This window comes from Paramormyrops kingsleyae, chromosome 3, assembly GCF_048594095.1.
Source record: "Paramormyrops kingsleyae isolate MSU_618 chromosome 3, PKINGS_0.4, whole genome shotgun sequence".
Taxonomy (NCBI): Eukaryota; Metazoa; Chordata; class Actinopteri; order Osteoglossiformes; family Mormyridae; genus Paramormyrops; species Paramormyrops kingsleyae.
The window spans coordinates 28,669,317-28,728,565 of record NC_132799.1 but is presented as its reverse complement, the minus strand read 5'-3'; the positions used below and the strand labels follow the sequence as shown (position 1 = coordinate 28,728,565).

Here is a 59,249-nt window from a genome sequence, read left to right as displayed (position 1 = left end):
CAAGATGTAATCTGCTTGGGAAATGGATCTAAAGGAGATGTTTGGATTGCTCTGAATGTGACGTCCAGCATATGAATGTAGCTTGATGTAATGCAGAGCCTACGGGCCCTTAGGTCATTACAGCAAATGTATGATCTGACTTTTTTTCTACCTGAAGGCTGGATTAATTATACCCCATCACTACATTTCATGTGTCTGCGTTAGTTTTTAAATGGAGGACACAAAGTCCTTTGTAAATAAAGAAAAATACATCCAAAACTGGCGCCGTGTTTATTCTTGCGGTAAAACGAGCAGATACGATTCCTTCTCCTGTTTCTTTCTGGTAGGTGTGCAGACCCCCATGAGAAAGCCAACCTTCTGCATGTCTGCTGCTGCTTCACATCTGTGTGCAATTTCAGTAATAGGGTTCGCTTGAATGCATTTGGCCTGCAACATAGAACGTGCTGCTTTGACAATAATGGTAATTGGTATTAATCAGCATTGGCAGGCTGTCTTATCTGTAAAAGTGAAAAATCCCCTGGTTTTTCCAAGAATTTTTCCAACCAGGCCAACCCTACTGCCTGTCTTGTGTCCATCTTGCCTGCTGTAATAATACACCAACTTCAGTTGTATTAGAAGTATTACATTAAGTATTCAGAGGAAAAATATTTTTTATCTTTGAATACAATAAACTTTTGCAGGAGCCTATATCTAAAGCAGTGTAATGCAGTTTCAAGGACATGTAACATTTTTTAAATTAGTTGTATATTTTGAAAATAGATTTTATGATTTAGTTTTCACCATGCCCTGCTTTCAGTTATTTGCATGTCATGAAGACGCGACTGGCCAGAAGATGGTCGTATCCTAGTGGGAAATGGAACGGCCACAGTTTAGCTTTGGGTGCATTTCTCTCTTCGGTGTTGAGCAGAGCCCCCATGTCTGCTTGAATTCTGGGTAACACATGTGGATTAATGAGCACATTGTGGTTTGCCTCGGGAAATCACGGGAACAGTGTGCTTTCCTACGTTTAACAAGACTTGGATATTTCCCACGGGACGTGAGATTTGGCCGACCTGTCACACAAAGATGATGAATAAGTAATATTCTGCCTCTCTTCCTGGCAGATGTGTGTAAGTTGTGTGTTGAATTTAAAGGTGTCAGTTGTCTGTAGTATCACCTATCACTTCATTTAAATCCATTTCAAAGATAAAAAAAAACTACACACTACATTCGGAGTATCAGCGTGAGTGTTACTGAAATCTGTGTTTCATCTGGCATCAGTAACAGTGTGTGGGAGTGAGTTCCCTCCTTGCAGTTGTTGACAAGTAAAGGTGTTAATTTTCTTAATGAATAGATCACAGACCTCATTGTCTGAGACTGAATAAATTGCAAGATCTTGATATTATCACTGGAGTAGACAGGGCCTGAAATTAGGCTTCACCTGTCTATATATGCCGTTTTAAAAATATAATCCTCAAATTATATAGACATAGTCAGCTTTTTATTATTAAATTTTGTCATGTATCTGAAACAATCTAGTTTTCTGGTAAACAGTCAAATTTAAACAAAGATACATTGACTTATATATCTCAAAATGGCAGTTTCTATATGGATTGTTACATTTTTATGTTTTTGCTACAGTGCGTCTATGGGAGGGACTCGAATAAGGAGAGTGGACATACGTCTGGTCGTCTGCCAGCATCTCTATCAGAGTCGGGCACTTGTGGCGTCACGTTTCTTGACCCAGCACCGTTTTAAATGAAGGCAGGTTTCTCAATGAAATCAGCTGAAGCTAGCCCAGGAGGGGCAAATTGACCTCAGCCTTGTGTGTTTATTTATTCTTGGGGAACTTGGAGGCTGACATAATTACCCCATGTGTTTCTGTGACTGGCGAGGAAACCCCTGTGACCTTCGTAGGGGAGGGAAACCCTGTGGGACATGCCAGGGAAACCTAAAGTCACATCTCAGAACTGAAAAGCAGACATGACACAGCTAACGACAGAATCACGGGGAGCACAGCGTTCACAGAAATTGTTTGCTGACACTTTAGTACTATCATTTAAATTTTCACTGTCTTGTACCTCACGCTAATGTGGTTCTATGAAGTAATCGGGCATCGCTGGGGAGTTCCCACGGAGAGCCGATGGCTGTCTGACACCTCGGAAAGCAATTAAACCGCACAAACGAGCTTCCCAAGGGAGAGCAAAGATGCTTTTACGTTTGACTCTCAGCTGCAGCGCCAACGTCACTGGCCCCGGTGGAAGTGAGTTTACAGCGCCCATTAATCAGCAGCCTTGGTGAAAGGCAGACGTGCAGCGTCACAGGATCTGTCAGCTCAGGAGTGGAGCGGAATAAAGCTGTTCTAGATTACGCAGGGAATGGAAAAGCAGTTCTAACAATGGGTAGAACCCTGCTATCTGCAGGCATGTGCTGTCAGTGTAGGGGTGACATGTATTGCTAAAAACATTCACTTAATGCCCACTTAATTAATTCCTGTGAATGCCATGTTTAGGTTGTATATTTACATGCTAACCGGAACTCTGGAGCTATTTGCTGTTCGGAGAAATCGTTTTCTTCATCTTGACCTGAAACTGGCTGCCGTTTAGAAGTAACAGATTTTGACGTGACCTTTTGACCATGCTGTGTGTGACTTGGCAGCACAACTCACTCCTCCGGTCTCAAGGCGACAGCTTGCATCTCTGTTTGTGTGCATGTTTTTACTTCATAAATGCTGGCAGGAACATGGTTTTTGTGGTCTGACTTCCACTATCTACTATCCCTGCAAGCTTTCAACCTCTGCGCACAGTAATTTTACCTTGACCCATGCAGTTCTATTATAGATCTTCCAGGTCATTTATCTTTTATTTGTGTCCTTGTTATATTCTGATCTGTCTGGAATTTTATATCTCTCCAGGGATTCCGCCTGGGTGCCAAGCGACAGATTCCCGGTTACGTGGCACAGGACCCCCCCCCGATGACATTGGTGTCGCGCACATGGGAAGATTGAAAGATGGAACGATGGTAACTTGTATGACTGTAGCTTTACAGTGGGATGCGTTTCATGATTACCTCTGAGAGTGAGCCTATGAGGGCAGTAAGGCCATGCAGTGCAGTCATCCAGGCTTTCAGATTCTGCTCTGTCATCCTCTGCGAACCCCTGTGAGTCTCTCTCAGTCCTTCTGGTGCCTGGAGTTGGGTATGGAGACGCCCTCCTTTCCCTTTGCGGTCGGGGCTCTGGAGTTGCGGATGGTTGGTGGTTCATGTTGACTTACGGCAGCTTCTGGGGTCCTCTCTAAGTGGTGTTGGCTTTCAGGAGGAAACTCTCCTGGGGAAACCCAATAGCCACTGGCCCAGCCTCAGGAGTCATGTTTACTCAAGTGTCTGCATCTCAGAAAAAGCCAGAGAGAGAGCTCGAGCGAGTGAGGGCAGGGTGTGTGTCCTCCTCGGAATGTACTCCGGCTTGCCAGATTATATTCCTGTCATGACAGTGACATGTCAACTCTGTCGACCGTGAACTACTTCTTCAGGTCAGTTTGTATCCATTTCAGGAGCCTGTCTTTCTTCTCGTGCTCGTGTTCTTGAACGGAGCCCAGGGTGACGTACTAGTGTGTCACGCTAAACGTGCCAAGCGGGGTTCTGCTTGCTCTGCTTAGTGAGCTGTGGCACCCTGGATCACATTGAGCGTGTCAGGATTTGCGGGCTGGCCTGGATGAAGTATTGGTGGGGGGGGGGCACCAGTGGGGCAGCTGTGATAGGGAGTTAGTGCGTATAGGCAGGGACACCGGGGGGCGCCAGAGAGAGGGTGGAGGGGTATCTGTATGTATGGAAGGGAGGGGTTGTTGTTTTCTCCTTGGAGATGAAAGATCTACAGCTGGGAGCCATACCCCCCCCCCCCCCATCTGCTCCACGGCACAGTGCTCACCAGCTGCTCACATCCACAACACGTGTGGTTTTGACCTCAAGCCCTAAGAACATGGCCCTCGGCGCGTCCCACAGTAAGACCTCCATGGTCCTCAATGTCAGCACTTCATGTGATAAGATATTCATGACCCTCGGTGTCAGGTCTGTGCTCTGAGGGCGGGGCGGCTGTAGCATCATCTGTGATGCGTGCTGCATCTGTGCTCTGAGGGCGGGGCGTTTGTAGCGTCATCTGTGATGTGTGCTGCATCTGTGCTCTGAGGGCGGGGCGTTTGTAGCGTCATCTGTGATGCGTGCTGCATCTGTGCTCTGAGGGCGGGGCGTTTCTAGCGTCATCTGTGATGCGTGCTGCATCTGTGCTCTGAGGGCGGGGCGTTTGTAGCGTCATCTGTGATGCGTGCTGCATCTGTGCTCTGAGGGCGGGGCGTTTGTAGCGTCATCTGTGATGCGTGCTGCATCTGTGCTCTGAGGGCGGGGCGTTTGTAGCGTCATCTGTGATGCGTGCTGCATCTGTGCTCTGAGGGCGGGGCGTTTGTAGTGTCATCTGTGATGTGTGCTGCTTGCAGTCCCTGCCGTATCCTTGGTGTTCAAGGTGTTACTGTTACCCAGCATGCATTGTCAAACAGCGACATGTCTGCTGGTGTTGAGAAACATAACAGCAAAGTAGGCAGCTGGCTTTGTTTCTAGGGTTTGCTATAGGGCTGATTTTGGGGTGCATCCCCAGACCGTATGAATCGACTGTGAAGTATTTATTGCGCAGTCAGCAATCCCACACACGTAAAAGCTGAAAGAGCAATGCTTCCAGCTTTGGTTAATGTCAGGTAGTGTGATCTCTCTATTTTCACTGTGTTTCTCCAGTGATGTCTTGGTAGGAGATGAGATCGAGGATGACCTCTGTACCCTCGGTGCCCCAAGCAACTAGACTTGGAAAAGTGTTTGGTTGTTATGCAATATACTGCAGATACCCTGGAGAAACAATACACCCATCCATCCATCCATCCATCTTTCTAACCACTTATCTTGGTTTGGGTCAAAGTAAGAAACAATACATTATTGTGTTTATTATCTAGACTTCATAAATCCCTGAGATAAAGAGGTATTTTCGCATTATGCATGTTTAGGCCCATAAATGCCACCTGAACTGAAATATTGCATAACAACAGGGATGTGCTTCCATTATTCGTTCCCCAGAAGATGCGGCATGAATTCCTGAATAATGTATTTTCGAGTTCATTATGTTGTTTTCACCCTGCCATTCAAGCTCTGTGGATCCAGGGCTCCAATCTTGCATGTTGCTCAGCAATGCCTGCTGGGAGAGACAGAAGAAACATGGCGGCTGGTCTAACATTAGTGCTAAGTGCGCTGATTGTTTGCTTAATTAAGTTTAATGTCATATCATATGAAAATGTTAGTTACATTTAGTGCGATTACAGGCCAGAAGATGTGTTGGTTTAGTTCAGTTCTTGGCTGAATAAATTTATATAATTTGTACAATGTGGGTTGCTACTGGTCTTCAGTCTAGTACATTCTGATGCTGGGGGCTTAATCACTTGTGGACCAGCATGCATTGCACCGGACAGTACATAATGTAAATACTTGTATAAATAATGTCCGTGACATGTAAATATGTCAGTGAATGTAAGTGTGTTGCATTCTAGTGAAGTGCCGAATATCAAATTCCCTTATTGTGGCATGCTTGTAATTCCTCCCGCCCCCCCTCCCCCCGCGATGGTGTTGTACTGTCCATGCCATTGCCAGTCCTCTCTCTCTGGCAGTTTCTCTAAATAAAAGTGCTAGCTGTCATTTGTCCTTCTCTGTATTTATTAAGCATCTCACCACATTATGTCTAGGAGTAATTGTAGGACTGAAAATAAAATCAACTGCCACAGCTGTGTTTATTCTAAATAAAAATCACCTGATTCCCCATGAAATGTAAATAAATGTAAATACACACACTGCCACATTACAAGTACCATTGAGACAACATGCACTCCTATGCTGGACCAGCCTGAATACATTTCTGTTGGTGTTAATTTTCATTAAATTTGTAGGACCATATAGCAAAAGATCAATAACAATGAGCAATATTATCATTCATAACGGGACGCCTACAAACGTACATTAATGTAATGCTATAATTCAGTTTTACTGTGACAATTTAACCAATAATCAAGACTAATTAATAGCGCAGTAGACGTGAAAACCGATGCCCCCTGCAGTCTGGGAGGTCTGGAACTGCCCACGCCCCGGTTTAACATTTGTGTTCTTCGAAATGACTGCTAAGTTCCATCAACCTGGGGTTTTGTGCACTTTAGCCAGTGCCATGTGCAGGCTGCAGTCGCCCTGCATGGTGCCCTGTGCTACTCAGTGACCCGGCCTGCTCCATGTCAGTCAGTATGTCTGGTCGTGACCTGGTGTGACCATTTCTATGAGGCCGACTATAGCGAAAGCCGCAGCTTGTGGTGTCCTGGCATTTGCTTGGTGTCAGACATATGAGGAGCCCTCTGCTGTCAGTGCTCCACCAGCCATGGCCCAGGGTTCCAGTGGAGGATGTTGTCCTACCCCGAGCTGCCAGGCAGCGGGTGGGGAACCTGGAGCTTATCCCAAACAGTACTGAGGTACTGGGGTAAACCCTGGTCAGGATCCCAGTTCTGTGTCTTATTATTTTTCCTGAAATGTGTAGAATTTTTAGCATTCCACCACTTAAAATATTGTAAATGATTCAGTTCCGCAGCTTCATTATTAAGTGTTATGCATTTCCGAGTTTAGCCCTGGTGAAGCTAGTGATCACAGAGTGCATTAAACAGAGCTTGCGCAAAGTCTCCACGGTGACAGATAAACTGCGTTCGCAGGAATTATTATTGGGTGCTAGCGGCCATGTTGACATTATGCAGTCGTCCGTCATGGTGCCTGAGCATTACATCCCCCCCCCCCCCACTGTCGTCTGATGACTGTGAGCCTGCGGGGTGACCGGAGGCCGGGTTGGTGTGTTAGGAGAGAGAATGCGAGCGTCTGCCCGCACCAAGCAGAACCTGGCAGCCCAGGATGTGACGTCTTAAGGCCGGCCTAATGTCCACGCAGCTGGAGCCCATCAAATGAGCTCCAGATGCTCTGTCTTCATAGCGCATCTGTCCGGATGTGTTAATTTTGCTGTGCTGCGTGGCCATTCGTTTGCTCCTAAAACTCTTTGTAGCATCTACGTGGCAGTCATCCCACTTCCTGTTTTTATACATTCAAAACCAGACAATTTAGGTACCTTAGGCATGGGATCAGACATCTGTCTGCGGGGTGACACAGAACCCCAAGAAGGCATCCTCCACACTCCCAGAGGCTCTCTTAACATGAATCTTCCTTATGAATGTTTCTTAGTCACGCTTCTATCGAGCGGGACGCGTCAGGCTAACGGCGACCTTTGACCCGAAGGGGACGACATGTCGCCTGGTTTTCCCGGACAAGGGCTTTCAGACGGAGGGCTACTGTTGTGGCATCCGGTCAGGCCATGGGGAGATTAGTGTGACGCCCAGAGATGGCGGTCAGTGGGTCATCACGTGCGTCAATGCTAATTAGCAAAAGACCACTGTAGTATTTTTACACAGATCCCACACTTTAGGCATATTGATTTCTGGCAGGGGGGTGAGGGGTGACTGTGGAAGTGAGGGGTGGAGGCTAGGCTTGGGCAGCAGAGGTGACTCTAGACTTCTTTCATTTCAAGGTGAGAGAACCCAACCAGTCATTCGTCCAGATACTAAATTTAAAAATAAAAATACATTTTAAAAAGTACACACATTTACAAATAATTACTATTAAACATTGATAAGACATTTTTCAATATAATTTAATTTTATTGAAATTAATATGTTCAAATTGCATTTTCATCTGACCAGTAGAGGGTGCAATTCCCTACGTTTCGCAGTATTACGTTAGCCTCATGTTGTAAATTTTTTACGAGGGTGACGGTAAAATTGCCGACCGGGTGTGGAGGGACTGTGGCGGTAAAGCTACTTGCCGACTAATTTTACCGATGCTGAATAGCAGAGCGACAGATTTCTGGAACATGGCGCATCGTTTAGTCAGGGAGCCGCTGTCAGTTTGCGGGAGGCTCACGGGAGGAAAGGTGCGACGTGTGTTTTATGCTAACCGGAAACAATGGAAACGTGGCCTTAATTCGGCACATGGAGCAGCCGATAGCAGACTCCTTATCATAGATGGAAACAAGCTTGTTGTTAGTGTTGCTGCTTGTTCCCAGTGTGAAGGAAGTACCCATTAACCCTCGGCTCACAATGCTGCCCTTCATTTCAGGTTATCTGTTCGCATTGGTGGGCAGGGTTGTACTTCCAGTAGAGTAGTTCACTTTTCGTTAGCGGATTAGCGCTTCCGCTAACTTTGAAAACCATTAGTGTACCAATTAGCTTCCGCTAAATTTAATTCTGCAAACTGTAAATACGATAACACTTTTCCGCAGGTAAAGTGAATACATTTTAACGGTCGTGTATAAACCCTAAAATCTTATATATTTGTTCCTGTGTTGCAAGCGTGTCTGCAGCAGTCTGGCACATTTATAGTGAACGAAGATACAGGTAAGTCCATTTAAACAGGGGTACCCTGAGCTAAGAGGAGAGCAGGGGCATGTATCACGAAGCTGGGTTTCTTGCTTAGCTGGAAAGCTTGTAGAATTTAAGGTACCTTAATTTACAGAGAGAGATTTTCTTTTTGTTCAGTTACATTTAGCACCGACTACCTTGAATCTGGCGCATCATGAAATCTTGCTTTATGATACAGGACCCCTTAATCTATAGTTATAGACCAATAAAGAGCTGAGACCAAGCGGCACCATGTTTGTAGTCCTCTGGTGGCTTCACTGAAGGCAAAAATGTCAGCATGGGTCATTTGCGAAATGGGGCTTCTCCGACAATATATCAATATACCATACAAGGAAAATTTCAGTGCAGATTTATTGCAGAAACTCTACAGAATCTAACGATACCCAGTTGAGTAAGACCTAAATACCCCCTTCTAATCACTCTAGTCCGACAGAATGGCCTTCAGTGTAAAAAGGGTTGAAATATTAGCTCTCTAGGTATGTTTTTAAGGGATTCAAAGGCAAAAACCAAACTGAAGATAAAAGTATAATAAAAAAAAATGTTAGCTATTAGCAGTTACCGTTGGCTTCCGCTAATTGTTATTGGTTTATCGTTTTAGCGTTACCAAATTAAACTTTGGAGTTAGTGGATTGGTGCTTATTGAAGCTGTGCAAAAAGGGTACAGCAGAATTTTTGTGAATTAGTTGTTTTTTTTTTCAGGTAGTATCATGTAGAGGCTCCCCAACTCATTCACAAGCAGAACCAGGCCTGATGTAGTGAAAAGGTTCCAGCTTTTATAACATGGGTGTCCTAGACGTCATGGGAAAAATCAGATTAAAGTGGTTTTCATATGATATGAATGCAGGTTAAATGAGTGGTAAATTCACTACAAGATATAATAATTAGGAACACATTCATATATCACACACACACAGGTTTGTAATTATATCTTGGGGGGACCTGAAAAAAGGCCCCCACAACATCAAAATAACAGGTTTTATGTAGGTGGATGCTCACATACTTTCAGACATGATTTTTTTTAGGGACAGCGAGGAGATGTTCCACAATATAGAGCTTCTTGTCATGGCCCACAACTTTGTTTTGCAGGTCAAACTGTAGGTTCTTTCATTTTCTTTTCTTTATTTCAATCACTTGCATTTGTGGAGTTCTTGAAGAAACAAGATTTTCCTTAAGTGTATGGAAAATATTAATGTACGAGAGGTGAGTCATAGAAATTCCCATTTCTTGTGCTTTTATTTGCTTCCTTGAGTGATCCAGCAGAACCCGTGAGGAGCTGATGTCACACTTCATCAGTATCAATAGCCCATGACATACACTTGTGCAGGGTTATTCAAATCACGGTTCTCGAGGTCCGAGCACTGCTGGTTTTCCAGCCTTCCTTTACCTGTCAGTCAGGTGTGAAACCTCTGACCAATCAGAGTCAGTAATTATTAAACTAACTACCTGGGAAAACTGAAAACAAGGCCTGGATTTGGAATCGAGGTCCAGATTTGAAGAACCCTGCACTAGTGGTTCTTTCCACTCACAGTGCAGCGTTTCCTAGGATCCCAACCTGAGCAATCACTCAGCCACACTAGTAAAGGCACACTGTGTGTCACATTTACCCTTTAAATAGCAAAGCTTCCCACAAATGATTGTGTACAAACACTAGCATTATTTATATATTTTTTCCACAAATGACTTGTCCACTTTATACTGAAAGTTATGAATTATGTTGGAATATATATATGGATTTTTAAAAACAAATGTAACACACACAGTGGCATGCACAGCAAAAATTAGTAACTATACTCCACCACACTCACGTAGACAGAGTACGTTTTAATCGCAGCACAGCTTCACTACATTTAACAGATATTGTTAATTCCACAGCCCCCTCTAGAGGACAGTCTGTGTGTTGCTAATGCACAAAAAAATAACATAACTGCTGAATACCTATGGTCAGAATTATTAGCTAATTCTTTATGCATAACTTCATTATGATATGCAGATGGTCTACTTATGGCAGTGAAACTATTTTGGGTTTTGCAGACAGCTTGATATATTATTTTTAACACTATTGCATTAGCCATGTTATGACCCAAAGCATTATGAATTTCCCAAAAAATAAAACGTGACCAAAGATGACCAACGATACTTGTAATACCAGAGACAAGCATTAGCATTTTTGTATAATCAACCAATTAGTGTATGATTAAGCAGCAAGCAGGCTTCTATAACCTTATAATCATCTATAATTACCTTCTCGTCACCTAAGGACTACCTCTAGTATTGTGACAGGCAGGAGCGAATCCAACTTGATTCTGTCCGCGGTCAAAGACCGTGTAGAACTCAGAGATAAAGACGTCACCCAGGATCCACATTGGTCCGAGGTGGGTAGGAATGTCGGTTGCCTGGAAACCACTGAGACAGATCAGCTGACCATCCACAGTTTCCTGGGGGGTGAGAAGATAAGGACTAAAACTACGCAGAACCTTTCCGATTGTGGACTTTATCTGCGGACTTGACAGATAGAACACCAGATACCAACCTTTAATTATACACGTCACAGTTCTATGCAATACATTTGTAATAAGGAGATCTACCCATAATTGTGTGAGCTTCCACCTGCGTGTCAAAATAAAATGGCATCTCTGAAATGTACGAAGTGTCTCTGTGTGTGCTTTGTGATTGACTGGCATCCCATCCAGAACATTCTCTTTCCTGGGATGGCTCCCTGGCTCATTGCAACCTCACACTGAGAAAAGGGATGCATGGAATGAATTCAGAACCTCTGAGAAGCTGGTAAGCTTTGGCTGCTCGGTGCTTTTGTGTGGCCGTCCTGCAGATCGTCATACCTGTCTGACATATGCATCGGGAGACAAGGTGTGGTCCACCCCGCCCATGGTGAAGGTTACTTGGGGCAGGCTGGATATCCTGGAACAGTCCACTAGAAACTAAAACATGAGCACCATTGTCAAGGACACGTGAGTGATTCGCCTCTTGTCTAAATCAGGGGTCTAGATCAAAACTAAGGATCTAGATGGACCACATCCAGCCCAGGGACCACTACTTTGAGACCCCTGATCTAGATCTGTCCATTCTGCGACAAGGTTTTTAAAAATCATTAATATCAATAAAAAGGAAAATGATTCCTGAGCCGCTACCCAACCCGCCATTTATGGTTAAATTTTATATGCTTCAATTTTCACTGACTCGCCTACAAATGACCCAAATATCATTCAAAATATTTTTGTTTGACTTGTAACCATGGGTGACCTAGTTACAGCTGTTCCATTTCCTTTATTCTGTGGTATGAATTTAATTTTTGCCCTGTGGACGTTTCGTAATGCTGAATGTTAACACCACGCCAAATGTGTCAGCAGTTTAAATAAAAGGTTAAGTGACATTGTTCAGATGTTTGTGTCTGTAGTTGATTAAGGTCAAAATTAGTGAAAAATAAGAAGAAAGCTGAGACATCAAAATAAATCTGAATAACTAGAATTTCGAAAAAAAATTAAATGGATTTCGTAAGGTGTGTGTGTGTGTTTGTGTATGTGTGTGTATATTATATATATATATGAGTTATATGAAGACCCTTAGTCTGGATGAGAACAGCAGGATGATGGAGTAAGAGGCTATGCTGGCACTGATAGGTACCCAAGGCAGGTGCCTCACCTCGCCCAGCGTGTTGCGTGTGGCCCCGATGTATTCCTGGAGGAGTTTGATCTCTCGCGTGGGGCCGCCAATCAAAGAGGTGCCCGTGTCCACGATGGCCTGGCAGCCCTGGGCGCAGAACGTCACTGCCCCCTGCACCTTCACACTGAGCCAGAGCCACATTTATGCTTGTATCTGCATATTTACCAGGTGCTTTTGTCCAAAGCAATATACAAAGAGGCAAATCGCACAATACAAACATCCAAGCTAGGCTGAGCTTCCAGTGAATGCCCAGGTACAAGTGTAAGCAGTTTCGGAACAGCTAACTATTAAGAAAGAACGTAATAGAAGTACTCAAGGACCAGTACGTGCAACACAAGAGCATTCAATGAATGAAAAGCTTAGTAGAGGAATTCACAGACGCATGCATTAAGCCATGCACACCCAATCACCATCCAAGTGCAGATGCTCCTCGCTTTACAATGGGTCAACATGATATTTCCACTTTACGATCCACACTCAGTAGTCATCAGACCAAACTGAGTTTTGATCTTTTTCCCAAGCTACCGGGAGCAATTTGGGGTTCAGTGTCTTGCTCAAGGACACTTTGATGGGGTCAGGAGGAACCAGGGCTCGAACGTGCAACCCTCCAGCTGCCGAACGATAGCACTACCTCCTGCGCCACCATCAACCCTATCATAAGCTGAGGAGGATCTGTATACATTCAAGGGGTTGCATAATCTATAACAATAGACCCCATAATCATATATTATACGTCTTCCAATTGCATTTCCACTTCTGAGCAGAAGCGATATCTTTGTGTAGTCCTCGGAGAGAAGATGGCGCTTACATTGAGTTGCATTTCGTGCTGAGATGCACCATTCTCACAAATTTTTCACACCATGTACCTACCCAAAGCAGACTTACTTGTCCATCTTTATCTGCCAGTAAGCCTTCTCTGTGACCGGAACCCAGTGGAGGGGGCCAGTAAATAAGGACTCATCAATACTCCCCAACAGAAGCTCTCCTTCAACATCTGCCTTGTTTTTCTTCCTGCACAGAACCACCGTTCATCTGCATAGGGCAACCCTGCAGTGTGATGTTAAGGCTTGTGCCAATGCCGGCAGTTAAATTACAGCCCACCTGCTGAGGTAGAAGGAAAAGATGGGCTTGTCCACTTTCTTCTGGGATATCAGGCTGTCGAAAACAGGGGCGCCAGCCTCTTCAGCCAGGCTGGGGTAGCCTAGGCCCAGAACACCGTCAAACCGTCCCAGGACGAAGGCAAAGCCGGGTTCATACACGGACTCCCCAAACTGCTGGTTCTTCACAGATATGCCCCCAACCTGCAGCAAACATCAACATTACAAAGCTCACCCAAGGAGACGGAGTGGATGTGCTCTTTCATTCTGATGGTCCTTAAGCCAGCAGGCAAACCTCAAAAAAGGTTCCACAGATATACTGAGAAAGGAGATGTGGAAAATCTTTCCTCTTGGGTCGACTGTTATTGGGCCAGATTAGAGAGTTCGTCGTCTCTGCAGTACCGACCTTCCTCCTGACCTTTAGTCGACATTCACACAGAACAGGATGTACTGGCCAGTTCTGCTTTATCAGAGACCCTTAGTTTGCTACGATGGTCCAGAGATGGTCAAGGGTTTCCCAGGTGTACGGTACCTGTAGGACATCTTTTGCCATGACTCCTAACAGGTGCCCAGAGCCGTAATGGATGGAAAACACTCTGCCGTCATGCTGGTAGGAGCTCGACTCGAAGGCCTTGAACCGGTGATGCGTACCTGCAGGGGAACCCAACATTAGCCCTGAGTCCGGACAAGTAGAGACATTTAACAATGCTCACCACTTGTATGTAGCCATTCCTAGGCTGAATCAAATCAAAATATATTTATAAAATGCACAGCAAACACCAGTAGGTGCAGCCGATGAAATGAGTTTTCATCTTGAGTGCTTCTTATAATAAATAATAGAATTATATAAAGAAAATAGATGTTAGAAGTAGTACAAATATTTAAAAAATCATAACATTAAAATAAAATGAAAATGTGCAAATTGTCCATACTGATAGCCTGATCAGCTGTTTAGTATCCCCACTGCCTGAGGGCAGAATTAAGAATCTGCTCAGTCGCTGTTATCCAAAGAGTTATGATTAGCAGAAGTCTGCCGGGCTTACCGCAGGCCTGGCTCACACAGTACGACGACGGCACCCAGAGGTCCGCGGAGCCGGTGTCAAACACCACGGTGAAATTCTGTCCTGGGCTGCCCAGGCTGATTTCCCCATAGTACTGGGCCTTCAATGTGTAGCATACCAGCCATCAAAGAACAAAGTACACATCAATTAATCAAAAAGCAAGCAGCCAGAGGTGGAAAGATCAGGTCCAGAAAGCACAAGTCCAGTCCAAGGTTTTGTTTCAACCAACTAGTTGAGTATAAAGAACCACAGAGTACTCAAATGGTTGGTTGAAACAAAACCTTGGTCTGGATTTATGCTTTCTGGACCTGAACTTTCAACCTCTGCAAGCAGCAGTACACAAAAGTGCAATGAAAACTGCAGATTCAAGATTCACACAGCTTCATAAGTGCGGTGTCTACACAACGAAATTCTTGGCTCGTTTTAATGGTTTACTCCTCCAGATGAGGAGTTAAAAAAAGAGAGAAAACAGAAAACAATATCACAGTAGATAAGGTTATAAAATCGACATATTTGCCATATATGAAAATATTAAAATAAAGAAAAAATAAAAATACTATGCAAGAGACCTTGGGATGTGGTACAGAGTAGTTTAAAGCAGGTGTAAGCAAAGTAATATTGCACAGATACTAACAGCAATACTGAAGCCAACCTGCACTTACGTCCATGAAGTTGTAGAGCTTCTCGACGCCGTGGTGCGGCCGGGGGCTGTGACCCTGGGGGAAGCAGTGGGCGTACTTGCGGGCAAAGATGTCGGCCCGGTGCTCTTGCAGGAAGGCCACCAGTTTCTTGGCAGCACGCAGCTCGGCACGCAGAGTTGTAAAGCGTCTGAGCGGGACCCTGGGACGAAGCCGAGACTTATTGCACGACGTGGGCTGCACACGATTACCTTCATCTGGCATGACGTACGACTGAGACCAATAGCACATTACAAACATGCTGAGCTTCCAGTGAATGGCCAGGTACAATTGTAAGCAATATTTGAGCAAAAGCTACACACCAGCATCTAACAAAGCAATAACCTAATAACTATTCAATGACCAGAAGTAAAGAACATAAGAACATTACGAGTCTAGGGTTTGGTTTCAACATCAGCAGGGACCAAATCATTTCTGAACCCCCTGTTCCCCCCTAAACACACACAGTACTCCCACAATAGTGGTAGTGACATGTCCCTAATATCTATACCCAAATCTACACCCTTGCTCGGGGAACATATTGACGCCTCACATAATAAGCCGACTGAATCCATTAGTTAGTCTCCAGGTCTACTGTGGTTTCACTGTAAATACCAGAGCTTATTACTTCAAGTAGGCTACTTATAAAATGTGAACAGAAATAATAGAAACGGATGAACAAATACTGACTGCAGTACCTTTTAGACCCGTGGGTGACATTTTCCTTATTTGGTTTTGTGTCTGTCTGTCTATACAAACACAATTCAAAGAAAGCTACCACTAAAAGTTACACGTAATATCAGCGCATATGAAGAGAGTATATTAAGCTTTAAGTACAAGGCAGCCTAAATCGAGAAACAAAGACAACTCTGTCCACCACGATGATGTGAAACACTGTAAAAGGAAGTGATATCGATGACAGTTTGGAGCCCGTCACACAACCAATCAGAGGCGAACGGGTCAGCTAAATGGAGATCTCACCTAATCGCCCCATGGGCCACCAACGCGAGGCACAGTAAGGCTGTGATTGTCCTCTTCATGTTGTGGGTCTGTCTGCCTGGCTGGGTGCTTCTCCACCTGCCTGTATACCAGCTTGTCCTTAGCATGGTTGGGGGCTGGGCTGGGATCCACGTCCAGGTCAGGCTGCTCCTTTGATGGGGGCAACTGCAAACTGCACATCAACTGAAGGGCTTAACTCCTTGTGGGCAATAGTGTGTGTTTTGGGGGGGGGGGGAGGTAATGATAATAGATAATGTAAATCTAAACTCATACCAATTTTCATTAAAGGAATTAAAAAAAAAATTCAAAAATTCCAAATCAACCAGTACATTGACTTCATGCTATGATATTTCTGACCAATGCTAAAAATGAACTTTCTCATTATCTCGCCCCACTTTGGGGCGTCACAAAGCAAACTAGGAGAGGTCACTGCGCCCTACCGGTGCCCAACAAAGCAAATACCTTATCAGGCCATTAACGGAAAAAAAAGCTGTTTTTTTAATTTAGTATAAAACTTCAACCGTTCAATTTTAAACCTTCAGGATGGATTGTTTGCTGTCCTCCAGGATGGTAAAGTTGAAACTTCAACAGTTATCTACAGGTAAATGCATTAAAAAAATGAAGAACCAACCCTGAAACTTTCCTTTAATAAGTCAACAAGTTTGTGTGTTTCTAAAATCCTGAACAGGGCAATTACTGTTGTATGCACTATTTACAACACCACTACAGCTGTACAGCTATAACTAAATGATGCCTTTGAATGAGGCAGTGAGTATTCCGACTACTTTTGTGGTGACCCCAGCTGAAGAGTCTCATTTGTTAAACACAATTTTTATATTGTTGATATGGTCTGGAGTTTACAGCAAGGACACATTAGAATAACATTAGAATAACAGCTCTCCAGTACCCAGATCTGCAGCGGTTTTAACAAAAACAAGGCAAGAGCTCATTTTAACAGGGACAGCCTTCAAAACCTTGGATTATTATTAACCTTGGACTGCCTCTAATGACCATTTTTCTATCGATGGATCTATCAACTATTTTACTGATTGGTCAATTAATCTAAGCTACTAATTTCCTCCGTTTAAGTTCATTTTATTTTGACAAACTGTATGTCATTACGGGGCTTTAGATAACAGATGCCAGCTTTTCAGCTTTATACGGAGCTTAGTTACGCCCACAATTCGATAAGCAGATTAGTAATGCGCTAAAAATACTGAGTGTATTGTGATGCCCAAAAAAGTTAGTCATCTGTATACATTCAGTATATCTTTATGTTTATTAAATTCAGATAGTGGAGCACAGCAGATGCTACTGTTTGGTAAATCATGGAGGCGATAAGCACTGAAGTCACGGTGAAGAGGAGGACAGCTCAGCAGCCACATCTTTTAAAGTCTGCCATGTTTTTTTGGTAGTTTTCATTTTTATTTCATGTCCATTTTCATTTCAGTTTTAGTTTACAGTAACGACTCTGGTTGGTCCCAACAAGGCCAACGCACATGAACACACACCGGTATCGTCAATCAACTCAGAGTAAGCCCATATTTTAGCCTAAACATTTTCTCAAACACGTATTCAATGGAAATCCTAAGGTAGCAGCCAGACAACTGTATGGCTTCAATAATTGGTGTATTTAGCCGTTCAAAATGACAAAAGACATTAAAAACCTTCCATACTAATATCAATTTAACAAACACGAAAAGGCAACACTTATGGTGGTTTTGCCTATTCAGATGCTCATGAGTTGGGCTATCATTGCGGTATGGCTATCGTTGCAGTATGCCATTGACATCGTTTTAAAATATTGATCCTGGAGTATTTTCAGCATTGATGTCATTGACTACATTGACCAATCATGGAAGCTCTAATGCTGTCACAGATTTAACCAGTTTGTCATTAGTTATTCCAACTGGGTTAAACCCTACCGCCCTATGCATGACGACACGGCCACAGGACTGCGGTATATTTCTGGTATTGTAAATATGGTACTGAAATAAGGCTCAGGTAACAGCAGCAAGGGGAAGACAATTAGTTATTGCAAAGCATACACTTTCCCCCCCCCCCCATTTTAAAAATGCCATTTAATTAAACATAATTAGAAACGTAGAAATTTTGATGACCCAGAGAGCAAAAAAAAAAATGGCTGTAGAGTGATTTTGGTTCTGGTTATTATTCTTATTAATAATAATAAATGCAAAAAATACAAGAACCAGGCAATTTTTCCATTCATATTTCATTCCAAAATCAAATCATCATTTTCCTCCAAACTGGTGTGGTCTGGGGGTATTTCCAGCCGTTTTAGATTTACACACAAAACACCAGACAGCCCTGATAAGAGCAAGATGAGAAGCATTCAGTAAAATTTCACTTTCATTACTGGTCAAAAATAATATTCCATAATTTACACAATTCCTATAATCAGTAGGAAAATCTTTAATGTTCAAAAAAAATATACACATATGAAAACCAAATGAAAACGTGCAGCATCATATTTTATCATTTCATATTTATTATGAATTTTTAATGAGGAGAATAAAATGCATCATAATGAGCAAACAGTTTTGTAAAGTTACAATCCTTTAGTAAAAAATAACTTACTGCCAGCTTGCAAGCAACGGGCATGAAAATATGCCGCCTAATTAAAGTACTTCAAGTACAACCAGCTGAGCTCCAAATGTAGCAGAACTACTACATTCCGAACTTGTAAAATCTGACAAAATTTCAAACTTCAAACTGCAGAGTATTCAGATACTGAAATTTGAGATAACGGAAAACGACGGGTCAGCCATCACTGATTCGTGCCATGTGACCGACAAAGCCCCCCTTCTTCAACCTCAGCTTTGGCCTGACACGACCGAATATTAGCGTTCGATTCACTGGTAAATGGTAGCAGATTCCCATAGGAAGGAAAATGACAATGGATGAAGTTCCTGGACCATCTCCCTTGGCTAAATACACAGTACATACATAATAATTCATCCAAGTTTAAGGAGTCGCGACTGTTCATCTTCTGGAAAACCCACCATGAGTTGTTCCCCAGCTGCCCTGGGGGAGGCGCTCTTCATGGTGACTGCAGCTCCGGGTGAGTCACACGGGCAGCTCATTACTGTTATGCCGCGTCTTCCTTGAAGCCCCATCCTCTCGCGGCATCGCTTTCTGAAGGTTGGACATGGCCACCGTTCGCTCCACGTCGATGACGGCGTAAAGTTCTGTGCGGCGGGTCGCCGGTGGCGCCAGGGGTGGGGTGGGGGTGCAGGGAGTGTGGGGGCTGCTGGAGCCTGAGCCCCTCTCCATCTCCAGCTCGATGTAGTGGAGCTGCCGGTGAGGGTCCAAGCCGGGCCAGTGGAGATCGAATCTGAACATGGAGGGAGGGGAACGATCGGGTCCACGCCATGGGTGTGGCCTCAGGGCACTCTCTGTGTTGACATAGCAGCGCGATGGGTCCGTCTGGGGGGCCGTGGGGTGACCATTGAGGCACGGCGTCTTTGGTGGTTCTTCTGAGCAAGGCTTACGGCGTACCCAGACCGGTGCCGGAGAAGGGGATGGTTCTGAGCTCGGAGCAATCCACTTGCTGCCAGCGTCATCAGAGACGAGGCCAAGCAAATGGCTGCCTTGAGTCGGAGGGACTGTCCCTTTCTGGTGATCCTCTGAAGACCCAGGAGATCCTGAGAACTGCTTCAGCTTATCACTGTCCGATTCATCTGCTGGACCACCGCCAGGCTGAATATTCCTTCCCTGGTTCACTTCTGCAGAGTTCGGTTGCTTTTTCTTGGCCATCTGCTGCCTCTGGACAGGTGTGGGCCCAAGCGTGAACTTCACCCCGCTGTGGTCCAGGAGCACCTGGGGCTCTGGGTCAGACATCCTGAGCTCCACCGGCGGGTGGAGGCCACTAGCCTCACAATCCTCTTGCTGAACCACTGTGGTATTCACATACGTGTGGACCTGGGGAAGTGTGGATCACCAAAGCTATCGCTTAGCATGTCATTTTTATAATTTTACAATAATCACCACTAGATGGCTCTGTTAAGTATTGAGCATCATTACCAGAAACACAAATCATTTACTCAACAAGTTAACTGTACCCTAACAGCTCGGTTAATACTAAATAATGCTGGTCAAAGTCTAGCAAAGTCACATTGAGATGACCAATGAAAACAGTTCTGCCTTAAAATTTGTTCAACCGTCCTCAAAATATTTTTTGAGAACTAGACGCTATTAACAAAGCTCTGGGGACCTACCGTCTCATCAGTGACCAGCAGAGGGTGTGTGGACTCTGTCCCCACGGACGGCAACCGGGCAGATGAGTGTCGGCTGGATGGACGCGACGCATCTCCTTCCAACGATGGGCACAGTGGAGCCCCACTGGCCTCCAAAGGCAGAAGGTAGCCTGAAGCAGAGAGAAAGGAATGGGGATCACCAGCGAGCAGAAGTCCTCCTGCCTTCTCACCTGATCCAGGAACTGTCCATCAGGCCATGATGGCATAAGGAGCACAGACAATGTGTTGAGAGTGTAACTGTTACTGCTGAGTGTGTCAGGAAGGAGGCTCCTCGACTTACGATGAGGTTACATTCTGATGGAAATAGTGTGTCAGATATGAATACGGTGAGACACATTTGGGCATTTAGTAGACGTGACGGGCTTGAGAAAAATAGTTTAAACATAGGAAAGAAAAAAAAAAAGTGTGATACATTGTTAAGCACTGTATGAGACGCACTGTATGAGACGCACTGTATGAGACGCACTGTATGAGACGCACTGTATGAGACGCACTGTATGAGACGCACTGTATGAGAAGTTTACGCTGGCGATCGTTACAGACACTGCAGATGTGGCTGGGTGGATGCTGCCATCGCCTGCCATCAGTAGAAAGTATCGTACGACATAACGCTGGTCCGGGAGCAGATCAAGATTCAAAGTTTGATGACGCCTGAATGTGTATCGCTGTCACACCATTGCAAAACTGAAATATCGTACAATGAGAAGCATCTGGATAGTAATTGCACTGGTGTTTATACTTTTAGAGTAGAGAGTTGTAGTGCAAAGGAGTATAAATTCATACAAGCATGAGCAGTAAAGTGTACCCCGGTCTTACTTGTGGGTAGAGGCATAGGCCCCGCCTCCTCCTGCACCGCCTCCTCCACCACGCTGATCCGGTTGTTGTGCATGATGTCCTGAAGCATGTTGAAGATCTCCTCCGCCCGCACGCACTTAAAGGCGAATATGCCTGCAAGCACAAAGCCACAAGGCCATAACCACACAGCGACCTACTGATGAAAGCGGCGCAGTCTCCAAACCCACGGAGACCACCACACATTTTTGCTCGCAGCAGACCTGAACATACCGAGACCACCAAATTCCTGGTGTAGCTACTTGTTGACTGTCAGGAGGTGCCCCAAGGTTGAGAAACACTGGTTTAGCCCACTCACCACTGTGTTACATCAATCCGTGATAAGCAGCCATCATGGCTTTCAAATCCATTATTCACTTCAGCTCGGTACTGTAAGGAGCACTGTCTGAATCTTTAAGAGAGGTCCACGAGAACCACCTCTTCCATTTGAAATGTGCCAGATTTCGGTTTGACACAGATGTGTGCGAGCTCCTGAACGGCACCTTGGCCCGTCTGACAGTGGCGGCCGCTCTCGAAGGAGAAGAGGTTGGAGTCGTATCCATAGCGACGCAGGCAAAGGTAGGGCCACCGGACCGTGTAACGTCTGCGCGTGTGCAGCACCAGCTCCCCTTCGGTCAGCTCCATGACGCCCGACCCCAGCTCGTTACCATCGTCGTCCACGTTGACGACCTGCGGAGATGGGGAAGCGCACGGCAATGAGACGCGGCACCAAAACCCCCCCCAGCACAGCGGCTAACACGCTACTTACACAAACCTCTTCTATACATAAAGCCTTCCACATTCATGACTCCTCAAATGCATACATTGAATACATCAACGTTAATATTACACAGATGTTCTGAAATGGGGGGGGGGGGGTACCTTAAACTTGTTCTGATGGTTATCTGGGACTGGATCTTTGTCTCTACAGCTACAGCCGCTTCCCATGCTTCTTCAGAAGACCATTAGACTTCTGGAAAAATAAGAATCGCATCAAGGGAGAGATTAATAAATTACTGAAATGCAAAAAGCGAGGCCTCATGAGTCATCGGGACACAAAGCAGCACTTCGCCCAGGTGACCCACCTACTTCCAGCCATCGGCGTCCCTGGTTCCCTCTCCAGCTCCCGGACTTTCATAACATCATGGTGACACACTGACTGCTCCTCACAGGTCTGCTGAGAAAGGGGAGAGGTTCAGGCCTCGATGGCCCAGCACTTTGGGGACTGCGGAGCACATCGACGTCACCCAGAATCTGAAAGACACGCGACGACAGAGATGCAGAAAAATCGGACTGGGCTGCAAATTTAAACGACCCGAGGTCTGTGTGGTTCACAGCGGGTGGATCGATGTCCACCAAGCGATGCAAAGAACGATAACAGCTGACAGACTATCCACATGTAGCACACATCAGTCAAGAAAATGCACTACTGAGGGGATTACACTCCCAAAAGTAAGTCTCAAGCAAAAAAAATCAATTAAGTGGATTTTTGGTGAAGTGCAGGGGTGTCACTAGGGCTGCTTTAGGGGCAAAATTAGCCTCTAATAAGTGAATTCAGACTAATTAGCTTAATTAGCACGTTTCATTATCTTTTCATTAAGACAAACCCCAGAGTAAAAACTTAGCCCCCTTTTTCATAAATCTTTAGTGACACTCCTGTCGACACGGCAAAATGAGTAAACACGACTGGACAGTCAAAACTAATGGAATTAAGGTATAAAGTCTATTTCAAGGGAGCTTCAAGTGGAATTCAAAGCTATTAATTTCCTGCGGGTATTGAAAGATCTGGCCTCCAAAACCATTAATACCCACGACCGAAGATGCTTTCCCCACTGGCCGATACAGGTCTCATAATTATGCACCTAATCTCCCTCGCCGCAATTTCAACCTCAGTCATAACCCTGTTAACGGGTGTAACGAAAACTGGTAAATGCGCAATTACAGGGCGATATTTTATTCCAGTTTTAAAACTTTACAGCTTTAGCCAGTCGTCCGCTATTATGGCCAGTTATCAGTGAGGATATTTTGTTGGTTTAGAGCCATGACTCCAAATGTGTAAATCAATACCTATATCCTGACGTGAAGCAAAATGAACATTTAAAAATGCAGAAAACCAAAACGTCTCACCTTAAACTCACCTTGATGGGGGGAAAAACTGTAACACAGAGATTTAAAAGGCGTGGAGGTGTCTGCAGAGCGTTTATCCATTAATGCATTTACACGTTCTTGTATTTGTGTGTTTCCTACAAAGTGTGTTAATTACTTAATGCGTATGAACTAGTGACGGAGTTTGTTTTGGGACGATTCGCATTTCTCTGCGAAGATACAGTAACGCTAGAATACCTGCCATCCACTTATCGGTTTCGTACGAATTTTTTGATAAACACCTTTCGATCTCTAAGAACCGATAGGCTATATGACGTAGGGAAGATATAAAGTTAGTGCGCACCCGCTGAAACGCTTTGCCTTGTTAACCAGCTGAACACAAGGCGCTGCTGATCGTCATGAAAATAACAGGGACGCAAACAAACGAAATTCCTATCCAATTACTTACAGTTCAGTTATTTTTGAAAGTAACAGAATCCTGCCACTGGCGCCTTGCCTTTAATTGCACAAGTACTTTCCACATGACAAAAAAAAAAGACAGAAAACGATGCAAGAAAAAAATGGGGGAAAAAAAAAAATCACACTTTTTGTTACAAATAGTCACACTATGTTTTCATTAAACGGCAAAAAGCCCCCCCTTACATTATCAAACTATGGGCTTAGTAAACATCACACCTCAATGTACCATTCATGCACAACAATCAATAAATAATAAATACTTACTGAAGAACCGCAAAAGCGGCGTAAAAGAATCGCGCGGTAGCACGCAGACTCCCGGGCTGATTAAATCCCTCTGCCTGGTGACCAAACTCTGAAAAAACACGCCAAACTCTGAGGGATTTTACACAACCAAAATACACGGACTAGGGATTCCTCTGGCCTTCTTAGTCTGACTATTGTGGCATTAAAGTGCACCAAAATACTTGTAAAAGAAAGGAAAAAACAAGCAGGAGGCGAGCCAGCGGTGCCCCGCTGCTGCAGCGGCCAGATCGCACGGTGCCCCCCAGCAGCGGGCCTCCCTCCGCCAGCAGGCGCAGCCCGGCAATCGCATCCGGGTCGTGCTGTATTTGAAAAGTTTGGGCTGTTACTGTTTGCCTAGATATTCTGATAAAACGTCGTGGCATTATTAATCCATCACGTGTAAGACGTGCAGTTGTATTTGGAATCGGTTTAACCAAAACAAATCGGGGTAGGCATTAGAAAATAAACGCAAGTTGATTAACAAACGTAAAGTTTCTACTGCCCTTTTCCCGTGTGCCATTTGGAGGAAATAAAGAGTTATATATATTTTTCGGGTCAGGCTTTTTATATTCTTTATTGTAGACTGGGATATGTTACAAGAACCGAAAAATAATACGGCGATATCTTTTTTTAAGGCTTGTATTTCTGTGTCATAGCAGACAAATACAGTTCGCATCGGCGTTAACTACTAAATCAGGACTCGCAGATCCTATGTCCTAGAGCCACCGATTAACCTTTCACTTCTGAAAGCCAATGAGAATAACAACAATGATTTTCTAGGGCGTGAACGATATTTAACGACTTATCAAAAAACATCCCAAACGTCTAGCAGGCTATTATAACACACGTTATGTAAAATGACAACCTATGGCAGCAGATGTCTCTCAGCATTAAAATTATTTAGCTTTTGTTATTGTCAGAAATGTCATTAAACACAACTCAATTATTTTTTCCTTCAAGTTGTTCAAGAATTACATGTCTACAGGTAATTGGCTTATTAAGTCTATGTAATATTTGCGGAATCTAGTGTTTGCAGACCACCATCACTGTGTAGATAAAGGTTTGCAGCTACGAAGAAAGATGGGAAGCTAGGATTTATTCATTAGATGCTTTTTATCCAAAACTTTCTCCCCAGTGAATCGTTTTTTTATTTGAGGTTCATACACTTCATATTTTTCTCATTCTGGGGCGGTTCCTTTATGTTTAATCAAACTGCAATTACAAAGTTTTTCTTTTTAAAATACAATATATCGTATTAATCCCGAGTTGGAGATTTACTTTTATGTAATTCATTATATATTTTTTAAATGTATAGTTCTGGTACATATTTTACATTTCATTGTGTTTGATACTTAAAGTCTATATTCCATAGATGTCGGTACACGCAACTTACTGTATCACACCGCTGGATGGCGAAAGCGATCTTGTTGTAGGGGAAAAAACGGTATGGAAGGACGCGTTTTGCTACGGCGCTTTTTTCCCGAGCAATGTTGTGAAGCACGCACAGAACACAATTTGGTGGGAAAAACGTTACTTTATTAATGGGTTTTTATAGCCCACACAGTACTTCAGGACTGCAACACTACAAAAGGTAACATGATTACTTGGGAAGGAAAGTAGTTAAAACTCTCCCAAGTAAAGTTTTTAAAGTTCGTCGAAACGCAGTCAGTCTTCCAAATTCTGAACCACTACTAAAATTTATTTAATTAGGCTTAAGGACTAAAATTCACTTGTGATTAAGATTCTTTACATAAATCTTAAACCAGAAAACCGAAGTGATTTCCATGCTTCATATTATGGAGATTAAATTTACATAACATGCAAATAGCAGCCGATTAATGTGCAGCTATCAGGCTTGATTTGAACCCTGCACATGATTAGATAAACTTTTGGGTTCGACTTATCTGGATGGTAGCAACCAACTGGGCCTCATTTTCAGAGGGGCTGCGGTGGGACTTACCTCTCGCCGGTCTGGACGTTCTGGGGAGCCTGAAAGAGCAAAGGAGTCGCAACTCTGGCATTACAGCTTCGCATCACTTACGTGGTTAGCCGAGTGATGCTTTGGAGGAGACGTTACGGAGTAACAAATCGTGGTCCTGGGGGCTTCAGAAAATATTTGTGAAATGTATGTAATATGTCCAGAAGCCCTCAAACAAAGGATAAAAACAATCGTTTTGATTAGATCAAAAAAAAATGTATCAGTATGAATTTTTAAAGCTCAAACTCACTTACCTGGGCGCCACTGTCAAAAAACTGGAAAAAAAATAAGTGACTCAATCAACATGTACTGGAACACCTGTACAAACTGCAACAAACAAGAGCATTCAGTCTTATGCAAACAGACCACAAGTGACTTCCTTTGCCATTTCCTGCAAACTGCAAACATTTTAAATATTAGCAGCTTGAGACTTAGCCTACAAGTGAGCTTTGCAGCCTTTATCCTTTAAAAACTTTAAACATATTTTCAGAGGAATAATGTGCACAGCCATACTCAGATTTGCATAGTGATGAAATTCAGCAGTTTGTAGACCAAACAATCAATCAATCCATTCAGAAACAAACATACTTTACAGTAAAGGCGGTAAGAACCTATGGCAGATTTTATACAGGAACCAAATGCAGAGTGGATGAATTAAGACAGTTCCTCAAACACAGCATTTTCTCTGACCCCATGAGAGCAAAGCACCAAGCTTCCAGGACCGTGGGTCCAGAAGCCCAATGAAAACTGTTTCTACCTCACAACCATCCTAAACAGGGAGACAGAAAGTCACTTTGACACAGGGACCCAAAAAGACTTGGTGCAGAGTCCTCGTGCATCACGTACAACTACTAAGACCTTTAAACCAATCACATGGTAATTCCAGGGCACACAGTGGAAAAAGTTTAGACAATTTCTCAGTGAAACTGTTCTTAGAAAAAAAAATTACAGCAGAGGTAACCTAAATCCATTCTCATTTTCTGTACGTTGTGACATTTTTACATGGCACCGAAACCACATCAGTGGTAAGTCTACCATGAAAACACAGCATGCATAAATGATACATTAATCACTGCCCACATACAGATCATTTGATTACCGTATCGGTTTTGCCTCCGATCAACTGTAAAAGCAGGCTCTGCTGTTCAATGAGCGGAGAGGACATGTATGAAATTAATCTAGCTAAGAAATAAACCAAAATGTACAATTTATGGCTCAGCTCAAACGTCATCAGCAATTACGGAGACAATGATTCTGAACATGCATGCATGCATAGACACACACACGCATGTCTATAAGATTTGTTCCAACAAACATAAAAGTGTGGAAAAAAAGACTGAGAACAAACAAAATCAAATACAATGTGCCCATCCAATCACAAAGCATTTCACTGGAATATCAAAACGCCAGACCGACACGGAGTGCCATCCTCATTTTTACAAAGCCACTTTAAAACATATTTAAAACGAAATTTTCTTTACCCACATTACTGTGAAAAAATACTTTATTTAAAAAAAACTGCTGGAGGCTCAAACCAAGCAATCAGTGGGATGCATTTCAATTCATTGACATCTACATTTAATGCAAATGAAAAGACGACCAAGCCGGTTGCAGGATGCAAAGAAACTGGGAGAAATATGGATTATTCGGTCCCAGCAAACAGTTTATTACAACACTAAGTCTATCGTAAAAAGCCATGACATTACAGACATTACCTGAAGGAAAAAAAAACAAAACAAAAACACAAAACCTGTAAAAACAGTAAGACAATTATCTACAGAAAATTAAACATCTGTTAAAAAGGTTTTTTGTGTACAGAGTAGGTATCTTATTTTGGAAATCAGTAACATTCAATCACACAGGTTTTTTTTCTTTTAATAATATACCAAATAAACTCAGAAAGCATTGTAAAAATAAATCGATCAGGTTGATCACAATTGCAGGTTTTGCTTTCCGAGCTGATCTGTTGATCCGTCCGTCATAGCTGTGGACGTGGAGGCCGGTCCCTCCAAGGCGGAGAAGAGATGGCCGGCGACGATCCGTCCCCAAACGACCATGGTGACACTGCAGTCCCTGATCTTCCCTCCAACTGTAAGATGTCAAAATGAAGGATGGAGTTTGGTTGGTGCAGCCCAGCGCTCGACAAAGTGCTCGCCACTCACAGCAGAAACACGCAATTTTGAAGGATTTTGAAGGTTACGTTTAGAGGGATTTTAGGATATATAGATACAAGACACTGAGAGTCACTAAATTACAATTCTCAGATTGACATCAAAGCAGTCTGTAGCTCTCCTAACCACACCGATGGAACGACCAAATCGGGGCCGACTCACGGAACACGAAAAGCCCAGATAAACACACAGACCTCCCCCAAAACCACAAGAAATATCACCAGATATCAGCCTTTGAGGAAGCTGCTATGTAGTTAGGGACCCCTGACCCCTGTCACCAAAACCTGTGCATGAGCAGTTTATACAAGACTGCCACCAAGCACAGCACCCCCTGCTGGGCTTATGGCAACGTAACGTCATAATCAGTGTAAAAAGACAAAGGCCAACAGACACCAACATGGCAAAAGAAAAAGCAAATAAAAAAATGTCACTAGCCAGGAGTGATCTATTTTATAGATTTTGCATTCATAAAAATTGGCAAAGTTAGCATTAAACATGTTTCAGGTAAATCAAGAGAGAAGCCGTTGGTGTCAGAAAAACTTTCCAGAAAGTTCCAACTCCACATTTCCTGAAAGAATATTTCAGTTTGGAATAAAATTTAATACCCTTCCTAAAGTTTATTCCACTTTTATGCAAAAACATAATTGTGTCCAAGGTCCATCCACTAAGGGCAAGATTAGCCAATTACAGAACCTGGTGACACAGAATCACAATTTTAATTTTAGGTTAGCCAGCAGACAAGACAAAAAAAGATCATTTCATGGGAAAACATTCATACTGATAACATCTGTAAATTCACAGGCCCACAAAAAAAAACATAAAAACCCAAGGAGCCAAACACCCTCCCAGACCAGGTAGATAAAGCCCACAATGGCTAACATGTAAGTAACAGGCGAGCAGTCCCACTGAGCTCCAGTACAGAATCCTCAAGCACACCACAGCACGCATTGCCTGTGCTTCTCTGTGTGGCTACTTGGAAGCTTCTGTCTCACGTCACACACCATATCTGGACATCCACACTCGTGAGAGCCTGAGGTCTGGGATCGATGTCACTTCAACTCCATTTAATCCAACATGGTTGATAAAAACGTGGAATCGGAAACCTGCTAAATCACTATTTTGAGGCTGCACGTTTCACATTACGACTGTTCTCATATAAAAAATTAACATCTTTAAAACCAGAAAAATACTTTTAGTTCTATTCAAATTTTTTTATTTTATTATAAACAAAACTATTGTCAGAGTAAACCAAAGCCTCAATTGAAAGACACCTCCGAAATGTTACTTATTGCCAGTTGTCCACGTTCCCCATCTACAGGTCAGAGTTGAACATGACTGCACACAGCAAGAACCAACAAGCCAAAAGCAAGCAAGCGAAGCAAATACGTCAAAATACAGCAAATTAGCCACGAGGTTGCAGTTTGCTTTCGGAACAGAAAGGGAATCTGGTTAGTGAGATGTACCAGTGAGTACCAGAGATTACGGACAACGCAAAATCTTCATGTAGAACAGGAACTTTAGAGTTCTATAAACATTACCTAAAAGATTACGCTTACCAACCCCTGCTTTCACTGGTACACATTTTACATTATATATAAACATCACTTCATGGAAATCTTCCCAAAATCAGTCCCAGAAAGTACCAGGATATTTACAAACACAAAAAGCAATCAAATCTTGCCTTGCCTAACTTATAACTTCAAACTAACTTGTGCGACAAATGCTTTCTACACATGAAAACTATGCAATTGATATCTTGTTATGGAGGACTTAATTCTTAAGTTAAATTCTCATGAATTTACAAAATTTGGGACAATTTTAAAAACATTTCAAGAATAAGTCACATCTTTTTCACTAACCAAAAAGTCCAGAAGTTTCATTGAAAGATGAACCCCCTACCCCCAAATCCAACTTATATAAACAATTCATATACACTTTAAACAGGGTCTACAAAGTTTTGAGGAAAAACCATAGCTGAGACAAGCACATGTGACGGTTACCACTAGTACCACTGTGGGTGGCAAGAAAACAAAGCAGTTTAGATGTAGGTTAGAATTTCCGGGAAATTAACTTAGCAAAGGGGAGGGAAAAAAATTAGATGCTACAAACATTCAATTCAGTTGTACAATTCTGGGATCCACTGATCTTTTTTTGCAAAAAATAAAAGACGACTTCATGATAATTTACATTTTATCTCGTCAGAAAGTGACTGAGTGCATGTGCATGGTGTTAATCTTTGGAAAAAATCCATAAACAAAACCAGGGTGTGCAGCAGTTAGTGTCCCAAGTGTCTGAAATCAAAACCATTAAAACACATTCATAGGCCAATTATTTCAATAATCTGGAGTTCTAAAGGTCAGCTACTTCATAGCAGGGATGGGAACAAGTCATTTCTTGGCAAGTCTTAGTCAAGTCATCTGCCCTCAAGTCCAAATCAAGTCTAAGTCTTTCCGTCATTTTTGCTGTCAAGTCACCAAATTTGTGACTCGATTCCAAGTCGAGTTGAGTCAGGTAACTTGAATCTCTGTCAGTTTTTTTTTACCTTTAGTGATTTAAACTTACTGCAGCAAAAATCAGTCACAGTAGGTCATAGGATATGTTCTTTATAGGCAGAGAGGTGAAAACAGTGTCCAGTCACAGTTGTCCTCTTACAGTTTTTACATCCGTGTATAAGTAGGAGTGATGCATCTTTCCAACAAACTTTCTCAGGAGACTTTGCATTCAGCCAATTGAAAATGCAGACAATTAATATACACACAAATTATAAAATTAACCTCAGGTCTTCAACTCATAGGGTCCAAGTCGGGTCCAAATCTCGAGTGATTTGCCCTCAAGTTCAAGTCTTTTCATCAGTTTTGTCGAGTCGAGTCATAAGTCAGTGACTCGAGTCCCTACCTCTATGTATTAAAGTGCTTTGCCTTCAAGCTGCTATAAACAGCACTAACCCCGAGTCACTGGTCACTCCTAAGTTGGCTAAACAAACCCTCTCTTAATTATTATACTATCAATGAGCGAAACACGTCCTGGGCAACCTTAATCTCTCAGGTATATAGGTGTCACTAACTACTGCTAGTACATTTAGTTTGTATACTACATAATATCAAGTTAAGCATTCATATGCAGTTATTGCATTTGGGACATTCATAAAATGCTGCCACCTGGAAATGTATTGTAACGAAAGCCAGAGACACCATGCTCTGTGTTCACTGTAAGAGAGGGGCAGATAGTCAACTTAGGGGCCTACAGCTAGGGACTTAATGTACATGTACAGCGAACACAGTGCTGCAGTGACAGCAGCGATACCTTTACACATGTACAGCGAATACAGTGCTGCAGTGACAGCAGCGATACCTTTACACACGTACAGCGAATACAGTGCTGCAGTGACAGCAGCGATACCTTTACACACGTACAGCGAATACAGTGCTGCAGTGACAGCAGCGAAACCTTTACAGATAAACACACTAGTTCACACAGAAAAACATTCCAAGATATTTGGAGTTTTGCAGACTGCGAAAGTGTGACCATTTGTTCTCACCTATACTGTTAATGGTAGAGGTTACTGAGATTGCAAGACGGAACTCGTCACACTGGTAGAAATGCAACTTTTCACATTTTACGGATTATGATTTAGAATACAATAATCTTTCGGTGAACCTCTCCAGATTAATGGGGGGAAAAAACCATTTGGTGACCAAAGTATCCATAAGTTTACAGAACAGAAGAGAATAAACGTACGAGACAGAACAATGTTAGCCACAAGCCTGACAAGCAGGAAAATAGCTGGTCTGGACCAAATCTTTTGGTGTGAACCTTACAGCAACACAAAGGTAACCTAAGTAACTACAATAAAAGCTATTTTTGGCTGAACAAGTTTCTGCCTTGACTTTGTAGGTGTTTACAGCTGAGTCACCACCTGAAAATGTTTCCATTGTCAAATTTCACACTGAAAAATCGGTCCGAAGGCTTACCCTGTACGGTCAGTACCTACCTCAATCCACCAGAGGCAGCACCAGGGAGCAAGAAAAGGAGGCATAGGGGGGCCAGGCGGCGTACGTACCTTCGTTAACGGTGGCGGTACTCCCTCTCGCGGTCTCTGTCCCTCTCGCGGTCCCGGTCCCGGTCCCGGTGTCTCTCACGATCGCGACTGCGCTCACGGTAGTAATCCTCGTGCCGCTCTCGGCTCCGCGACTTGTGCCGGCGGCTCTTCTCCCGTGAGCGGCTGTGGTCCCTCTCCCTAGACCTCTCCCGTCTTCTGAGGGAAGGCAAACACACCCTGGAATTCTGCACGCGCACACACTCTGCTAATACGACATGCTAACAGGCCAGTTATCTACCACTCAGTCGTAGTCACCCACTCCTCTGCAATATTTTTACATCACACTGTGCGTCACACTGCACTCATACGTATTTGTTATAATTGTAATTATGATTATCTTGTAAGTAAGTAGAGCATTCTGCCTACTGGAAGTTGCTTTGGACAAGAGTCAGATAAATGAACAAAATGTAAACAAGTAAATACTTGTGCTAAATTTGCATTTTGCTGTGGCCGGAACGGGATTTTCGTTGCATAGTGGAACTGACTGTTTACTAAAGTATATGAGAAACTCAGGAATCATGAATCTGAAGGCTAAGGAATGACCCCGTCCCACTAAAGACTCGGGGGATTGGGAGGTTCCTGGAACACTTTGCGGGTGGGTTCTACACAGCGAGATGGAGGATCTATGCAGATGGGTTTTACCTAGAAGCAGAACCATAGGACTTGGACTCGATGCCGTGCAAGCAGTCCTGCAGGGAGCTGATGAGCACTTTGCAGCGATCGTCTGCCGACACCTTGGACTGCTTGATGAGGGAGATGGCCGTGACCAGCGTCTCGATGGCGCTGCCGTAATCAGCTGGAGGAAGAACAGAGAGCAATCGACCACGATACGGCGATTTCCAGACACCGGGACTCCATGCGGGCCATCGCGGCCAATACCTGCGCTGGCGTCCGATACCGCCCTGGAGATGGCGCTGCTGGAGATGGCCCGGTTGCGGTTCATGATCTCCTCAAACTCGGCGTCGCTCAGGGGAGCTCGAGCTGTGTCCATCTCCCTGGTTGTAAGGGGAAAAAAATGGAGATGATGAGGATGGAGATGCAGAAAGGCAGCAGTCACAGCGAAGGACCACGTGAAAAACATCACCAATATGTCATATGTGGGACATTCTTGCTCAATTCTCTGGCACTAATTATCTGCTTAAAAGGACTGGACAGCTGGACACACATATGAACCCACAGCCACAGGCCTCACACCAGAAAAAATACAGAATTACATTCCAGAAGACTCTTGATTACTCAAGCAAAAAGCGAGCAAGACAAACGGCTTTGTTCCACTAACACCTTTATATGAGGTCTCTGGAAAAATTCTGAGATACTCAAACATACCTCAACCACTGTCTTCAGACAGTGCAACACAGATAACGCCAAATGTTCATAGACCCTCAGTCAACAAGAGTCATGGTGAAGCCCAAAATGCCCTAAAGCTGGGACCAAGGTGGTCTCTGTGAACTGTGTTCTCTCAGGGCTTGAGGACCTGCCCCACTCTTCAAAACAAGACTGAAAGCTCACCTATTTAACAAGCACAACCCCCAAAATGACTGTCTTCTATCTAGCATACATACACCAAGCGATATGCACACTAACCCTAACCCTAACCCTAACGTGACGCTTTCAGGCGTCTCTCCGTCAGCGCATATTATCGAGTCCGGACGTAAATGCGATCAGACGTGACTCCATCAGGCGTAACTCAACATGAGACTGTATTTAGCCGTTACCGTTCAGAAAATACAAGATTTGCCCGAAACAGGAAGGATTTGCACGTCACCAGCTGTACCACCAAAGAGACAGGAAATGAAAGGATCGAGGGGAAACTAGAGGAAATGGACGCTGTGCTGTGCAGCTCTTCGGAATTCGAGCTGTTGATTATTTAACGCGAGACGACGTTACCTGCCACCGGGGCCGAAGTCTCCTCTGTCGTATGGTGGGGGGCGGCCATAGGGGTCATTAGGGGGGGGCCCGCGATTGTCAGATGACGGCATGGCACCGTTTCCGGGTGGAGGGAAGAATGCCGGGTTCACGTGAGGGGCTGGGGGGGGGCCGCCGGGGGGAGGACCACCCATGTGTGGTGGGGGGGCCAGCCCGAGGGGTGGGCCGATGGGGCCAGGGGGCCGTGGAGGGTAGGGTCCTGGGGGAGGCGGGCCCTGCTGTGGAGGGGGGGGACCTGGAGGTGGCCCATAGCCGGGGACAGGAGGTGGGGGGCCTGGAGGAAGAGGACCTAAAGGGGGCTGGCCAAACTGGCCCGGGAACAGGACTGGGGGCATGGGGCGGTCGCCCCGGTTTGGGGGGCCAGACACAGGAGGTGGGAGGCCCTGTCCAGGAAGTGGGGGCCCAGGAGGCCCAGGAGGCCCCGGGGGGCCACTTGGGGGCCGCGGGGGACCCGGCAGACCTGGGGACACACACACAAATATCATAGCAACAATAACAACAGGAATTACAATTTGACTTGTGCAACCACAGGCAGGCTTTAGAAACATTTAGGGAGTTATTCCTCGTCACTGTCACGTCTGGCTCACGCACTGGGGGCTATGGGCGGGGATAATGTAAAGTGCGTTCACACATTGTAACATTGTAAAAATGCGCAGTTCAAAAACAGATTGATCGAATTGACTGAATATTCAAGGTCTCAGCACAAAACCCTGCAATGCCATTGGCCAATTCAAAAGACACACGTAAACCATATTTCTCACTACTTACACATTATTCGGATCAGCTATTGAAATACCACAGCTACACACTAACTACAAAAAACGGGAAACTTTTTTTTTTTTTTGCTCAGAACAACGTCCATCATATTTCTGCTTTTCCTCAGAGAGACCTAGACCTCTCTGGAATTTTAGAACGTGATAGGCAAAGTTAGTCAAGGATCATGACACCCAAATTTCCTCAAAGTGGAAAAAGTAACTAAGCAGCTGCTTTTCAGTCCAGATATCAGCAAAAATGGGAATTAAAGGAAGCAAAAACAACAACAAAAAACAAAAACTGAGCTGAGTCTCAATAGCAGAATCTACAAAATTCAGGCACCGATCACAGCAATTTCTACAATGTACCAGCAATTTTCTGTTAAGGCTCAACATTCCAAAGCACTCCCTATTTATGATGTTTTTACCCTTTATTTATAAGCGGACATATAGATCAAGTATATATCCTCTGAATGGGCAAATTACATCCAGGAATAAACTAGGGTTAGTGAAAATTCATGGTTGCGATGCTGTGTTTAGATGCATTTAAACTGACATACTACTCTATGGGAATAGTAAACACTAAAAGTATTTCAACAACACAAAGCTGCACTTACAATTTCAAAAGTAATTTTCAATATTTAGTTTCAAATGTATAATTAGGGCTGGGCGATATCATAACGATATTACATCACACATGTGCAATAATCACCAGGGCTTCATGTGACAGGCGCAGCATTTGGCCGGACGCCTGCTTTTCGGTGCTAAACGGTCATTTATTTACACCCACAATTTGTTAAGCAGTTTAGTAGTATGGCTAAAATACTAATGAGGCTTTGTATGATGTCCATATGATGATATATGTATGATTAGTATAAATACGGCATATCCTTATGTTTAATAAATGTGTCAGACTCTGAACTGCAGAAAGTACCACCACACCGCCAACGTCATTTTACATTGTTTATCCACAAGATCTCCTCTCTTAAAAGATGTCCTGGCTGCTCTTCTTCACCGCGACTTCAGTGCATATTGTACTGAGGTATACTGTACCAAACTGTAGTATACTAAACCGTAGTATACTAAACCTTAGTATACCAAAACAGTATTATGTGGTCTGCTCCGCTAATCGAATTTAAAGTTTATACAGATTACTAACTTTTGGGTATCACAAAACACATCTCATTATTATTTAAGCCATACTACTAACCCTCTTACCAAATTATGGGCATAAATAAATGTCCGTATAGCACCGAAAAGCTGGCGTCCGGCGAAATGTTGCGCCTGTCATCTGAAGCCCTGGTGATTATTGCACATGCGCGATATAATATCGATATGATATCGCTCAGCCCTATTTATAATACAATAAAATGATTTCAACAATTGGCCCTTTTCCTCTCTTAGACATGCATATATGAATAGTGATTGGCTGGTTTACTTCTGCTACATCAGTAGTTTCTGGTATTAACAGCACCGATTTAATGTCCATTCACAAATATGAAGGTAAAAAAAATATGTTTTCTGACCAATGCGTGCAATTATGAGCAAATTTTGTATGTTATAAGGTAATGAATTATTATCCTGTTTTTCTATGGCAAAAATATTACAATTAAAAACATCCTTGAAGCATGATGTGCAAAATGTCACTAAAAATATCTACTTCATGAAGGATAAAGGAAACTACGGAAGTACTGAAGACTGACCGTGAGCACAGTCGCAGTCACAACTAGGCTACTGTGATGTTCATTTAGTGACCATTTCGCTTAACGGCCCAGTTATTGAAGGTGATTAGTCATTGTTGATACACCACAGCACACAGTGCAAAATCTGTCCTCAGCATTTAATCTATATGCGACATTGTGACAGAAGGGGGCAGCCAATTAAGGTTATTAATTGAAATTAATTGGAAGGGAACTCTGTCGCCTAACGAGGAGCGTTGTAGCAGTAGGCAGCACTAACTGTTACCTAAATGCAGGTATTAGCCACATTTAGCACTGAGAAACCAGCTCACATGAAACTCCCACCATCATGGGTGTGGCTTACCTGGGAAATGGAGAGGGGGGCCCCCATGTCCGATGGGCCCTGGAAAGCGGTCTCCAGGGGGCCCGGCCGGGCCGGGGAAGCGTCCCCTGCCACGACCCAGGGGGAACCCACCGCGTGGTCCGCCACCTGGGGGACCCGCCTTGCCCTCTCCGGACATCTGTCCCGACTGCGTGCCTGTACATACGTAGGGAGGAGCGAAGGTACCAGCATGAGCACCCAGCTGGCCAGTAGAGCGACCACATGGACTGGCAGACGGATGGGAGGGCGGTTTTGACACCACTGGCCGAGCTGGAAGGGTCAAGGGAAGGGCGGGACATACTTTTTCTGGACTGCATCTCGAACTGGCTGAGCGACTGCTTGTTGCATGGCGTGACCAGGGGGTTCTGGCCGTGAAGCTCCCGTTTGGGGAGGAGCTCCAGCAGCTTCCTGGAGGAGGCCTCAGAGCCCACGCAGACTAGGGCAAACCTGGGGGACAGAGAGAGGAACATGAGGTACCTGGACAACCTGCCCCCTGACAGCACTGTTAAGCCAGCACTCATACTACAGAGAACCAAAACAAGCAGAGGCGCTGATTATCAGGAATCATCCACTGCCGAATCCCAAATCCACGGCGACCACAAGCTTAACGGCAAAGGAAGGGAACCGGGCGAGGAGGCGGCCTCACCCTTTTGACTGGCCGTTCGCACGGTTTTCAAAGAACTTGATCTCCAGCACGTCATTCACGCCCAACGAGCGAATTCCTTCAGTCAGGTCCTCATCTGTCGTCCACTTTGGCAGGAAGGAACAGAAGGAAAGTACAGAAAGTAGACAATGAGACCCGCGTAAACAAATGCAAGTCGGCACCTGCCTGTTGGCAAAGGCGAGGTGGACACTCACCCAGGTCAGGTTGCCAATGTATAGGGCGACGCGCTTCCCAGTGTAGGTGTAGACCACATTGGATGGAGCCCCTTTGCCTCCATCGCCACCTACAGGTGGGGGGAGGCTGTCCATGTAGTCTCGGTCTTCTGGGGCATCGCCGTTGTTGGCGGAGGGTGAGATGACATCATCGTACAGGTCTATCTGCTCATGGACGTTGTAGTCGGACTCCTGTAGAGGAATATTTGACTTAGGCAGACTGCCTCACTCCACAGACACATTTCTCGAGAGAAATCATAAAAAAAAAATACATCATGCTTGCAGATATTTCAGAACTTCTCGAATCACAACACTACAGGCTGTATTACCATATTAAACATCACAAAGAAAAAAAGCAAAATAATCCCATGTTGTATTTATAGAATGGAGTAGCTGTGATTAGGTCCAATTGAATTTAAGAGGGAAAGGAGGCGGGTTTGCGATGCGATTCAAGTCTAGTTCACCATCACAACCCTGCTAAAGTCAGCCAAACTCAAGCAACTACGATCTGGCAGGACAGCGCCTTCAGACGGTCAGGAAAACGAATTTACAAGCCGTGTATTTGAGGCTATGCAGCGCGGCTTGTCTTGGCCTTCACGCATAGACGCGTTTGGTAAGTGGATTTTGCAAATGACAATAATAAAATAATGACGCTTAGGCCTCGAGGGGTACGATGGCACAGGCTTTGCCGCCACTTATATGAAACTTGCACCTCAGGCTGCGGCAGAAATGCCATCTCAAAAATGGGCGCAGACCTGGTAACACGGAAAGAGCGGCCGATCGGCTCGATCTTCAGGTGGTTACACTGTAGCATATAACACCGAGTATAAAACACTGCGACGAGGTCCCAAGCAAAAATGCAACAACAACAATAATAGTTTTAAAAACGGTTAACCACAGAGTGAGGGAATAGATGCACGTCGTTCTATACGCAAAATCACAGCTTTGCGGGCACATTTCACGAAATCGGCGCCCGCTGGTTTACCTGGTTAAACTCCTCTTCCACATCGGCGTAGATGTCGATATGGTCTACGCCGTCCGCCATTTTCCATTCAGCCTCCTCCTCCTTCTGACGGAAGCAGAAAAAAACCGCAAAGAGGAATGGGACATGCGTCACTTCCGGATACGCAGGCGCGCTATTCACTGCCGTAACGTGTAAGTGGATTTCCACTTTACAGAACTCTATTTTTTTTGTAAATTTTGTTAATTTTGACTACACTTATATATATTTTACTGGGCTGATGATAGCTAAGTCGTCAAAGTATAAATTATTTTATTCGATAGAGTTAATTACTTTGAAATTTCATCTGTCAAACAATAACATAGTATCATATAAAATTATTACTAGTATAGATAGATCGATACTTAATTGATATAATTGATTGTGGTGAATGAATATGCAATTTCCACCTTACGGAACTTCATTTTTTTAAATAAATTGTGTTCATTTTGATTTCGCTTTATATATTTTACTGGGCTGATAGCTGAGTCGTCAAAGTATAAATTATTTTATTCAATATAGTTAGTTACTTTGAAATTTCAGATGTCAAAAAATTACAGTATCCTATACATAAAATTATAACTAGTATAGATAGATACTTTATTGATATAATTTATTGTTGTGAATGAATATGAAATTTAAATAAGGTATTAATATTTGAGTACGTGTTTTTGTATGCGAACCTCAGCTACAGCTTGCATGTTGTTTAATAGCAGCTATAGAACACTCACAAGAGGATCAACAAATTAACAAGTTCTAAATAACAAGACTCGCCATGGGGCCATATTTAACCTTAAGTAAGATAGATGTGCAGTGTATTCCTTGGATGGCCCATCACCCCTCCTTCATCTACTCCCTACTCTTCCATCAATCTCTACAATCCCTAGTGCTTCTACATATTCCAACTCCAAGAGGAACTTTATTCATCCATTTTCTGTAACCACTTGTGCTACTCAAGCTTGTGGGATGCAGTTCAGAGCTGATCCCAGAGGCTATGTGCAAAATGCGCGGAACAACCTAGGATGGGGTGCCAACCCGTTCCAGAGCAGACTCACACACCATTTACATGTATGGGCAATTTGGAAGGAAGACAGGAATGATATGGAAGTGATCGAATAACACGGCTGAGCGGGTAAAGCCAGGAATGCACTGGGCATCTGGAATATTTGTCGTGCCCCCCACCATAGCGAATCTTATCGTAGGTATGCGTGTGGTGTGCCTATATGGGTAAATGTCCAGAGCTGATTTTTAATCCCAGTCCAGTCCTGGGTACAGATTTGGTATGACGTACTTAGGAAAAGTACATCGGAATGACCAGGACACGATTAATCCATTGTCCCTTAATTGATACTTTCTATTTCACACATTCTGTCCAACAATTTGATCACTACAGGTGACCTAGCTAGTATCCATTGCAGCATTATAGCACAAATGTGGGCAACAGTTAAATTACCGAATTTAGTGCAACGTCATTTCCAATAATGCATGGTATGATTTTTTTTCCCATTTGTCCCCTCCCCTAGATACGTAAGAGTACAACGCATTTGCAAAGAATCCATAAAGGAGTGACGCTCACTGTCGCACCTTCGGTTAATTCATTTGCTGAGAATCTCGACAGTAAGATATAAGGGGAATATTTCCCGCTTTAGCTCACACTTTTTAACCATCACTGCTTGCAACATAAGACTTCTTTTGGTACTTCTTTGAGTGTCTATACGTGTCGCCGAACAGTCGGAAATCTTTCAACGCCTAAGACGGTAATATATTGTATGTAATAATAGACAAATTCAGATGTATGGGAACTGGGGACAATTTATGTTATTTTATTTTTTTTTCAATTTCATTATACCAAAATGACAACGAAAAATGTTACAAAGTAAACTTTAAAAAGTAAACTACTTTTTTAAATATCAGTGGTGTTTAGAGGAATCTAAGTAGGCCTAACGCATGAAGATTAAGCTACTCTATCCTTTCAAACAGTTAACTGACTCCGTTCAACAGTCGACCCCTGCAGTCTCCCCAACTTGCATTTATAAAAATACCGGAATGTTTATACTTAATGTCTTGACGTTTAAAATTCGGCGAGGGTACCGGTGGTCTTTGCGATCACGGGGATTCTAGAATGTTCTAACTAGCAGTGCTTCTCGATACCAAAAACGCGAAGATCGTTATGGTGGTCTGTAACTATAAAAAACTGTAACTAACTATAAAACAGTGGTTATCATCACGGTTCAAATCAGGGGGAACTGAATGTTCATTTTTTTAATAAACAAATTTGTCCGTCATGTATGTCTTACCCAATCTTAGTTCAGGATTCAGATTTTGGTACCACTTACAGTAAGACTACCCTTTAAAAGGGTTTACGAATGGTTTATAATCAGGTTATTAATTAGGTTGTAACACTTTGACAAACAAGTTATAACAGATTTTTTTTTGTAATGACATTGTTTCCGCTGGTAACATTTCTCCGCTGCGCCAAAATCTTTGCCGCCAATTTCAAAAATAAATAAATAAAAAATCTGTCCAGTCACCTAATCCAACGCCTAGGTGACTCACGCGGGAAGCCCGATTCCTGCCTGCATCCCCTGACATGCATTACGGAATTCAGTTGGAAAACTTCACTATAGAATGTATTGCGTTGCCATTTAGCGCTCTTATAAAGATCTAATAAAATGAGTTTACTTAAGGATTTACTGAAGGAAAAAAACAGACAAGGTGTTTGTTAACCTCCATAGACAGGATGGGGACATGCCATCAATAAAGATTAAAAAGCATGAATCACTGCCAACATTTCTGTGTATTGCAGACACGTGCAGATGGGGTGGGGGGGGGCGGAGGGGGCTTGAGCACCTGACCCTTTCCTCTTGGGTACCCCAAGTGCCCTTTTCTTGAGGCATTTTATTATATTTTTTAATGTGTGTGTGCGTGTGGAGTCCCGCCTGTGTCCCTCAACAATAACATTTAACTATTAATCACAATTTTGCTAAATAAAATGATCTGGTTTGCATCAGTCACATAATGACCATTAACCAAAGCTCACCCTTGACAGCAGAGCGCGCTGGTTACGAGTCGGGAACGAGCTCACAAAGAGTACGCGCATTTTTTTGCCGGCTGGGCGGTGCGGAGCTGTAGGGGAAACACACAAATTAATTGGGAGACGCAGACTGATGCAACAAAAACCAGTAAGTAGGGTGTACAGCGTACACTATAGTCTATAGCACACAGGAGTATTAGGTTATTATGTACACGTTGTTAAGTTGTCTTGTGGTAACTAACGAATTGAACCAATGAGCATGCTGTGTGTGCACAGTGTGCAACAGCGCGACGAAACATTACCTGTCCTTTTATTAACTGCACAAGTAGTGGTGGTCATTAGCCGCTGGCTAACTGGGTAAGGGTGTCATGGGTCTGTAACTCCACCGTTTTAGGGAACATATTTCGTTTTAAAGTAAGTTACAGGGCTTTTCCCTGCCTTTCTGGAGGGCTTATATTTCACAAAAAACTATCTAATATGCATATCCACATAATTATGGATTATTATAATTACGATATAAAAAAAACACACACTGTATTTTAAAGAAAATACATTAAGAAACAGATTATATTAGATTTATATTTTAAATATGACAAAATGCTGATTTTACAGCACCAAAATTATTGTATCGCTACAGTTTAGACATTTAATAAGCTTTCTGCCTTGCACAGAATGGATAGTCAAGCAAACTGAATCATCATAAATACATTATTGTATATTTATTACTGTATTATTTTATTCTTATTGCTTTATTATTATAACACAAGGAATAAATAATAAGGGAAGGATTCTGGATCAGCACCATGATGCAAACTTATGGCCATAGTATATACAGTATTCTGGAGAAGGTATAAAATGTCACTGTATGTGCATGTGTGTGTGCGTGTTTTATGTGTATAGATTCTTTTTCAATAATTACTCATGATTGTCCAGACATGCCTCGTGTGGAGAGGAAGAGGAAACAGCGACAAAATAAGCTATATGAGGCTGCTAAAGGCAGTGGATCCCTCACCGGATGGATTAAAAAGATCACAGGTAATAATAACACATCTACCAGGTATTCAAGTATAAAAACAATAATAAACACAATTGCAATGTTTTGGTTCTATAACATTTTTCTATCATTACTTTATTATGGATTAGGTGCAAGAGTTGTTAAGTGTGGATAATTAAGTAATAGATTAATGCAATAGCAAATCGTGCCTTGTTCTCAGATGGAGAGCAAGTGAGAGCAACCCCTCAACAGCAACATTGTGCCCCATCAGGTAAAACATATATGCTACGTTTGCTTTGCATTGTCCCACCCGATGACAGTGATATAGTATGATGCGATTCCATATTAGATTCTTGATGAATGTGGGTTGTTGTTATTCAGCCTGGTTCTATGTTCCCCTTTTTAACTGAGCACCCGCCCCTTCAAACATCTCTGCATGGCCCTGGTGTATTGGGGGTTTGCATGTTCCCCCCCGTTAGCGCATTTCTTTGGGCACTGTTACGTGGTGTGGTCTGCACTGTAACAGTAATGCAGCAATACTCTCGTTTCCTCATTCTTCGGCAAATAACAGTCTATAAATTGCCCCTAGTGTGTGATTGTGCCCTGTGAAGCACTGACATCCCATCCAGGGTCTACAGTTTGATGTTTGTCTTCTTCCAGTTTGCTATTTGCCTGTTATTCAAGTCCGTTATCTTTAAGGACATTTTGAGTTTTGCTTGTACCACCATCCCATTAGATATGTCATTCTGAAATTTGTGTCTGTAGGGATGTTTTTAAATGTTATTCTATCTGCTTTGTAATTTTCCTTTTCTTAAAATAACTGAGACCTTTTCTTGTTACAGAAAATAATTCAATGGCTTCCGATCAGACTTCCACCGAGAATGTAAGCCATGTTCCATTATAGATGGGCGATCCACATTTTTTCAGTTCCGATCCGATTCCGATACACAACTGCCGATCAGGCACGTGCACACATAGAGATCAAAGGGGGCTTGAGCACCTGCCCTTTTTATTCCTGGAGAGAAAGTGCCCTTTTTTCTGGGGTGCTTTTTTTTTTTTTTTTTTTTTTTGAAAAATAATATATATTCCTGTTTGCGCACAGCTTCCCTGTCAAACAAATATATTTATTGAAGAATAGTATATCTAAATATCAGGTCAGGAGTTCTGAAGCGAACATCCCCCCCCCCACCCCCGTGCAGCGGCGCACATCATATACACACACACCTGCAGGCAGCAGCAGCCCCTCCCAGCAGTGTTTTTCTTGGCTTGTGCTGAGGTGAGTGGAGCTGGTGATGAACAAAAGATTAAACTACCAGTGCCTCGAATAAGGCTCGAATTTACTGCTGATTAGCCAAAGACAAATATATAGTCAACCTGTGTTTTGCTAGCATGCATGCCTCATGAGCTACACTAGACTAGCTAATGTGTAAGGGATAATCGCTATATATTATCCCGCTTATTACATGGCTACCTACCAAATAAATAATTATTTTGACACAAAATATTAAAAGGGAGTTTATTGATTTAAGCCCAATTGTATTGCTTCCGCTAAAGAAAATAGTACACTCCGTCTCTACGGTTAGAATCCTGTGAGTCCATAGCAACGCTCTGTTTTTCATGTTCTGTTATACTCCGCACAGCGGTCTTTTATCAAGAAATAACAGACCGCATTCTACATTGGAATTCAACCAAGCCATCATGTAATAAAATAAGTTAGTAATAAGCTTACTAAATAAGCTTAATAAAGTTACTAATAAGCATATATCATAGCATAAATTGGTGAATTTAGAAGAAATCTACAGATGCAAACAGATGGAGGATAGATACACTCTAAAAAATGTAGTAAATCTGAGTAACTGCATCTGGTACATTAATCAATAAAACTGAGTAGAAATAAGTTAACATTAAACATTAAAAATAACAATATTTATAAATTAACTTTTTATTTATGAGTAATTTAACTTTTTTTTTAATTTCCTCTAAACCTTTATAAAATAGTATTCCATACAACCACAAATACATACATGACATTGGCTTTTATTGAATTTTTCTCAATTATTTTGGTAAGTTTAATTCAAACAATCAAGTAAGATTTTCAGAGATTTTATTAAGTTAATAAAGTTAAATATTTCTCTAATATTTACTAAGCCACAGAATATTTTTTAGAGTGTAGTAGGTTTAGAAGAGAGGCTTTCTGATCTCCTCCTCCTGGCTATTGAGAAAGACATTCCTGTAAACCACAGTGAAGTAATAAACATCTACAGGGACATGGCCCCCAGAAGGTTGCCTCTGTAAGGGAGGAAGGAGAGACAACCAGGGAATGGAAGTAACAGATTTTATTTTGAAGTAGAAGACCTTTTTTTGTAATAATTTTATTAAGTTGCTGTATTTTTGTATTTTTTCAATCATTTTTGCAGTGATTTTTTTCAGTAAAGTTAACAAAATACCAGCAACAACCCTCTTCAGTTTAGCGTGAATATTTGTGTTGATTTAAAAGTGTTATGTGTTCTGATAACACCAAAATAATTAAAATGCTGTAGTGCCTTGTGCAAAAAATAAACAAATTATTAGTAATACACACCCCTCTGCTTGATGCAGTTATTTTGGTTATTCTAATCTAAATATATACTTGAAACTAGTAGCATAGAAAATGTTTTCAAAACATGCACATTGTGGAATGGTTTCCTTTGCTGCTCTATAAACCTAGTGAATACTAAGGAGACCATGGTTTCTGTGTGAACTGATTATTTTGTAGACATCTTTTGAAAATTAAACAATTGCATGAGTTTGAGGAAGATAAAATTAACTTTTTTAATTATTTTTTTAAAAAGGAAGTCAGTGTTGCGTTAATATATATACTTTTTTGTTTAAAAAAAGAAAAAAAATACGTAATTATGAGAGTGCCCTTTATTTCACTTGAGCCCCTGCCCCTCAAAATGTCTGTGCACGTCCCTGCCTACTGAGTAGCAAAAAAGACTGAGGGGCAGCGATAGCGTTCGATTTGAATGCCGCAAAAAACATGTAAAATGGGAAAGAGCTGTCGTGCGATTGATTGCCGAAAACTAAATAAGTAAGTTTAGGATGTGGATCGGTCACTCATGGCCGATACCCGATCCGTCAAATAGGTCTGGATCGGCGCCGATACCGATCCGAATATCGATATTGGTACATCTCTATTTTCCATGTGTTCCCTTCATTAAATATTAACTTTGGTTAATACACCTTGGTTTGCCTTTCTCACTGAGGAAACATATTTGTTGAAGTTGAGAGACAGTGAATGGCAGCGGGATTGTCATTAAGGACACCACGCAGCATGAGCCTCAACTGATTCCAAAACAACGAAGATCAGAAGCATCTGTTAAGAATCTAATGAAGTTTCCTAGGACTTCATGATTCTGTCCCTGTAGACCTGCTCTTTATGCCAGTTCTTGTTCCGAGCTCTTGCTTACATAGACCTAACAGAGGTGTTAATGACATTCTGACTTATGAAGACTGATTGTATCTGTGTGACCATGTGACTAATGTTCGCTTTCATCACTGCTCCATGGGGATCTCAGCCAGCTGCTTCCTCAGCCAATCAGAATCTTGCAGGCCAGGTGAAGACGGAACTTGATGATAAGGTGTGTCTCGTACGGCCTGCCCAGTCTGTCTTTGTCTGCTGTCATTATGAGAATCGGTACATATCGTTGGTGTCCGATGTAAACAGCATCCACTTTTTGATGAATGTGGGACTTTTTACTATAGATGAAATGTCTATTCTCCTGTCTACTGATAGCATTTAACATGTAATTGAGTAATGAAAAGATGTTTTATGAAGTCAGTCATTTTACTGGTATTTATGCTTATACTAGTTAACATTTGTATTCATGACGGTCGTATGTATGGATTACTTTATATCGCTAATTTTAACAATTTATTGTTAACTAGATAAATAACATCAGTCTTAATTGTGAATATAAAGTGACATTAGTTTATATCTTGTAGGGCTGCAACAACTAATCGATTTAATCGATTAAAATCGATTATTAAAATAGTTGCCAACTAATTTAATAATCGATTAGTTGGGTCTACGTTATTATACACATAAGTACAGTGGCAACCTCCTAATTTGGGAGCAGTAAGCTAACCAAAGCCGCGGTGGCAGTAAAGTACCATTAAGCTGGATGCCGACCGCCATAAAAGAAAAAAGTAAATGCACATAAACGCCATTTACGCACCTTTTAAATTTACAAAACAGCTTTTACTCACCTTTTTTAAGATCACTAATGTTAATGATATAGTTACCCACCGTTTTTACTGCTGTGCATATAGTTTACCCACCTTAAATTTCTTGTTACCACTACACCACTGCTTCATTTCTTCACGATAGAAATTTATAGTAATATCAAATGTTGTAGTACTCAAGACCAGTTTTTGAAGGTCTCGATCTTGTCTTTGAATCAGCCGTATTTGTACTCGTTCTTGTCATAGACTCGGGATTTTATTTCGAGACCATAACTCTGAGAATATTCTTATTAATGAGCCGTTTACTGTCGGATTGGATAACTAATAACTGCAACCAATGGCGTTACTGCCGGCCGCGTTACCCGCCCCGTCCCTTCACACACGCACATGTGTTTAAATGAACGCAGGGGAAGTCGTGGTTGTCAAAACAATCAGCTATTATGGGGCTAGAAATGCGGCTACATATACCACAACGTGTTTACCCTACCATTCTATTAGGTGGGCGCCCCAAGTTAATTTTATTTAATTTCATTTTCTATATAGCTCCAGATCGCAAAAGAAGTCATTTAAGGCTACCTTTCCGATAGAACAGGTTTATATCTTGTCCTTTTATTAAACAAACTAAATAGCCTTATGTTATTTATCTTATTTACAGTTCATCACTGTAGTATGCTGAAACAACCGGACACGTTTTAAAACAAAATTTGCCGCCTGCCGTTCACGGGTTTTTCGTCACCAATCGTCTTATTTGCGTTGCTCAGTAATTTTTAGCGTAAGATGCGGAAAAGGCTTTTTCTTCGCAATAAATGTTTACTTTATTTGTCCGTAATAAATGCAGACAGACTCGCTGGCGTGCTCTCTCCCCCTGTCATATATGTGTATCAACATTAAATAACATTAGACAATTATTTAATAATATTCTTAGTAGCAGCAGCGGTAGTCTGTGCTTTTACATTAAAAAACTGGAGTACTGAATACATTATCTAAAGCACCATGCTGGTTACACTTTATAAAACAAGATTTTGTGTATTTCATTACGTTGATTCAGCTGCTACAAATTATTAATTTTTTTTTGTATACTCTTAATGTAGCATACATTTGTTTTTTATGTGAGTTGCTGGAAACAACTTTTGTACAAAGACAGACTGGGTTATTAAAAATTGCTGGAAATTAAATTGTTTTTTGCCCCCCCTCCCCCCCATCCGATTAATCGATTAATCGAAAAAGTAATCGATTATCAAAATAATCGTTAGTTGCAGCCCTAATATCTTGCTGACACTAACATTTGTCTCACTGACAACAATCCACTTAAGTCTATTTAAAACATTAGACCATTCACTGACTGACCTTTAGGTAGGTGTCTGTGGTGCTAAGAGCCTCTCATGATGATGTTTCGGGGTTATTTTGTGAAGTAGTTTCTCAAAAAGTGCATTTTTTTTTCACACTACCGAAATAACAGAATTATGGAGATGTGTTTTTCCAAGGACAATGACAATACATTTTGTTCTTTTTAAGGAAAAATATTATAAAGAAAAGCAAATCTTTTGATGATTAAGAACATAATTTGCATTCACCACATTATTTTATCTGTAAGATGTTTTGTAAAAATCTACCGATTGATAAATTAGAAAATGACATGCATAAAAACATATAAAACCAGCAGATATACAAGTAATGCAAATTAACCACCGATAAATGTCTTAAAATAAACATTTAAAAAGAAATTGTAATACACCAGAAAAACATATTATGGTCAGTTTTAAGAAATGTACCAGCAGAAACATTATGCAGATGTCAGGCTCTTCACACTGTACCTGTTGATTAGTTTGGCATGGATAGGTAAGCATTTAGTTATTAAAGAATCATCACGTCCATCACAGTTTTTAATGTGTGAAACTGAACAATTTTAAACCTTATTAGAGGTTCAGTTTAAAAATGAAACAATTAAATGTTTCTTTTGGTAGATGACAACTCAATAAGTTTGGATTTTACTAATAGTAATATTAATTTCTCTTTCACAGGAAACTACACTGGGCCAGAAAGATTGTCACTCATTCTATTATCGCATTGACAAAAAACTAAAGGAACACTCAGTTACCTGCACTAAACGGGGCACAGTGCTGGAGGCACTTCAAACAGATCAACCTTTCAGAACCTTTTTGGAGAGAAACAGGGAAAAAGGAAAAAGCATTATCATTGAAAGAGACAACAGATTTCTAGCCACACACTTTCCTTGTTGGTTATTTAAAGACGAAGAAACTGTCCTCATTAAAAGTTTCCCTGGTGAAGCAGCTGAGGTTTCCCATGGTTATGAAATAAAAGACGGTGATATCATCACATTTTACATTAACAGTATTGGTGGATTGAACATGAGGAAAATGTCTTTTTTGAGGAACCCCAAACTTCAAAAGAGGAAGGCCCTTTGCATATATGCATATATTGGGGAGACAGTAGAGGATGCATTGAAAAGAGATGGCCGATTTATAGATGAAGTGTTTCAGGGATCGATCTATCTACGCAAAGAAGGAGAAGAAAAAGAATATGATTTAAGCACAGTCATTTCTCGAGTATTTAAGGAAAGGAGTTTAGAGCTGCAAAAGACAGGTCAGAGACAAGCAGAAAACAAAACAGCAAATGATAAAACGAATCCTGATTCTGGCAGAAAATCTGATCCTAGTTCTAATGCTGGCAATCCATCCACAAGCTCTGCTCCTGGTGGATCCAAACCCAGTTCAGACAAAGCAATGGCAGATAAGGGGCCTAATTTATATAAGAAAGTACATGAGATACCAGACTCTACAGAAATCCTGAAGATTCTACGTGAGCAGTTTCAAGGTCTAGTGGAGCAGATGAAGGAAAGACACAAGAAAACAAAAGTAAAAGATGTGGTAGAGTTACTAAGGGAGGAGTTTGGAAAGAACATACAGAGCTTCTCTAAAGTAGGCACTGTCAAGAAGCTGATGAATATGAGTGCTTCAGTATGTTACATTGAGGTTGAGAACGAAATATCAGGTACAGGCTTCTTGCTGTTTGATCGTTATATCCTAACAAATGCACATATCATTAAAGCATTTACTCACAATAGAGTTTTAAAGCGAAAGGTTACTGCCACATTTGCCTATGAAAGCTCCTCATCAAAAAACAACAATGAATGGCCCATTAAAAAAGAGGTTGTTGCTGGAATGTATTCATATGATGAATTTAAACACTGGATGGATTTTGCTTTACTGGAGCTGGACCAGCAGGAAAAAGATGATGAGATGCTACCTCCTGCTCTTTTAAGTGCATATGAACCCCTCCCAGAGGAGGGAGGGATCTGCCTCATTGGTCACCCTGAGGGGGAGGAAAAAAAGATGGACCCAACTTTCATTGTTCCAAGTAAAGAAAGATCTAATGCTCTAGATGCACATTTTGGTGCGGGGGGGAGTCACCTTCAGTATAACCCCCAGTCGCAGGACTTTACATATCAGACCTGTTTCTATCATGGGTCCTCAGGCTCCCCCATCCTTGGGACAACCTGCCAACTGGTAGCCATGCACACTGGTAGCTACTGTTGGAAGAAAATTAATGGAAAAAAGTGCTATGTGCTTGAGTTTGGCATTTCCATGAGTTCAATATTAGTTAATTTGCTCCTACAAATGATGAAAAACAGACAAATTGAACTTCTATCAAAGTTAATTGCTGAAACAATGAAGAGCGAATCTACAATTCAGGTTGTCGCAGAATTTATCTGCCACATGCTAAAGGGGTGGAAAGAAGATCTTGAAAGTGTTTTATTAACAGTCATCACTACTGCAAAGGAGTGTGATGGATCCTCCGAGCTGCGAACCTCACTTTGTAAAATCATTCCAAGAGATGATCTCAAGACACTGATCAACAGTCACAGATCTTCAAAGAGTCTACATGAACTCTCTGAATTTCTCAAGGAGAAAGAGACACCCATGGAAACTGACCAGCAGACTGCAGGGAACTAGATCACCTTCAAAAAAACAGGCAGAAAATGAGCAAACTCCTGCTAATTTTCAGAATGACTTGCATTTATATTTGTGCAAGTGCAAATTGATAATAAGGCAACATAACCATGTATTTAACTGAAATGATAGGAGAATAAAATGGAAGAATCTCAAACTGTTTAGAATAATGAAACAAAGATTGATTCACTGTATTTTACCATGACATAATAATTGTATTTATATATTGTAATTTTCTTTTTTACTCCTACTTCTTACCTTTTTTTCTTCTATTTTTACACAGCCAAATAAGGGCGACTCAGAGATACATTTCACTGCATGTTGTACTGTATGTGATGAATAAATCTCTTGAATCTTTTGGGCGGGGTTCACTCACATTTGCATTTATCTAATGTCTTGATATTCGTTTCTATGTATTATAAAAACATGTTGTCAAAGTTGGTATAAGCACAATAAAGTAATTAATACTGTAGCGTACCGGTCTTGGATTTGACTCAAACCCCTGGGACATGACGTATACACTGGGCTAAATGTGTCATGGGTGTCTGCGAAGACTCCTGAATTTATAATCATTTGGGGAGGTCGGGCAAGATGGCGGCCGAGTTACACGACTTTTTCCGTGGCTAGAGAAAAATATGGTTTTCTTCTCACCTTGTTATTAATAAATGATTTCTTACCTAAATCTTGGTAATCAACAAAGGCGGATTTTGTTTTTTCAACTATAATTCCCTTGCCTCAACGCGTTTCCTCACCGATTAGCTTGATTTTGCACACCTGCTAATGGCTGATAAAAGACCAAGAGAACAAGACAAAAAGAAGCCATCTAAGGCGCTCTTCTCCACTTTAAACAACAAAGGAAATAAGGAAATTGTGAAGACTGAAGAAGTACACTCCTATGCCATGACATCTCTAGACCTTGCCTCTCTCCCAGTTTCTGCCCCGGGGACGCCGGCTCCAAAGAAAGGAAAGACGGAACCTACTCTCGGTGAGCTGCAAGATAATATTGTGAGACTTTTAGCTGAAAAAATTAAAGAAAACACTAACCATCTTGCCGTTCTAATATGGAAAAATACTGACACAATTGAAGCTTTGAAAGAGACAACTGAATTTTTGTGTTAAGATATGCAAGAGATGAAAGCAGAGCTGGTAACAGTAAAACAAGCAAGTGTCGCTCAGCAAAGTAAAATTAATTGGATGGAAGACAAATTAAATGAAATGGAAAGATACCAAAGGAGGTGGAATCTAAGGCTATACCGGCTGCCGGAACGGGAAGGAGAAGATGTGAAGCGCCGGGTGGTGGAATCCCAGATACAAAAGAAGACCCACGATATCTTATTGATGTGAGCCACAGAATTGGAAGAAAAGAGGAGAATAAGTGCCGGCCAGTGTTGATTAGATTTGCGATCAGATCCGCTAAAGATTTGCTGTGGAAGAGTGCAAAGACGTCAGAATTCCTTAAAGAGGAAAAACTACGATTCGGAGAAGATCTAACAACAAGGGACAAGGAAGCCCGCAACAAGCTGTGGCCCCAGATTGAGGAAGCACGCAAGCAAGGAAAGAAAGCCTTTTTCATAGGAGCCAGGGCCGTTATTGAAGGGAAAGAACTTCGAACATAATTTGAAATTATTTATGGTTATTAATGTCGATCGTTCGCCTCTGTAAATTACCTTGAATTTAGTCTATTTTTTTGTTTTCCATAGTGACAGGTAAGATTTATTCTAAACAAATGTTTTCTTTGTTTTGTTTGCAAGGTGTTTTGAAGACCATTGATATCTTACTACATTCTATATGACTATCAATATATTCCTTTAATGTTAAGGGTATTCGTGAGCTAACCAAGAGGACAGATTTCATTTTTTTGCAAGAAACACATGCTTTAGCATCTGACTTTAATTTTTGGAAACCTCAATGGGGAGATAATATATGGATGGCATATGGAAACAACCATTCAGCAGGAGTAGCAATATTAAAGGGTTCCTTTCGAGGGAAAATTCTTAAATATATAAATGATGAAAATGGCAGATGGCAGCTTTTGGTTATAGACTATTTAGATAATATCTTTATTTTAGGCAATATATATGTGTATAATAGCAATTAAAAAAACAAAATTCTTTTCCAAAAATTTGAGGAGGAAATCAATGTTCTTTTATATACATTTAAGAATGCTAAACTGATATTAGGAGGTGACTGGAACTCTATTACAGATCCTACCAAAGACTGTTTTCCTGTGCGCTCCTTAAATGGTATGTATGGAGAATTCAATAACTTGTGCTTACATTTAAACTGTTGTGATGTTATCAAGATTTATCAAGGAGATCGAGGATTGATTTTTGGATTATATTTGAAGTATTGGTTGACAAAGTCAAAGAGGTCACAATTAATCCTTCTATATTTACAGACCACCGATTAATACAATTGACAATTTATCTAGGAAACTCTATTTCTAAACATAATACCGGCTATTGGAAATTAAATAATATGCTTTTAAATGACAAAACTTTTAAAAACTTGGCCATAAATACCTTAAAAGAAAACTGGAATTTAGCTCAAAAAAATAAATCATATGGTACTTATTGGGAATATGCCAAATTTCAAATCCGAAACATAGCAATTAAAAGGGGAAAGGAAATAGCAAAATTAAAAAGAATAAAACAAGATCAGATAATCAAAGATATTGTGACGTCGGGCGTGCGAGCCGAGTGCGGAAGCAGGCGAGCAAAGTCGTGAATACGTAGAAATCGGAGTTTATTCCGGGGAATACAAAAAACACGACGCAACAACAATGACGGATCTGGGAAACAAACGCAGACGTGGACTAATATGCACAAGACAGGCTGACTTAAACAAGCAACAGGTGAGTACAATCAGGAATTAACACGAGGTAACGAGGGGGGCGTGGCACACACGAGGATCGGACGAGCCGGGCGTCACAGATATAATCATGTTATATGGAAAAAGTAATCTCTCCCAAAGTGATATCAACAGACTTACAGAATTACAATTAGATTTAGATAACATTTATCAACATTTGGCCCAAGGCGCTTTTATTCGTTCTAGAAGAAAATGGTTAGAACAAGGTGAACAAAATACTAAATATTTTCACAACTTGGAAAAACTAAAATATTGTTTAAATTCTTTAAATAAACTTAAAATAGATGGACAAATCTCAGACGACCCTAAAATAATCTCAAATTGTGTTCATGAATTTTATAAAAATCTACACTCTCAGCAGGATGATCTGTAGGAGGCGTCCTCCTTTTTCTCTCTCATCCAACATGATGCACCTTGTATAACTGAAATGGAAAAAGAACTTTGTGATAAGGAATTATCTTTAGAAGAAATTAAAAATAGCATTATGCAACTTAAGGACAATCGATCTCCTGGTAATGATGGCCTAACCAGTGAATTTTATAAAAGATTTAATGACATTATTTCCATATTCTTACTAGATGTTTATAAGGAAGCCATAGCATTTGGAAAACTCCCTCCATCTTTACGTCAGGGTTTGATTACTTTAATCCTCAAACCTGACAAAGACAGATTATCTCTTGATAATTGGAGACCAATAACTTTAATTAATAATGACGCCAAACTACTGGCACATGTTTTTGCGCAAAGATTGAAATTTTGCTTAAATACAATAATTGATGACTGTCAGTCTGGCTTTATGGAAGGGAGGCACATAAGTAATTATATTCGATTAATACTGGATCTTATTGATTATAGTGATTATGTAACAGATAGTGGTTATATTCTATTTGCTGATATCTATAAGGCATTTCATACTGTAAGTCACAAATTTTTATTTGATTGCTTGGATTTTTTTGGATTTGGTCAATATTTTAAACAGGCAATTCAAACACTATACAATGATTGTAATAGTTCTGTTAAGTTGTCTCATGGGACTACTAGTAGATTTAACATTGTCAGAGGAATTAAACAGGGTGATCCTGCAGCTCCCTTTCTATTTCTTCTTGTTATGCAAACGATGGTCTTACATACAGTATATACAAAAATTCTTTTGAAGGTATTAAAATTTTAGACAAAGAAGTAAAATGTTGTCAATTAGCTGATGATACTGCCTTCTTTATAAAAAACCACGACGAGGTTAAAAAAAGTTATAAATTGTCTTGGAATATTTTCTGTGACTTCAGGTTTAACTTTAAATCTTTAAATCAAACAGACTTTCCATTAAAAGAAAACAGGCATCATTCAACAGAAATTGATGGTATTTCTGTTAAAGAAGAGGCCACATATTTAGGAATTACCATTTGCAGGAGCCAGGCAGAGAGAACTGGCTTTAATCTTACTCCAATATTACCAAAAATCAAAAGCAAATTTGATATGTGGCTGATGAGAGACCTGTCTCTCAGAGGCCGAATTCTCCTATCAAAAACTGAAGGTCTATCAAGATTAGTATACCCCGCTAAAGTTTTATATGTCCCAAAATCATTTATCAAACAAACTAACTCCTATCTGTTAAACTTTATTTGGAAAAATAAACCCCATTACTTGAATAAAAAGATTTTATGCAATTTGTTTACTCAAGGAGGCTTGGGTGTACTTGACTTTGACTCATCCAACATAATATTCAAGGTGAACTGGATTAAACAGTATGTTAAAAATAAAAATAAGCTATGGTACTTAATTCCAAATCTACTTTTTGAAAAAGTTGGTGGCATTGAATTCCTCTTAAAGTGTAATTTTTCTGTGAGTAAACTTCCAATCCAATTATCTAACTTTCACAAGCAAGCACTTGAATCCTGGCTTCTTATATATAATCATAATTATTCTCCCTATAGACAACTAATCTGGAATAATAAATATATCAAATTTAAGAATAAATCCCTTTTCTTGCACAATTGGGTTGAAAACAACATCTTATTAGTGTCCCAGCTGTCTATCTAGGGGGGCAGTTGCTCTCATATTCTGAATTTCTGACCAAATTCAATGTTCCAATATCTCCTAGAAAATTTGCTATCGTTTTTGACGCAATTCCTTCAGGTCTTACCTACCAACATACCAAACAGACTGCCAATATCTAGAACAGATATCACTATTAATGGTATTAACATAAAAGACAGGAAATGGAATAATAAATTTATCAGAATAATACTGCATAACCCTATTACCTTACGATCTAAATTCTTTTGGAATTCCCAGTTTGAAGATATCAATTGGAATATGTCATGGACTTTAAGCAATAAATATTGTGTAACTAATAAAGTAAAAGAAATTCAATTTAAAATTTTACACTTAATCTATCCCACAAACACACAGTTAAAGAAATACAGAAATGAAATATCTGATCTTTGTTCCTTTTGTGGTATCTGTACAGAAACCATCCCGCACTTGTTTTATGATTGTTTACATGTCAGATACTTTTGGATTGAGATAGAACATCTGTTTGAAACATTGTCTGGCTGTAATTTTTTTTTAGATAGGAAAGATGATGCACCTTGTATAACTGAAATGGTCACTCTGGTCCATGCCTCATTTTTTTTATTTATGTCCCTGTATGCAAACAGAGACACATCATATATAACTGGGTACCCGGCCACAGCAATAATAAGTCTCTCCTCCATTGTGCCTAGGAACGGTTGGGTCGGAACAAAAGTTTACACGCATATGTTCTGCGGCGCTCTCTTTAGTGGAGCACCTCTACATTCCCATTGGTTGCCGCCCAACCGCGTCACAGCTCATTACCATAAAGTTGACTGGGATTCAACTTCTGTCTGACGCTCCCGCCGCCCAGATCGCGACGCGCTGCGCTGCTCCTTATGGAAGGCCAACGTATGGAAGGCCAACGGGGCCAAAACGTCTTAAAAAACACGTCGATTTTTTACATGCAAAAAATCAACACGTCGATATTTCACATGAAAAAAATCAACACGTCGATTTTTCACATGCAAAAAATTAACACGTCGATTTTTCACGGCTAAAGACGTATTTTTTTACGCCTTCAGACGTCAAAAACAGGCAGAATTTCTCTCTTTTTAAATGAGGACATACACTTAATTATTTTTAAATATGATAAAATATGTGCATGTATGCCTATATTATTAATATTCTTAATTACAATTCGTTGGTACTAGTAGTTGTATTTAACAAATTCTTACTACTCTTCTTCTTCTTATTATTATTATTATTATTAAAGTGAGTAATTATTTGTCACCACAGCACAGTGCACCACAACTAAATGTGACCTCTGCATGTGACCCATCTGTGAAGGAGCAGTGGGCAGCTGACAAGCACTGTGCCAGTAGCAGTCATGAGCAAGGTACAGTACCCAGTTATTACTGGGGGATAGCCTGTCAACAGGAGGGGAAAATATTAGATTTTTTTTTTTTTTAAATATTCAAAATGTTTGTACAATGTCATCATTTGTCTATTTAATCAATAAAAAACTAAAACATGTTTTCTTTTAATTCATAAATCAGTAAGTCAGCCCCTTCCTCATAGCTATGTCATAGCATTCTGCTTACAATCTTGTCAAGTTTTATACTGTATAACACGTATGCGCACTTCACCTCTATTGGCACACACAGATATAGAGAACAGTCAGAGTGAAGGAAGGTGATTCAAGATTCAAGATTCTTTATTTCTCACATGCATAGTCATACAGGTACAACATGCAGTGAAATGTATAGTGAACCGCTCTTTTTAACTGTGCCTCCATTAAATAATTAAACAAAAAATCAAACAAAGAACACAAGTTAAAAAGATAAAATTTGTAAAACAATGTAGGAAAATAGTAAAACTTTGAAATAGATTAAACAAGTCTGAGACAGATTTACATATGTGCAAGTTATAAAGTTAAAGTGCATTTTGCAATGTCTGCACAACAGTGTGAACAGCTTAGAAACCCTTGTAATAGTGTAGCAGCATGAACAGTGCATGTACAGTAATAAATGATAGAGGCAGTATGGAATGACAGACAATTATTATTAATACAGACAAAAATTAGGCTGCTCTGCAGTGATCAAGAATGTAATACTACAAAAAGGAGGGGTTGGACAGGTCTCAGTTGAGAAGCTGAATGGCCTGAGGATAAAAACTCCTCACAAGTCTCTCTGTTTTGCCCATAATGGTGCAGAACCTTCTACCTGATTGCAGAAGCTGAAACAGTCCATTCCTGGGATGAGATGAGTTTTTTACAATCCTTGTGGCTCGGCCCATGTCAGCCCCTCTGAGATATGGATTCCTAGGTACTTGAATATTCAACAGGCCACACCACTTCATCTAGACTCATAGACTTTATAGATCTAAAGTATGTATACGTATATATATATATATATATATTGTATAATTGTAGTAGGGCTTTTATTAATACTCTATACTACTACTTTCTTTTGTGCTCACGTGTATTTACATTTCTAGTATTTATTATCTTGATTGTATTGGAACAAGGTTTGTTAGGTCAAATTCCTTGAAAATGTCACATTACTTTGGCAATTCTGATGTACAATTTCCAGGTTGGAACAGGCTCCTAAGAAAAACTTGGGTTTACGTGCGTAGATTAGCTGCACCACTCTGGATTTGTCAATTAATGGCTGTAGTGATTTTTTCTGCTTTGGGACAATTGAAACTGTAATAATAATATACAATTGTAATATATGTTTAATATAATACACTTGACAAACCTTGTTGCTGGGTGAGTGTTTGAATCTCGGCAACAAACTCCGAAATTGTTCTCATCATCTCATCGGCAAAATCATTTTCGATTAATCGCCCACTTGCCCAACGTACACTGCTTTCCATTGTAGTCATTCTATTATAGCAAAATAAAGATATTCAAGGACACGCTAAGGGAATAAATCATAATAACAGCTGTTATATTAAAGTAGCAAAAAATGAATTACCTCGTCAGTATCGTGTCTACATTAGCTTGTACATTATCAGACAATGCCAGCCGGGTGCATTCCATAAATATTTGATTGCAGTTCAAAAGAAAGCTTCTAAGAGCCATTTTCCTTTGCGCTCCGAACGAAGTTCTCTGTCTAGTTTAATTAATGGCACGCACACCTCCGTTAAGCAGACGTCTGTGGCTCATCACGACCACGCAAAGAATCCGTAATCAAAAACGTTAAGTGATGCAGAAATACGTACCTGCGGCGAAGGCTTGCGTTGTCTCTTAGTCACGGTACGTTTAAACACGTACGGCGATACGTCCCACTGCTTATTAGTATAATTTATAT

The 59,249-nt window shown here is 41.5% G+C and overlaps 4 protein-coding genes across 15 annotated transcripts; 1 reads left to right on the top strand and 3 right to left on the bottom strand.

Annotated features, from left to right (window-relative positions):
• Window positions 1–10,514: 10,514 nt before the first annotated feature.
• Window positions 10,515–16,061, bottom strand: LOC111843136 (cathepsin E-A-like). Its single transcript, XM_023810433.2, has 9 exons — window positions 15,993–16,061; window positions 14,997–15,174; window positions 14,317–14,434; window positions 13,806–13,924; window positions 13,278–13,477; window positions 13,062–13,187; window positions 12,156–12,300; window positions 11,336–11,434; window positions 10,515–10,933 (listed from the first exon to the last, which is right to left on the bottom strand). Exons 1-9 carry the CDS (start codon window positions 16,049–16,051, stop codon window positions 10,751–10,753), a joined length of 1,227 nt encoding a protein of 408 aa, XP_023666201.2. The 5' UTR covers window positions 16,052–16,061; the 3' UTR covers window positions 10,515–10,750.
• Window positions 16,062–18,499: 2,438 nt separating this feature from the next.
• On the bottom strand, window positions 18,500–27,290 carry LOC111843116 (fibroblast growth factor receptor substrate 2-like). Of its 6 annotated transcripts, none has more exons than XM_023810387.2 (7): window positions 23,948–27,290; window positions 22,204–22,372; window positions 22,001–22,091; window positions 21,622–21,808; window positions 21,104–21,235; window positions 20,249–20,397; window positions 18,500–19,952 (listed from the first exon to the last, which is right to left on the bottom strand). In XM_023810387.2, the coding sequence occupies exons 3-7, from the start codon at window positions 22,064–22,066 to the stop codon at window positions 19,098–19,100; spliced, it is 1,389 nt and encodes a 462-aa protein (XP_023666155.2). In that variant the 5' UTR covers window positions 22,067–22,091; window positions 22,204–22,372; window positions 23,948–27,290; the 3' UTR covers window positions 18,500–19,097. The 6 variants fall into 6 exon arrangements, with proteins under 6 accessions (XP_023666155.2, XP_023666158.2, XP_023666157.2 ...); XM_023810390.2 differs by having other exon boundaries at window positions 22,208–22,372; XM_023810389.2 differs by having other exon boundaries at window positions 22,204–22,295.
• Window positions 27,291–27,429: 139 nt separating this feature from the next.
• Window positions 27,430–38,897, bottom strand: LOC111843115 (cleavage and polyadenylation specificity factor subunit 6). Of its 4 annotated transcripts, none has more exons than XM_023810383.2 (10): window positions 38,814–38,897; window positions 37,811–38,020; window positions 37,599–37,702; window positions 37,254–37,399; window positions 36,935–37,114; window positions 34,101–34,599; window positions 33,093–33,208; window positions 32,856–33,009; window positions 32,175–32,369; window positions 27,430–28,032 (listed from the first exon to the last, which is right to left on the bottom strand). In XM_023810383.2, exons 1-9 carry the CDS (start codon window positions 38,871–38,873, stop codon window positions 32,180–32,182), a joined length of 1,659 nt encoding a protein of 552 aa, XP_023666151.1. In that variant the 5' UTR covers window positions 38,874–38,897; the 3' UTR covers window positions 27,430–28,032; window positions 32,175–32,179. The 4 variants fall into 4 exon arrangements, with proteins under 4 accessions (XP_023666151.1, XP_023666152.1, XP_023666153.1 ...); XM_023810384.2 differs by having other exon boundaries at window positions 32,175–32,366; XM_023810385.2 differs by having other exon boundaries at window positions 36,935–37,108.
• Window positions 38,327–51,523, top strand: LOC111843114 (serine protease FAM111A-like). 4 transcript variants are annotated; one of them, XM_072710054.1, is made up of 6 exons: window positions 38,327–38,441; window positions 42,796–42,897; window positions 43,077–43,127; window positions 43,699–43,739; window positions 46,414–46,476; window positions 49,102–51,523. In XM_072710054.1, exons 1-6 carry the CDS (start codon window positions 38,399–38,401, stop codon window positions 51,052–51,054), a joined length of 2,253 nt encoding a protein of 750 aa, XP_072566155.1. In that variant the 5' UTR covers window positions 38,327–38,398; the 3' UTR covers window positions 51,055–51,523. The 4 variants fall into 4 exon arrangements, with proteins under 4 accessions (XP_072566155.1, XP_072566156.1, XP_072566157.1 ...); XM_072710055.1 differs by lacking the exon at window positions 38,327–38,441 and adding an exon at window positions 40,360–40,585; XM_072710056.1 differs by lacking the exon at window positions 38,327–38,441 and adding an exon at window positions 41,680–42,010.
• Window positions 51,524–59,249: the final 7,726 nt, after the last annotated feature.

Bases quoted from the DNA above. Each gene is read 5' to 3' on its own strand.
- LOC111843136 (XM_023810433.2), bottom strand. From the start codon at position 16,051: ATGAAGAGGACAATCACAGCCTTACTGTGCCTCGCGTTGGTGGCCCAT. The intron at 14,435-14,996 runs GTAAGTGCAGGT...TACACATTGAAG, and splicing joins AGCTCTACAACTTCATGGAC to GCCCAGTACTATGGGGAAAT. The intron at 11,435-12,155 runs GTGAGGCACCTG...CTCATGTTTTAG, and splicing joins CACGCAACACGCTGGGCGAG to TTTCTAGTGGACTGTTCCAG.
- LOC111843116 (XM_023810387.2), bottom strand. From the start codon at position 22,066: ATGGGAAGCGGCTGTAGCTGTAGAGACAAAGATCCAGTCCCAGATAAC. The intron at 21,809-22,000 runs GTACCCCCCCCC...CCATCTCCGCAG, and splicing joins ACCATCAGAACAAGTTTAAG to GTCGTCAACGTGGACGACGA. The intron at 21,236-21,621 runs GTGCCGTTCAGG...TTGTGCTTGCAG, and splicing joins CCACTGTCAGACGGGCCAAG to GCATATTCGCCTTTAAGTGC.
- LOC111843114 (XM_072710054.1), top strand. From the start codon at position 38,399: ATGCAGCGCGGCTTGTCTTGGCCTTCACGCATAGACGCGTTTG. The intron at 38,442-42,795 runs GTAAGTGGATTT...ATGATTGTCCAG, and splicing joins TTCACGCATAGACGCGTTTG to ACATGCCTCGTGTGGAGAGG. The intron at 43,740-46,413 runs GTAAGCCATGTT...TGGGGATCTCAG, and splicing joins ATCAGACTTCCACCGAGAAT to CCAGCTGCTTCCTCAGCCAA.
- LOC111843115 (XM_023810383.2), bottom strand. From the start codon at position 38,873: ATGGCGGACGGCGTAGACCATATCGACATCTACGCCGATGTGGAAGAG. The intron at 37,115-37,253 runs GTATGTCCCGCC...CTCCCTACGTAT, and splicing joins CGAGATGCAGTCCAGAAAAA to GTACAGGCACGCAGTCGGGA. The intron at 33,209-34,100 runs GTAACGTCGTCT...CCTTACAACCAG, and splicing joins GACTTCGGCCCCGGTGGCAG to GGAGATGGACACAGCTCGAG.